The sequence below is a fragment of the Bidens hawaiensis genome, unplaced genomic scaffold (assembly GCF_021521415.1).
Source record: "Bidens hawaiensis isolate Kalapana, Puna unplaced genomic scaffold, B.hawaiensis_p1.1 tig00032901_1, whole genome shotgun sequence".
Lineage (NCBI taxonomy): Eukaryota > Viridiplantae > Streptophyta > Magnoliopsida > Asterales > Asteraceae > Bidens > Bidens hawaiensis.
In genome coordinates, this window is record NW_027495636.1 from 55981 (window position 1) to 127379 (window position 71399).

The 71399-nt window shown below is 35.6% G+C and overlaps 6 protein-coding genes and 1 pseudogene across 7 annotated transcripts; 1 reads left to right on the forward strand and 6 right to left on the reverse strand.

Moving 5' to 3' along the window:
- The first annotated feature begins 2456 nt into the window (after positions 1 to 2456).
- Positions 2457 to 14152, forward strand: LOC143584276 (putative LRR receptor-like serine/threonine-protein kinase At1g14390; annotated as a pseudogene). Its single transcript, XR_013144338.1, has 12 exons — positions 2457 to 3673; positions 4937 to 5070; positions 5153 to 5396; positions 5497 to 5690; positions 5908 to 5960; positions 6066 to 6177; positions 6265 to 6411; positions 12758 to 13001; positions 13111 to 13304; positions 13459 to 13511; positions 13621 to 13732; positions 13819 to 14152. The product of XR_013144338.1 is annotated as a putative LRR receptor-like serine/threonine-protein kinase At1g14390 (transcript).
- LOC143584265 (B3 domain-containing protein REM9-like) lies at positions 6890 to 9149 on the reverse strand. Its single transcript, XM_077066351.1, has 3 exons — positions 9036 to 9149; positions 7772 to 8278; positions 6890 to 7337 (listed from the first exon to the last, which is right to left on the reverse strand). The coding sequence occupies exons 2-3, from the start codon at positions 8012 to 8014 to the stop codon at positions 7044 to 7046; spliced, it is 537 nt and encodes a 178-aa protein (XP_076922466.1). The 5' UTR covers positions 8015 to 8278; positions 9036 to 9149; the 3' UTR covers positions 6890 to 7043.
- A 770-nt stretch (positions 14153 to 14922) lies between the features above and the next one.
- Positions 14923 to 20959, reverse strand: LOC143584264 (B3 domain-containing protein REM14-like). Its single transcript, XM_077066350.1, has 6 exons — positions 20929 to 20959; positions 19549 to 19625; positions 19123 to 19449; positions 17733 to 18287; positions 16395 to 16949; positions 14923 to 15440 (listed from the first exon to the last, which is right to left on the reverse strand). The coding sequence occupies exons 2-6, from the start codon at positions 19597 to 19599 to the stop codon at positions 15156 to 15158; spliced, it is 1773 nt and encodes a 590-aa protein (XP_076922465.1). The 5' UTR covers positions 19600 to 19625; positions 20929 to 20959; the 3' UTR covers positions 14923 to 15155.
- A 2532-nt stretch (positions 20960 to 23491) lies between these two features.
- On the reverse strand, positions 23492 to 29123 carry LOC143584270 (B3 domain-containing protein REM9-like). The gene is made up of 3 exons (XM_077066357.1): positions 29073 to 29123; positions 24722 to 25096; positions 23492 to 23856 (listed from the first exon to the last, which is right to left on the reverse strand). The coding sequence occupies exons 1-3, from the start codon at positions 29121 to 29123 to the stop codon at positions 23599 to 23601; spliced, it is 684 nt and encodes a 227-aa protein (XP_076922472.1). The 3' UTR covers positions 23492 to 23598.
- A 5154-nt stretch (positions 29124 to 34277) lies between these two features.
- LOC143584277 (uncharacterized) lies at positions 34278 to 35785 on the reverse strand. Its single transcript, XM_077066363.1, has 2 exons — positions 35585 to 35785; positions 34278 to 34703 (listed from the first exon to the last, which is right to left on the reverse strand). Exons 1-2 carry the CDS (start codon positions 35783 to 35785, stop codon positions 34278 to 34280), a joined length of 627 nt encoding a protein of 208 aa, XP_076922478.1.
- A 3634-nt stretch (positions 35786 to 39419) lies between these two features.
- Positions 39420 to 42658, reverse strand: LOC143584266 (serine/threonine-protein kinase PBL34-like). The gene is made up of 6 exons (XM_077066352.1): positions 42316 to 42658; positions 41104 to 41441; positions 40889 to 41024; positions 40576 to 40712; positions 40372 to 40495; positions 39420 to 40098 (listed from the first exon to the last, which is right to left on the reverse strand). The coding sequence occupies exons 1-6, from the start codon at positions 42521 to 42523 to the stop codon at positions 39593 to 39595; spliced, it is 1449 nt and encodes a 482-aa protein (XP_076922467.1). The 5' UTR covers positions 42524 to 42658; the 3' UTR covers positions 39420 to 39592.
- A 7605-nt stretch (positions 42659 to 50263) lies between these two features.
- Positions 50264 to 55702, reverse strand: LOC143584271 (uncharacterized). Its single transcript, XM_077066358.1, has 11 exons — positions 55620 to 55702; positions 54426 to 54629; positions 54204 to 54281; positions 53828 to 54126; positions 52469 to 52972; positions 51548 to 51702; positions 51293 to 51456; positions 51068 to 51201; positions 50666 to 50988; positions 50486 to 50586; positions 50264 to 50408 (listed from the first exon to the last, which is right to left on the reverse strand). The coding sequence occupies exons 2-11, from the start codon at positions 54619 to 54621 to the stop codon at positions 50314 to 50316; spliced, it is 2049 nt and encodes a 682-aa protein (XP_076922473.1). The 5' UTR covers positions 54622 to 54629; positions 55620 to 55702; the 3' UTR covers positions 50264 to 50313.
- Positions 55703 to 71399: the final 15697 nt, after the last annotated feature.

Below are 71399 nucleotides of genomic sequence, written 5' to 3' on the forward strand. Positions count from 1 at the left end.
GAGTAGTTTGTATAACCAATTAAAACTTGACACGTGTCTTTAAACGAACCATAATTAGCAGATTTACTAACCATTTACTTGCCACGACTAAGTAAGTTTTATTCCTCGTAATCAACGCCCACGAGTAGTCCATAAGTTCTTTAGTCGCGACGAGTAGATTGTAACGTTAAACTAGTCGCAGCGAGTTAACTACTAATAAACTACTCGTGTAGGGAATGTAAACCAGGTAAACTAGTCGTCGTGACTAAAGGACTTATGAATTACTTGTGGGCGTTGATTACGAGACATGAAACTTATTTAGTCGTGACAAGTAAATGATTAGTGAACCTGCTCGTTACGGTTAGTTATAGGGCACATGGCAAGTTTTAACTGGTTCTACAAACTACTCGTGTGTAATCATAAACTACTCGTCAAGACTATTTTATAATACATACTTTGGGAATTTCTTGCAAATGTCACTTAAAACCTGAAAAACGTTTTAATAAACGCTTATTTTGGGAATTTTCCCATTATAAATTATTATCAATCAATCAATCAATCAATCAATCATACCTAGTGAATTCCTACTAACATCAAAGCTATAAGTATGATGTAGGCACACTGTACCTCTATTCAAAGGGATAAAGAGGTGGCTTCCAAAGAGACCCTCAGCTCTAAAGTACATATGTATAAAGCAATACAAAGGAAATCAAAGTTCAGCAGTAATATAAAAACACTAATAATAATATATATATATGTGTGTGTGTGTAAAGAAAATACCATTCTGGTGTGACCAAAATAAGGAAAATAGAAGCCTTAAGGTATTCTTTTAATCCTAAAAATCCTTAACTTTCTTATGGTTATAAATTATTATATTATATAAAATTTTTATCCCATAATATAGGCAAATTGGATTTTAATAATTCCATTTTTTTTTGTAGTTGGCCGATAATAATCTCATTTCAAAAAATAACTGTTATCGATCCCAACTTTCATACTAATTGTTTTCATATGACCCCGTTAAAAAATACTAAGGGTATGTTTGGCAAAACTAGCTGGTAGCTGTAGCTGGAAGCTGATAGCTGGAAGCTGGTGGCTGGAAGCTGTAGCTGGTAGCTGTTAGCTGTAGTTTTTTAGAAATATTTAGGTGTTTGGTAGATTAGCTAGAGCTTTTAATAAAAGTAGTTTGGTGTTCACGCGGTGCATCGTTCTAATCCGAAACCTTTTTGACTTGACCCCTTTCGACTCAAAACCGTACCAACATGAACGGACTAAATTAGCCCTTTTTGCATCGACTCATTCCGAACCTAATTTGGTCTTACACATGACCTGGGCTTGCCTGACTCGACTTGTTGCCGATCCTAACCAATAATCACATAATATGTTAATCTTTTAAAGTTAAAGAAGTATAACAATATGATAATCAAATTAAAGAGAATAAAATGCTCGTTTTTATGATGCATTTTTTAAAAATAAATATTAACGTGTGAAAAAGTTATGGCATTTTAAAAAGTCATGGGGGTAGTTTGTTTTGAATAAGGGTTAAATATGAAATTATTACATAAATTAACAAAAAAGTTATGAAAGTTCAAGTACCAAAATTGTAAAATTTGAAATGCTAAAAGCTTGTAGCTTTTCTAAACGCTGGAGCTTTTAGCTTCAAGCTTTTTCTCATAAGCTAAAAGTTTTAAGCTACTCTAACCAAACAAGACTTTTCAATAAATTTAAGTTTTTTCTTAAAAGCTTGTAGCTTAATGCTCCTAAAAGCTCTTTGCCAAACATACCCTGAATTTTGTTAAGTCTTTTACGAATTTCAAACTGGTGTTTTAAGGCTTTTGATATAATTTATAATTTATGTAACAACTAGTAAGTAGTAAGTATAGGTTCTGACTCTTGTTAACTTTTGGAAGGTATGCATCTCTCACTATATTATTTTTTCAAAATTGTCTTATTAAATGTTAGTTGAAACATCTAAAATAATGAATCCTAGCATATTTCTGATGAAACAACTAGACTTTATAGAAAATTCCAAATAAACACTTATTAAATTCTCACTGAAATCTGAACCTGGATTATATATTCATATATATATAAAACTTTTATCCCATAATATATCATAAATTCATAATACAGACAGACCTTTGAAACAACTCAACCAGCCATGTTGGCTTTTAGCCTTTTAGAATCTCCAACACTTCACATTCTTCTCAAAGTTTTGCTTTTTAATCATTTTCACTTCTTTATATCCCAAAATTTCATGCAAAAAGTCATATTAATCTTGCAAAAAAAAAAAAAAAAAAAAACTTTTTAGGTGTAACCCAATACCCCATCTCCATAAACATTAAATTCATCATCTTACACATATTCACTTACATTAATAACTCTTCATTCATTACAAAAAATCCCACACATCTCCAAACCATATTCAAAACAAGATCAAGATTCATAAACCATGGATGCAAAGTCATAAACTTTCATCTTTCAAGATTTGTCCAAACCAAAAATGATGCACAAAAATCTTATCTTTATACCTATATTCATCTTCTTTCTTCTTCCATGTTCACTTTCACAACTAAACTCAGCAGACTCAAGAATCTTGTTACAAGCCCAACAAAAACTTGAGTACCCACAAGTCCTTAAAGACTGACAAACTTTTGTTATCTTCCATCAAATCCAAATTTTGTTATTGTTTGTTCAGGTAACCACATAACTGAGTTAACCATCATTGGTAACAAGTTAAACAACTCAAGTTCAAAGCTTTCTTCATCTTTTTCCATTGATTCTTTCTTCACTATCCTCACAAACTCTCAACTTTAAAAAAATTGACACTTGGGGTACACTCCCACCAAAAGTTGATAGGTTTAAGTCACTCCAAGTTTTAAACTTGAGTTCAAATTTCATTAATAATGAAATCCCATCTTCCATTTCATTAATCAAAAACTTAACTTTACTTGACTTATCACACAACTTGTTTAATGGGAGTGTTCCAGATCTTAAAGGGTTACAAAATCTTGAAAATCTTGATTTGAGTAGTAATCTTTTAGGACCAAAATACCCTTCCTTGAGTTACAATCTTGTGTCCATTGCTTTATCCAACAATTCAATAAGATCCCAGATCCCAAATGATATTATTAAGTTTGTTCACCTCCAAAGTCTTGATCTTTCCTCAAATAAACTTGTGGGTCCCATCCCATATACATTGTTTTCACTAAACTCTATAGAATATTTAAACCTTGGAAACAATAAGTTTAGTGGTGCAATGCCTACAAACTTAACATGCACATCAAGATTAATATTTGTTGATGTTTCAAACAATCTTTTGATTGGAAAGTTGCCAACTTGCATTGGTTTAGCCTCTGGGAATAGGACAGTGATTAGTATGTAGAACTGTTTGACCAACTCAGGGTCAAAGTATGATAAGTATCAACACCCTTATAGGTTTTGTCAAAAGGATGCCATTGCAGTGATGCCAAGAAAGAAAAATGGTGAGAGTAAGAAAGAAGAGGCTACTGTGAAGCTTGGGCTTGTGCTTGGGATCATTGGGGGTATTGTGGGAATTGCAGGGTTGATTGGGTTGTTGGTTTTGGTGTGTATAGGAAGAGATTGGATAAAAGGGTAAAAGAGTATAGATCTGATAGCTTTGCTTTGGATAATAAAAATGTTGGTGGTAATGTTTCTAGTGTACCCAAAGATGGTAAGTCTTTTTCTTTTTTTACTTTTTTACTTTTTATAATGTATAATTAGTTTTAGTAGGCTTGTCAGAAGTGTACAAACCGGTTTAAAACTCAAAACCGGGTTGGATTGAAACCGATTGGGTTTGGTTAACAAAAGTCAAAATCCGTTTATGATCGGTTTCGGTTAGGGTTGAAATCTGTTTCTTGACCAGGTTATGATCGGTTTCGATTCGGTTAACAGGTCTGGAACCAGTTTTGATGGAGAAAATTACAAACCGGTTCCGAACCTACGGTTTCAATTGGTTCCTAACCGATTTCTATATAATCGGTTTCAAAACCGGTTCGATTTTCGGGTCCCGTCGGTTAACTGGTTTATTCGCCCACCTCTAGGCTTGTGCGTGGATTGGTTTGGGTCGTTTTAGGTTTAAACAGAACCAAAGTCGAAGTTTCATTAGAAAACGTTCGTTTTAACTTTTGATTTTTGATTTTTCGTACGGGTTTGGTTTTGGTTATGGGTTTGTTTTCGGTTTTTACATTTGAGCTTGAAATATTTGATCTAAATTAGTAAAAACTAATGAATTTGGGCATGAAATAAATTGGTTCAAAATAATTAATTTAGACCTAATATTTTGGCTAAATTATTTTGTTACCTGATTATTAATGAATTTAGAATGAAATTTTTGGCCCAAAATAATGAATGTGGGTCATAAACTTAATAAAAGACATTCAAACATGTTTCGTGCGGTTCTCGTGTTGAGTGAGGTATAATCGAAACTGAATCATAATTTTAAAGAAAACGAACTATCAGTTATTAGTTTGGGTCGGTTATTTCCATTTGGTTTCTCGGTTTCAGTTCAGTTAATCAATTTTTAATCACCCTAATATTTTAGCCAGAAAACTAGAGTAAGAAAACAGTTACATAAACGTCTTATATATCATTGTTAGTTCAAAATATACAAATAATTTAGCATTTTTACTTTTATAGTAACGTTAAACAGGTCGACCGGATTGTACTAATCATTGAACATGGAAAGTTTTCATTATTTGAAACTTTTTCTTTTTAGCTATTTCCCATTATTTTATTAGTATTGAATTTAATATTGCCTTTTGAAAGTGATTATCTAATTATTGTGTTTTTTAAATCTTTGGATTATTTAGAATATATAACAAATTTTCAACCCATCTCATTTTGATTATTTCATACAACCTAATTTAGTCATGTTACATATGTCACATATAACTCAAATCGACTCGTTTTATAAACAAAATATGATGTTCTTCAGGACGTAGACCACAGACGATGAGGACAACCGCTCTAGGCCTACCACCATACACCGTATTCACACTCGAAGAAATCCAAGATGCAACAAATAACTTTGATCCAGTGAATTTGGTGGGAGAAGGATCCCAAGCACAAGTAAGCAAATCTAGTCTTATGTTCTTCAAAATCATTTTAATCCATTTTTATATATTTTTTTAAATTATTTTTCGGTTTGTAGCTTTATAAAGGGTGGTTAAGCGATGGTTCAACCGTGCTAATCAAATGTTTAAAGCTAAAACAAAAACATTCAGCACAAACCTTGCAACAACATATGGAAGTCATTTCTAAACTAAGACATCGACATCTAGTAAGTGTTCTTGGTCATTGCATTGTTTCGTACGTAGACCATCCCAACTCGGGTAGCACTGTTTTTGTGGTTCTTGAAAATGTTTCAAACGGGTCGTTGAGAGATCATCTTACGGGTACAATCTAATGCTAATTATGGTTTTCCAAACGAGTTTTTTAGACTTTAAAGCTCGTTTTAAATTTTAAAAGAATATGTTCTTTTTCGATTATTGATAGATTGGAGAAAGAAAGAAATATTGAAATGGCCACATAGAATTGGAATCACAATGGGAATAGCTAGAGGGATTCAGTTCTTGCACACCGGAACTCAACATGGGATTTTCGGGAATGATTTGAAGATTGAAACTGTGTTGTTGGACGATAATCTTACTGCGAAAATAAGTAGTTACAACATTTCATTACCATCAAAGGTAACATAGTAACATCTTTATACCTATGCGGCTATGCATACATAATTACATATGTATGTGTGTACACGCGCATTTTAGAGTACTCTTTATACATAGAAGGGGCAAACCTACAATATTCATAATATTTATTATGTTTAAACTTTTTTCTTTCTAGATTTAGTTTATTTTTGTTTGGTTGATTATTTCTTGGTTATGTTAATTATTCTTTTGTTAGCAGGCCGGTTCAGAGAGTCCTCTAAACGGGCACGATGCTTCCCAAACTCCTCATAGGTATGCCATTTGCTTAACATGTCGTTTGACCATTACCTGACCAGTCCATTTTTGCAAGATCTACCAAATATTCGAATCCATGTAAACTAATCTCTCATTTTACAGGGCTACAAATCTTGAAAAAGACGACATATATCAATTCGGTGTCATCATCTTGCAACTCATTACAGGAAAACCGGTTGACTCAGAGGATGAGATAACCGAACTCAAGAATGAGGTTAACACTTATCCAGCATCATATTTCAATCACTCTATGTTAAAACATAACTCAAAACTAACTTTTTTTTTGTTTGGGAATTTTCAGCTAGAAATTGGTTTGACCGAGTCACCAACGAGACTAAAAGAGGTGACGGATGCATCAATCAGAGGAACATTTGCTTACGAGTCAATGAAAACCGCGGCTCAAATAGCAATCAACTGTCTTAATGAAGACACGATGTGCGCGTCCATCGATTGAAGATGTTCTTTGGAACATGCAATATTCTGTTCAAGTTCAAGAAGGTTGGAATAGTAGTGGCAACCTTAGTACAAAATTGTAAAGATTTTCACTTTCTTGGTGGGAAACAAAAAACATAATGATTTGATGTAGTTTTGGTACATTGTTTAGGTGTTGGTCTTGAAATAAAGATTATTTATTACTTTCAAAAGTAATACCTCAATATTCTTATTTATTTTTTAATCAAATTTTTTTGTTTCTTTTGTGCTACATATTAATTATAATGTATGGATGTTAAATTGTTTACGGTTTGGTTTTAACGGTTTCTAGGACAACGTTATGTGCAAAACCGCGTACAACTCCATCTACGCATATCCAATGGCGCCGTCTATATGTGGGCCCATACCGACAAAAACTTCATAAACACATTTTCAAATTACATTAACACATTCAAACACTACCTTTAACAGTTTGATGATGTTTCAAAAGAGAAAGATACGTAACACCACCCTTTGGCTGAGGTGGATGTCAACATAGTAGTTTATGTGGCATTTTGCTGAGGTGGATGTCCACATATATAGTCGCTCAAGCGGCATTTTGCTGAGTTGGACGTCGACATATCCACATCACCACAATGGTCATGACTTTCACCGCCTTTTCACAACCTTATTCACCAAAACTTCGACCGTTTTTGTCTTGGTGACTTTTGCTAGTAATAACTTACCTTCACTTCTAATGAACTTGAATACACATTCATCGCCTATCGATAACTTATTTTCTCGCCAGAACCTTTTCCATCCAGACGCCAAAAGGTACCTTTTTGTACTATACGTATGATCCAACCTCAAACCCAAAACCCATTCTCTTCCATCAACATTCTTGAGTGTCATGGTTCCTTCACCATCTATTCCAACCAACCTTGCAAACTCCTTCGGAAACCGCTAATGGTACCAAAATGTATATATGTTAAAAATGAATCAAAGTTTTCACCTTTATGTTTAATCACACAAAAATGTGGTTAATATCAGTGGCGAAGCTTGGGCTGAGGTACCGGGGGGCGAGCTCAAAATGTATACAAAATTTCACAAATGAGGGGGGGCTGGACTCAAATTTTCGGCCGAAAAAGGCTAAACTTACACTACGTATAAAAATTTTCAGCCGAAAACGGGTAAATTTACACTACTGCGCAAAAAAACAGGGGTCGGGGCCACCCGGGCCTCAATGAAGCTTCGCCCTTGGTTAATATAAGATTGAGTTTTGCGATTCAAACAATAATAGCGGCGCAGCTTGTTACCTGTTTGCTTTCTGATTCAATGTAATCACTACTTTTTTAAATAAAAAATAAAACATTTAAGATAATTTTTATAAATCTTACCAACCGAATTTTGTAGCTTTTAGTGAGAAGCTGCTTAAAGAAAGGATCATCATCATCATCATTCCCTTTATTCTTTTCATCGTCGTCGTCGTCACCATGATTAACATAACCATGATCAGAATCATCATCATCTTTCTCTTCTTCATCACCATCGTTTTCGTCATCCTCATCAACGCTACCGCCATCATTCTCAACTTTGGGTAACAAAGTTTTTTCACACCCATGTGGTCTATAGGTTGGCATATTAAAGGTGCATTTATGCTTGGTGACTTCTGCTAGTAATAACTTACCTTCACATTTAATAAACTTGAATACACATTCATCGCCTAGCGATAACTTATTTTCTCGCCAGAACCTACCTCACCCAGACGCCAAACAATACCTTTTTGATTTATACGATGCATCTAATCTCAAACCCGTAACCCATTCTTTCCCATCAACATTCTTCACCGTCATGGTTCCTTCTCCATCTATTCCGGCTAATGCTGCAAACTCTGGTGGAAACCGCTAATAGTACAAATTATAAGTTAGTACATTAATTGTAACTTAGTTTCACCATATTCAACTTAATGTATAAATACTAGGCTTGTAAACGAACCATGCAAACACAAATGGAGCATGTTTGTGTTCATTCTTTAAGAAAATGAATGTGTTCATTTGTGAACAGTATAAACGAACAGTTCAACAAAGGAAAATGAAGAAACATAAGCGAATATAATTGAGCAATCAATTAAAAATAAATGTGAACATGAATGTGTTGGCCTAAAAAGTTATTGAAGATAAACTTAATTGCAATATGCCTAAAATTTAGAGGAATATTATTACAAACATAAACGAACAAACATAAACTAAAGAACATACACACAAAAAAAAAAGACAAGTGTTCATTTCCGTTTTCGTGTTCGTCTAGTTATTGAATAAACAAACTTCTCGCCAAACTGTTCACTGACGTTTGGATCGTTTACAGGCCTAATAAAAACACAAAAATAAATGTGAACAAGAATATGTTGGCCTAAAGTAATTAAAGCTAAACTAAATTGTAATGTGCCTAAAATTTAGACGATTATTATTACAAACAAAACGAACAAACTTAAACAAGCGTAAACTAACCAACATACACGAACAAACAAGACAAGTGTTCATGTTCATGTTTGTTCATATATTGAGTAAACGAACTTCTTGCCTAACAGTTCACTGAACGTTTGGATCATTTACAGGCCTAATACATACACGAAAACCGAATAAACTTGAGATGAAATCTTACCAACCGACTTATGTAGCCTTTAGTAAGAATTGGCATAAATACAGGATCATCATGTTCATTTTTTGGTGGCAAAGTGATTTCACATCCATTTGGACTATAGATTTTCATTTCGAAAGCGGTTCGATTAACAAGCCGAAAGAAAAGAAGATCCCCAAAACCCAACTGGCTCTCTTTAGCCACAATGTTCCATCCATTGGTAAAACAATAACTATCACCAATGTATTTGATATTTAACCGCCACGAATACCCTCCGTTAGCCGATCGGATTATTGTATCATGTGGGATTGTGTTCTTCAAATGCTTGCTCACAAACTCAGGTGGCAACGACTGTAACAATTTAATCATTTTGTTATTTAAAAAAAAACTGTATATGTTAATAAAATAGAGTAAATTAGGCCTGTAAACTATCCGAACGAATACCAAGTGACGGGTGGATGGGTCTAGCAAGATCTTGTAGAAGGAAGGAGACATTGCATGAGTGATGATATTTTTGATTTTTTGTGTAACAACAGAAAAATTAATGTTGTGAAGTGATAAATAATGTTTATCAAGGTGACAAAGTAACAGTTCATGTGGTCAATGCTTTCGGTTTTATAAGGGATGAAGGGACATGTTTTGTCACAAAGTGTTATGTCATTATGTTTTGAAAGTGACAATTAATGTTATGCTTTTAGTTATGATTTTGATTTTTTTTTTCATTTTTATGTATCAGAGAGGTGGGGTGCACGCGGGTACCTGGTTTGTGGGTTGGTACCCGCGTAGTGAACATTGCCAATAGTTTAAGGTTGATTTCGAGTACCCAAAACGGGTGTCACTACTCACAGAGAGAGAGATGTATGTTGATGTTTTATTTATTTTATTTGTCTTTTAGTTATTAATTTTTCTTTTTATTTTGTCATTTAGTTATTAATGTTTTTTATTTTGTTTCTTTATGAAATATTAAATTTTAATGAAAGTTTTGTTTATTTTTGTATAAGTATATTTTTGTTTTTATTTTTTTGATATCCTGTTTTCTTTTGTAAAATCAAAATCAAAAAAATAAAAAGATTAAGAGTACTTAAGAAGAGTGTTGTCTGCTATTTAAGTGATTTTGAGGTAGTAAATAACATGACAGTGTGAAAGTAGTGGAAATTGAGGTACTTGAGAGCATCCTCCCTCCCTTAGGGTGGAGGATTTCGTCTTGTTACCACCACCAAACTGCAACCTTTTCGATGGAGGTTCACACCCACGAAACTTTACTACATTGCCCCTCGCGCCTGATGGAGGCAGTGTTTCGTGTCGTGTCATTCGACATGGCTTTGCTCCACGTTGGGCTTCCCGGACGACAACACAACCAAGATGGTGCAAACTAGAAGAGGCGTTCATGAGCTACTCGAGCTTGGTTCAATATAAAACTTTAAGTAAGCCAAGCTTTTTCAAGCTCGAGCCTTGCACGGGAAACTTGTATAAGTTCATCCTGCCTTGGGTTTTTTATGTTTTACCTATTTTAAACTTCTATGTATTAATTTCACACTAAACATTCAAGCTCGAGCCGAGCTTAAGCTCCTCTAAGGTTTTTCTCAAATAATAAAAATAAATTAAAACATATATAATTTAATTAATAAATAATAAACGAGTTACGTTGGAGCTAGAAAAAACAACTCATAATTCAAGCTTGAGCTTTGAAAAAGAGCTTGAAACGAACGGATCTCAAGCTCAAGCTCTGCTAATTCATTACAAGCCGAGCTCGAGCCTAGTCGATTTGAGCTCAGCCCGACTCGATTACACACATGTGAGATTAACATGTCGCCAAAGAAGTGATTCTCATAGGTCCTAGCTCCACTAGACAATAAGTCAATTAATTAGATCCCCCCTAGACAAAAAGTCACACACTAACAGCCATTGTGTACAACCATAATCTGTAGCAAAAACCGAATATTTCTTTCTTTTTCAAGGGTGTTAGTTTCCATGTTTGGATGGTTACCAAGAGAGAATTTTTCAGGTTGAATAGTTGAGCCAGTTATTCCGTTCAAGTGGTTGTGGTGAGGTACTCAAAGGCATTTAAGGTTCTGGATTCAAGTGCTACTTAAAACAAAAAAGAACAAAAATAAATAGTGGGTTTCTTATATATAATGATTTCTTTTTGAGGGTGGTCTTCGAGTCATGTCGGGAAATAAAGATATTTGCGTGGGCCAGTGGTCCGTCAGTTAACTAAATTAGCCGTTCATAAGAAAAAGGTGGAGTCGTCGACTTTTATTTTATATTTTATTTTTTTAGAATGGGTAGTCATCAAACTTTTTTTACCGAATTGAGTTAGAAAAGAGAAATATTTGAGATTTTTGTAATGTGTTTCTAAGATTTTTATTTGGTTCATAAATTTATAAAGATCTTTATTTGGGTCATAACTTCATTTTATTCACTTTTTTCGAATTGCTTAAATAGTTAAACCTAACGATTAATAAAGTAACATTTGTGTCACATTTGGTGGATTATGATAATAAAGGATTTGAGCTAGGCATGTGCAAGGTTATAAGTTCGAATCCTGAACCCACCCGAGTTTTCATCCTACCGCGTGTTACGCTAGAGAGTTATGCCCTTGTGGCGGCATAACGACTGTCAAATGGTAGCCAGCAGTATGGTTTCCCGGAAGAGCACCCAAGTCAAACTCTGAAGTTAGTGTGGGCCCGACTAAGACAACATAGTCTGATCAGAATGGGATAGCGAGGCTAAATAAAAAAAATCGCCGTTCTATTAAAAAAAACTAAATAATAAATTACCAAAGTAACATAAAACATCTTTCCAACCACAACTAGTTAGTTACTTGCACAAACACAATTATACATGATACATGTGACTTAAGTTTTACATTCAAGCTAACCTCGTTAATATGTTTCATAAAAAACATAACACCAACCTTATTCACCGGAACTTCATCGGACATCATCGGACATTGGTTCTTGGTGACTTTTGCTAGTAACAACTTACCTTCACTTCTAATAAACTTGAATACACATTTATCTCCTATCGATAACTTATTTTCTCGCCAGAACCTACTCCACCCAGATGCCAAAAGGTACCTTTCTGTACTATACGAATGATCCAACCTCAAACCCAAAACCCATTCTTTTCCATCAACATTCTTGAGTGTTATGGTTCCTTCACCGTCTATTCCGGCCAACCTTAAACTCCTTCGGAAACCGCTAATGGTACCAAAATGCATATATAGTAACTTTAAACAGGTTTTTGCTTGTACTAATCATTGAACATGGAAAGTTTCCATTATTTGAAACTTTTTCTTCTTAGCTATGTCTCATTATTTTATTAGTATTTAATTTAATATTGCCTTTTGAAAGTGATTATCTAATTATTGTGTTTTTTAAATCTTTAGATTATTTAGAATATATAACAAATTTTCAACCCATCTCATTTTAATTATTTCATACAACCTAATTAAGTCATGTTACATATGTCACATATAACTCAAATCGAATCGTTTTATAAACAAAATATGATGTTATTCAGGACGTAGACCACAGACGATGAGGACAGCCGCTCTAGGCCTGCCACCATACACCGTATTCACACTCGAAGAAATCCAGGACGCGACAAATAACTTTGATCCAATGAATTTAGTGGGAGAAGGATCTCAAGCATAAGTAAGCAACTCTAGTCTTATCACTTATGTTCTTCAAAATCATTTTAATCCATTTTTATATTTTTTTTAATTTTTTTTCGGTTTGTAGCTTTATAAAGGGTGGTTAAGCGATGGTTCGACCGTGCTAATCAAATGTTTAAAGCTAAAACATAAACATTCAGCACAAACCTTGCAACAACATATGGAAGACATTTCTAAACTAAGACATTGGCATCTAGTGAGTGTTCTTGGTCATTGCATTGTCTCGTACGTGGACCATCCCAACTCGGGTAGCACTGTTTTTGTGGTTCTTGAAAATGTTTCAAACGGGTCGTTGAGAGATCATCTTACGGGTACAATCTATTGCTAATTATGGTTTTCCAAACGAGTTGTTTAGATAGATTGTGTTTAGAGCTCGTTTTAATTTTTTTTTTAAATATGTTCTTTCTCGGTTATTGATAGATTGGAGAAAGAAAGAAATATTGAAATGGCCACATAGAATGGGAATCACAATGGGAATTGCTAGAGGAATTCAGTTCTTACACACCGGAACGCAACATGGGATTTTTGGGAATGATTTGAAGATTGAAACTGTGCTGTTGGATGATAATCTTACCGCAAAAATAAGTAGTTACAACATTTCATTACCATCAAAGGTAACATATTAACATCTTTATACCTATGCATACATATATGTATATGTGCACGCACGCATTTTAGACTCTTTATATTAGTATAAGTAGTTTTTTTTAGTTTATTTTTGTTTAGTTGATTATTTCTTGTTTATGTTAATTATTCTTTTGTTAGTAGGCCGGTTCTGAGAGTCCTCTAAACGGGCACGATGCTTCCCAAACTCCTCATAGGTATGTCATTTGCTTAACATGTCGTTTGACCGTTATACCTGACCCGTCCATTATGCTAGATCCACCATGATATATTTGGATCCATGTAAACTAATCTCTCATTTTACAGGGCTACAAATCTTGAAAAAGACGACATATATCAATTCGGTGTCATCATCTTGCAACTCATTACAGGAAAACCGGTTGACTCAGAGGATGAGATTACCGAACTCAAGAAAGAAGTAAACACTTATCCTACATCATATTTCGATCACTCTATGTTAAAAAAATAACTCAAAACTAATTTTTTTTTTTTTGGAATTTTCAGCTAGAAATTGGTTTGACCGAGTCACCAACGAGACTTAAAGAGGTGACGGATGCATCAATCAGAGGAACATTTGCTTACGAGTCAATGAAAACCGCGGCTCAAATAGCAATCAACTGTCTTAATGAAGACATGAGTGCGCGTCCGTCCATTGAAGATGTTCTTTGGAACATGCAATATTCTGTTCAAGTTCAAGAAGGTTGGAATAGTAGTGGCTACCTTAGTATAAAACTGTAAAGATTTTCACTTTCTTTGTGGAAAAAAAACATAAAAAAAACTTGATGATTTGATGTAGTTTTGGTACATTGTTTAGGTGTTGGGCTTGAAATAAAGATCATTCATTACTTTCAAAAGTAATACCACAATATTCTTATTAATTTAATCAAAATTTTTATTTCTTTTGTGCTACATATTAATTATAACTAAGATTTAGGACCCCGCGCTTCTCGACGGGACCGTTAAATCGAACAAAAAACATATCTAAAAACGTTAAACCATAATACAGCAAACTATCCATGTAGACACAAAAAAGGCCGGCACGTTACAACTGCGAACCCATACAAACTCGGTTAGTATCAGCAGTCTCAACACAAATTCGTATACATGTATTAGTAAGCCAATAAAATATTTTAAGGCGAGGTATCAAACATTGAAAAACGTATATAAAACCGTGCGACGATGAGATAGTTTAAATCGTAAAAAAAGTTTCGGTCATTTTAAAGACGACTATATAAAATATGAAAGCAAAGTTTAAGAAAATCGTTCAACCGACAAATAAAACATGTAAAATCCACACTTACCCAAGTTTTATGCTTAAAAATATAGTTTGTTAAATATTTTAATTAGTTAAAAAAATAAAATAAAGAAAATAGAAGCTATTATTTTTATTTATGGAATTATGGTTAATGATTTATTAGTCATAATAATTAATAAAATATTAAAATATTGAATAATAGAATGTGAGTGGGAGAAAATCCTCTATTTAATATATATATATATATATATATATATATATATATATATATATATATATATATATATATATATATATATATATTGCTTGCATAAAGTATGGGTGTTAAGTTGTTTATGATCTGGTTTTAACGGTTTTTAGGTTAATGTTATGTGCAAAACCGCGTAATCCGCTCATGTTTCATACAAAGTACATTAACACATTCAAACACTATCTTTAACAATGAGACAATGTTTAGAGAAAAATACATAACACCAACTTTTGGCTGAGGTGGATGTCAAAATAGTTGCTTAGGTGGCATTTTGCTGAGGTGGATGCCACATATATAGAAGCTCAAGCGGCATTTTGCTGAGGTGGACGTCGGCATTTATCTCCTATTCACCAAAGCTTCGATCGTTTTTGTCTTGCTGACTTTTGCTAGTAATAACTTACCTTCACTTCTAATGAACTTGAATACACATTTATCTCCTATCGATAACTTATTTTCTCGCCAGAACCTACCCCACCCAGACGCCAACATGTACCTTTTCGTTGATCTATACGAATGGTCCAACTTCAAAGCCAAAACCCATTCTCTTCCATCAACATTCTTCAACGTCATGGTTCCTTCACCGTCAATTCCTGCCAACCTTGCAAACTCCTTCGGAAACCGCTAATGATACCAAAATGCATATATGTTAAAAATGAATAAAATATTTTCACCTTTATGTATAAACACACAAAAATGTGCGTAATTTAAGATCAAATTTTGCAATTCAAAACGGGTTAGCATCGCAGTTTATTGCCCATTTGCCTTTTGTTTCGATGTAATCACTATGGGATTACTCTATAAAATAGTAACCAAATTTTGAAACTGTTCCAATCAGATCACTCATAAAAAATCTGAAAATATGCGAAAAAAAAGTAAAAAAATAAAATCTGAAAAATTGCAAAAAAAATTCAGATTTTTTATTTTTGCAATATTTCAGTTTTCTTTTCTCCAGTTTTTTTTTTTGCAATTTAAAAATCATTTTTCTCAATATTTAAAAGATATTCAAAAAAGATTTACAAAATTGGAAAAAAAATTAATTGCTAAAAATTACAAAAAAAAAAAAAGGTACAAAAAATAAAATCTGAAAAATTGAAAAAAATTTCAGTTTTTTTTTTTTTGCAATATTCTAGTTTTCTTTTGTTCAGTTTTTTTTTTTTTTTTTTTTTTTTGCAATATCAAACTATTTAGAAATAAAAAAAAACCTACAAAACCTACTATCCAGTTAAAATATCTAGAATTAGAACAAAAAAGAACTTAGGGGTGTTTGGGATTCCTTATTTCACATCCTTATAACTTTTCATTAAGTTAATAAGTTACAAAAGTGTAACTTATGGAACTTTTCCTCTCACAACATAAGCAATCCCAAACACCTTATTACTTTTCAAAAAAATTATAAGTTATAAGTTGGTGAAAATAAGCAAAATCCCAAACACCCCCTTAGTGACCTGATTGGAACCAAACTTTTTATGAGTGACCTTATTGTAACAGTTTCAAAACTTGGTTACTATTGTATAGAGTATCCCTTTTTTTTAATTAAAACATAAAACATTTAAGATGAATTTTCGTAAATCTTACCAACCGACTTTTGTAGCTTTTCTTGAGAAGCTGCCTAAAGATAGGATCATCATCATTATTCCCTATATTCTTTTCATCGTCGTCGTCGTCATCACCATCATTAACATAATCATAAACAACATAATCACGATTAGCATAACCATAATCAACATAATCATAATCAGGATCATCATCTTCTTTCTCTTCATCATCACCATCGTTTTCGTCATCCTCATCAACGCTACCGACATCATGCTCAACTTTGGGTAACAAAATTTTTTCACACCCATGTGGTCTATAGGTTGGCATATTAAAGGTGGATTTTGTCTTAGCGACTTCTGCTAGTAATAATTTACCTTCACTTCTAATGAACTTGAATACACATTTATCTCCTATTGATAACTTATTTTCTCGCCAGAACCTACCCCACCCAGACGCCAACATGTATCTTTTCGTTGATCTATACGAATGGTCCAACTTCAAAGCCAAAACCCATTCTCTTCCATCAACATTCTTCAACGTCATGGTTCCTTCACCGTCAATTCCTGCCAACCTTGCAAACTCCTTCGGAAATCGCTAATGATACCAAAATGCATATATGTTAAAAATGAATAAAATATTCTCACCTTTATGTATAAACACACAAAAATGTGGGTAATTTAAGATTAAGTTTTGCAATTCAAAACGGGGTAGCATCGCAGTTTATTGCCCATTTGCCTTCCGTTTCGATGTAATCACTATGGGATTACTCTATAAATAGTATCCAAGTTTTGAAACTGTTCCAATCATGTCACTCATAAAAAATCTGAAAAATTGCGAAAAAAAGTAAAAAAATAAAATCTGAAAAATTGCAAAATAAAAATCAGATTTTTTTTTGCAATATTTCAGTTTTCTATTCTCCAGTGTTTTTTTTTTTTTTTTGCAATTTAAAAATTATTTTTCTCAATATTTAAAAAGTATTCAAAAAAGATTTACAAAATCATTTTTAAAAAATTGAAAAAAAAAACTAATTGCTAAAAATTACAAAAAAAAAGTAAAAAAAATAAAATCTGAAAAATTGAAAAAAAAAATTCAGTTATTATTATTATTTTCTTTTTGCAATATTTCAGTTTTCTTTTGTTCATTTTTTTTTTTTTGCAATATCAAACTATTTAGAAATAAAAAAACCTACAAAAGCTACTATCCAGGTAAAATATCAAGGATTAGAACAAAAAAGAAACTTTAGTGACCTGACTGGAACAAAACTTTTTATGAGTGACCTGATTGTAACAGTTTCAAAACTTGGTTACTATTGTATAGAGTAATCCCTTTTTTAAAATAAAACATAAAACATTTAAGATGAATTTTCCTAAATCTTACCAGCCGACTTTTGTAGCTTTTAGTGAGAAGCCGCCTAAAGAAAGGATCATCATCATTATTCCCTATAATCTTTTCATCATCGTCGTCGTCGTCATCACCATGGTTAACATAATCATAAACAACATAATCACGATTAACATAACCATAATCAACATAATCATAATCAGGATCATCATCTTCTTTCTCTTCTTCATCACCATCGTTCTCGTCATCCTCATCAACGCTACCGCCATCATGCTCAACTTTGGGTAACAAAATGTTTTCATACCCATGTGGTCCATTGGTTGGCATATTAAAGGTGCATTTTTCCTTGGTGACTTCTGCTAGTAATAACTTACCTTCACTTCTAATGAACTTGAATACGCATTCATCGCCTATCGATAACTTATTTTCTCGCCAGAACCTACCCCACCCAGACCCCAAACAATACCTTTTTGATCTATATGATGCATCCAATCTCAAAACCGTAACCCATTCTTTCCCATCAATATTCTTCACCGTCATGGTTCCTTCTCCATCTATTCCAGCTAATGCTGCAAACTCTGGTGGAAACCGCTAATAGTACAAATGTTAAGTTAGTAAAATAAATTAAGTGTAACTTAGTTTCACCATTTTTAACTTAATGTATTAATACTAGGCTTGTAAACGAACCATGCGAACACAAATTGAGCATGTTTGTGTTCCTTCGTTAAGAAAATGAATGTGTTCGTGTTCGTTTGTGATCATTCGTGCAGTATAAACGAACGTTTCAACAAAGTTAAACGAAGAATAATAAGCGAACATAATTGAGCTAAAACGAATTAAAATAAATGTGAACAAGAATGTGTTGGCCTAAAAAGTTATTGAAGCTAAACTTAATTGTAATATGCCTAAAATTTAAACGAATATATTTACCAACATAAACGAATAAAGTCAAACAAAAATAAACTAATGAACATACACAAAAAAAAAATATGACAAGTGTTCATTTCCGAGTTCGTCCATATAAACAAACTTCTCACCGAACAGTTCACTGAACGTTCGTTTACAGGCCTAATAAAAACACAAAAATAAATTTGAACACGAATGTGCTGGCCTAAAGTAATTAAAGCTAAACTAAATTGTAATGTGTTTAAAATGTAGACGAATATTATTGCAAAAATAAACAAACAAACGTAAACTAACGAACATACACAAATGGACAAGACAAGTGTTCATGTTCATGTTCATGTTCATGTTCATGTTCATGTTCATGTTCATGTTCATGTTCATGTTCATGTTCATGTTCATGTTCATGTTCGTTCATATATTAAATAAACGGACTTCTTGCCGTACAGTTCACTAAACGTTTGGATCGTTTACAGGCCTAATTTATACACGAAAATAGGATAAACTTGAGATGAAATCTTACCAGCCGACTTCTGTAGTCTTTAGTAAGAAGTGGCATAAATATAGGATCATCATGTTCATTTTTTGGTGGCAAAGTGATTTCACATCCATCTGGACTATAGATTTTCATTTCGAATGTGGTTCGATTAACAAGCCGAAAGAAAAGAAGATCCCCAAAACCCAAATGGCTCTCTTTAGCCACAATGTTCCATCCATTCGTAAAACAATAACTATCACCAATGCATTTGATATTTAACCGCCACGAATACCCTCCGTTAGCCGTTCGGATTATTGGAGCATATGGGACTTTGTTCTTCAAATGCTTGCTCACAAACTCAGGTGGCAATGACTGTAACAGTTTAATCATTTTGTTTAAAAAAAAACTGTATATGTTAATAAAATATGGTAAACTAGGCAGCCTGTAAACGAAACGAACGAAGAATATTACCAGGTGACGGTCGGATGGGTCTTGCAAGATCTTGTAGAAGGAAGGAGTCATTGCATGAGTGATGATATTTTGTATATCTGAAAAATAAATGTTGTGAACTAATAAATAACTAGAAAGCAGTCCCTGCGCGTTGCAGCGCGGTTGACATGACCTTTGACCAACATTAAGCTAGTACAATAAAGATTATTGTTTAAGTTACTCTACAACATACGCGGATCATCAATTTGTTGTACAGATAGGTTGGTGGAAAATAGGGGTGCAAACGAGCCAAGCTGCCTGCGAGCTACTCGAGATCGGCTTGTTAAAAAGCTCGATCGAGCCGAGCTTAATCGAGCCCGAGCCCGAGCCGAGCTCGAGCTTTGAAAATCGAGCTCGAAACGAGCCCGATCCCGAGCTTCACTTATCAAGCTCAAGCTGGCTCGCGATCCTAAACGAGCCTGCCATTTATATAATTTTTTTAAAAATATATATTAATAATTATTAATTAATATATCTAATGTTATGAAAAATTAAATAAATATAACTAAATAATATATATTATTTTATACACAAAATATTATAATAGAAAAAATATATAAAATAATTATAATTATATAAAACTAATCGATAACTAATAAACTAGCCAAGCTCGAGCGGCTCGAGCTTGAAAATCTACTCACGAGCCCAGCTCGAGCTTTGAAAATCGAGCTCGGGCTCGGCTCAGCTCGTTTGCACCCCTAGTGGAAAATATTAATCATCAAGCGATATATCACACATCTATATGAAAGTCAAAATTTAGTCACTATACTTAGAAGAAACAACCGGGAATTAGTATTTGAATCAACCAAAAAAAAAAAGTCATACAACAACTAGGGTTGTTCAAAAAGCTCGAGGCTCGGGCTCGTTGCTCGCTTGATAAAAGCTCGAATAAAACTAACTAAAAAAACTTGATTTGAAACATCCTGAACTGAGTTGGCTCATTTTTGTTATCGAGCCAAAATTGACCTAGGCTCGGCTCGTTGGCTCGATCTTAATCTCGTTTAACTTCAAAATCAAGCTAGAGCCTTAGTTGAGTTGCCCCCTTTAATTTCGAGCCCGAGCTCAAAACCACCCTGGCTCGACTCGGTGAGATTTACTGAGTACGATGATGATGATGTTTTCCAAGATTCATCATGAAATCATCAATTCTATCAACCTTAACTCCTCTGGGTCATTTCATCAAACACTTGGTGTGCTATCTATTTATATATAAATCTACATAACGCTTAATTTGAGATTTGATGCATACAGATTTCATATACAGCGATGATATTGATGTGTCATATATATTGATTGCATATAGATTAACCAAGCAAGCATATTATTTTTCTCAAATTTAAAAGTTGTAGGTTACACACTTACTCGATCTTGTGTCTTGGATAAGAAGGCTTGATGGAGATTCAGGAGCAGGTGGTCATCAATTCCAAGAGACCATACGGTGGAAGAGTGTACAAGGTTTTGTACTTGTCACCTTCACATTAACCCAAAGCAATTAAATCATTAATTACCTGCTCCTGAATTTAAATCATTAATTACCATTTATTTGCTAATTAATAAAATTAAGTATCTTTTTTCTAATAACAACTAATTTTCTCTTAAGTGTGATTAGAAACCAGAACCATTTAGTTGTAAGACATACATATTTGCCACTAAATCAAGTTAGTGATTAATAACATTAGATTTTTTTAATTTTTTTATATTTATTTTATGTTTTGCTTTTTAGAACGACGACTTTCTTTTTTACATACATGATGTAAGTGACATGGCAATGTAAGAGTGGTGGAAATTCAGGTACCAAAGAGTAGCATCCCTCCCTCCTCCCTTACGCTGTGTTCCCGAGTCTCATTTAACGAAGGGAGGGGAGGGAAGGAGAATTATGACAGGAAAGAAAGCTAGGGAAGGAAAATGTGTGATATTATTTTGTGTTCCTGAGTTTAATGAAAAGGGAATGAAAAGAAGAGAAATTAAACATTTTAGGTGGTCCCGAGTTAAGAAGAAAAGAAAAGAAAGATACATTTTCCTATTATACCCTTTAGGTGAACTATTACATGGAGTTAGATATAAGGGTAATTTAGGAATTGATAAAAGTTATAATTAGACATAAATATTTTCTTTCATAATCTCTCTAATTTGGGAGAATGATAATATGTTTAATTTTTCTAGCCTTTTCCCTCTTTTCCCCTCCACTCTCTTTCTTAAAAAATCTTTGGAACATGATTATTTTATATTTTTCTTTCTTTTCCTTCCCCTCCCCTCGTTAAATGAGACTCAGGAACACGGTGTTAGGGTGGAGAGTATCGTCTCGTATCGACCACCAAAATAAACCTTCCTAATGAAAGTTCACGCTCGCGGTAACCTTCACCGCCTTGCCCCTTACACCTGACAGAGGTAGTGTTTCGCACCGTGTCATTCGACGTGGCTTTGCTTCACACCGGGTTTCCCGAACGACAACACAGCCAAGATGGTGCAAACTAGAAGTGGCGCTCATGAGCTACTTGATTTTGGTTCGATAAAAAGCTCTAGATAAGCTAAGCCTTTTTAAGCTCGAGCATTGGGTATTTTTATGTTTTACCTCCTTGAACTTCTACGTATTAATATCACACTACACATTCGAGCTCAAACCGAACCTCGACTCGTTTAAGGTAGATGAGTTTGAGCCAAGCTTAAGCTCGTCTAAGGTTTGTCTCAAATACATAAAATTAAATAAAAACATATATAATTTAATTAATAAATAATAAACGAGCTAAGCCCAAGCCAAACCCGGACTTGTAAAAACAACTTACAATCCGAGCTCGAGATTTAGAAAAAGAGCTATAAACGAGCAGATCTTAAGCCCTGATAATTCAAAACGACCCAAGCTCAAGCCTAATTGATCTCAGGGTCAGCTCGACTCGACTCAATTACAAATTAACATGTCTCAAAAGAAGTGATTCTCATAGGCCCTAGCTCCACTAGACAAGAAGTCAGTTAATTAGATTCTTCTTAATCCCCCCTAGACAAAAAGTCACACACTAATAGCCAATTGTATACAACATAAACAAAAGCCGAATAATTCTTTCTTTTTCAAGGGTGTTGGTTTCCATGTTTGGATGGTTTCCAAGAGAGAATTTTTCAGGTTGAATAGTTGAGCCACTTATCCCGTACAAGTGGTTGTGATGAGATACCCAAAGATATTTTAATCAAGAAGTTTTGGGTTTAAGTTATACTTATGATACAAATAGTGATATCTGAATATGAGGGTTTTCTCACCTATATTGATTTTTTCCTGAGGGTGGTCTCTGAATCATGCTCGGAAATGAAGATGACTGGGTGGTTCAATGGTCTGTCAGTGAACCAAATTGGCCGTTCATAAGAAAAAGGTTGAGTCGTCTATATATTTTTCAAATTGGGTCAAGTCATCGAACATTTTTTTTATCAAACTGAGTCATGACTATAAAATAGTTTTAAGTTTTTGTAAAGTGTATCTAAGATTTTTATTTGGTTCGTAAATTTATAACAATGTTTATTTGGGTCATAACATCATTTTATTAACTTTTCAAATGGCTTAAATAGTTAAACCTAATGACTAATAAATTAATATTTGTGTCACACTTGGTGGATAACGAAGGATTTGAGCTAAACCTTGTGCAAGGCTGTCAGTTCGAATCCCGAGTTCACCCGAGTTTTCATCACACTGCATGTTAAGCCAGAGAGTTCTGCTCTTGTGGTGGCACAATGACTATCAAGTGGCATCCAACTGTATGGTTTCCCGTAAGAGCGCTCAAGCCAAACTCTGAAGTCAGCGTGGGCCCGACTAAGACAACATAGTCTGGTTAGAGTGGAACAACGAAGCTAAATAAAAAAAAAAGAGTCGTCGTGCTATAAAAAAATTAAATAATAAATTACCAAAGTAACTTTCCAACCACAACTAGTTACTGGCTTGCACAATTATACATGATATATGTGACATAAGTTTTACATTCAAGCTTAGCCTCGTTAATATGTTTCAAAAAAACATAACACCAACCTTGTTCACCGGATCATCGCAGAACATCATCGGACAAGAACAACTTTTGCTAGTAACAACTTACCTTCACTTCTAATAAACCGGAATACACACTCATCTCCTGCCGATAAGTCATTCTCTCGCCGGAAACAAGGCCACCCTGGCGACAATAAGTACCTTCTCGAACTTCTAAATGATTTGTCCAACTTTATACCTGTAACCCATTCTTTCCCGTCAAGATTTTTCACCGTCATGGTTCCTTCATCATCTATGCCAGCCAATTCCGCAAATCCCCTTGGAAACCGCTGAAATTACCAACATACAAAGAATGTTAAATTAGTAAAATCAAGATAAATAAATATTTTACTCTTAAAACTTTGATTTAAAAAGTTGTATTACACATTGAAGCCTCCATCTCCATCTCCGTCTCTATCTCACATTTACGTCGCATTCTAAAATTTTAATTAAAAACACAAATTTTTTTCTAAATTATATGCACTTTCGACATCTCATCTTTTATATCTTTATATCATTATCACAAAACTTATTCTATTATTTTCCTCGATATATACACTCACGATAAATGTATAAAGGTATATAGTATCCATCAAAATATAGAGTTGAAGTACATTTTATAAAACTCATGGGTTGAAGATGTGAATTTGAGCATTTTTTTTAACTTTAATTTTTTTTTTCTAAAATATAAAGATAGAGTGGTTCCAAAGCATGGGATGTGAGTGCACTAATCTCTCGCGTTTACCTATTTGTATCTTAGGGCTGTTTGGTTCATTCAGATATGAATGAGTCAGATCCGAATGAGCCCCTGTCTCATTCAGTAACAACAATAAGTCTGAATGATTCAGACCTATTTTTAACCATTCAGATGTTTTTCTGTTTGAACCCAAACAGTGAAGTCTGAATGAATCAGATATTTTACATCTGAATGGTTCCATTCAGATGTAAACAAAAAGCCCCTTACTCACAAACACGTGTTTTTAAACACACAACAAAATATATAGAGTTGAATATCAGCCTCCGAATATAGAAAATATAAAAGTGTACGTCAGTTTTTATATTTCTTTTCTCAATTACCGAGAATTAATAATGTTTTTATCTATCGTTTCCTTTATATTATATAAAAGTACGAATATAGAGACTTCAATGTCTTACCAAAAGGCTCGTGTGGGTCGTAGTGATAATCGTCGTAAACCAAGGATCCTCATTCTTTTCATAGTTTTCGTCGTCTTCGCCGCCACCATCATTGCCGCCAATTTTTTGGGGCAAGATTTTTTCACACCCATTTGGACTATAGATTGATAACTTAAATGTCAATTCATCAACTGGACTAAACAAAAGAAAATCCCCAAAATCCAACTGGCTATCTTTAACCACATTGTCCCAACCGTCGCTAAAACAGTAACTGTCGTCGCTAATTTGTTTGATCTTTAATTTCCAATAATACCCTCCGTTTGCAGATTGGATTATTATTGGGGTATCTGAGATTTTGTTATTTAAATGCTTGCTGACAAAATCAGGGGGCAATAACTGCAAAAAAATAAAAAAAATATATATAATAATAATAATAATATTAATAATAAAACAAATTTGTTAATAATAATAATAATAATAATAATAATAATAATAATAAAACAAAGTTTGTGAAGAAGATGAGTACCAAGTTACATGAAGATGGGTCTAGCAGAATCTTAAAGAATGAAGAAGGCATTTGAAGAATGTTTTGTAAGATTATTATTCGGAGAAGTAAATATATGAAATATATTGTGTGATATATTTGTGAAAAATAAATATGGTATGTTAATAAATAAATAAATGTTTATCTAGGTAACAAATTAGGAGTGGTATGGTCAATAATTCCCAGTATTTTAGGTGAGAATGTGAGATGATAAAAATAAGTTAATCACAAATATCCGAATTTAGGGGTGTAAAAGTCCTTACTTGTTTAACTTATGATTTTTTTATTTTTTTTTTTTAAGTTGTAGCTTATTCCTAGTAAATCTTTTTTGGGGGTGTAAAAGATGGTCGTGACTTGTTTAACTTATGATTTTTTTTTAAGCTGTAGCTTATTCCTAGTAAATCTTTTGCTGATTATAATCTTGACTTCATGTGTACACGTCACGTCACATCACACACTTAAAACTTTTAACTCCAACTTTAGCCCCTCAATTATTATTGTGTGCGAATGTTGAGGATTTTAAAGCCCGTCAGCATTTTAACACATCTTGCCTTTAACGCATCTTAACCTATAAATGAAGTGGTGTTCCACTTGTTAACATTTGTTAAATCAGCTTTAACGCCCTAGTGTTAAGGTATACCACAATGTCTTATATATAACCTTTATATATGTGCTCATATAAGTCAAAATATATGGGTCATGTTAGGATTGAAGAATTTCAACATGCCAAATGGAAGCACATCAACCGGTGATGTGAAAGCGTAAATGAAGGTTTTTTTAGAGAGAAAATAAAACGCCAATGGTGCTTATGTAGCTCATGTGCCATCTTTTGTTCATTGGTTTGACCGCCCCAGTAGCCAACCATACGTTGGTACTATAAACATCCTTGTTAAGACTACGTGTTGTAGGCTAAACGGAGATTGTTGGTTAAAACAGCACGTCAATGTCACACAGGCAGGTCGTCGGTCATATTCTCTTTGATTAATGTGACGGACTTGATTTTCTCTATGATCATCTTGAATTATTCATTTTTCTTAATATGCTCTCGCAAAATGGACGACCATAAGATAAGTCCAACCTTGAATAAAATTGAATACTTGCGGTATAAGAAAGAGGAGAAGTTGAATATGTAAACAAAGATGAGGTAGATGAGGTAAAAGAACATATATTTTGTGGTTTTTTTTTTTCAGAGAGTGAATAAAACAAAAGATAGAAGATCAAACGTAGAATTTGCTAGAAAAATGATGATTGCAGTGATGATATGATTATATGTTTTTCAAAACCTAACTGATATACACGGAGAAGTAATCGTGTTTGAAGAAGTAACCATGCGTAGTGGTGATGTAGGTAGAGGTTTAATATTTCATATATACATATTAAATCTTAATACCCCAATATTTCATACATTGATCTTAAAAAATCTTAGATCATTGTTTTTAGAAGTATCATTGAAAACAATAACTAAAACTAAAACTAAAACAAAAACAAGCAGCCTAATTGCATAAACAGGATCATAGTTACAAAAGACAATGCCCAATCTCTACTCTTTCACTCTTTTCACACCCTTCCTCACTGGAAATTCGTCGGACGGGTGCGGCTGCCTTACCGGCCGTTTGTTCTTGGTGATTTTTGCTAGTAACAACTTACCTTCACTTCTAATAAACCTGAATACACACTCATCTCCTTCCGCTAACTTGTTTGCTCGTCGAAAACTAGGCCAACCGGCCGACAAAAGATACCTTTTCATAATTCTAAATGATTTATCCAACTTCAAACTCGTAACCCATTCTTTCCCTTCAGGATTCTTCACCGTCATGCTTCCTTCCGAATCTATCCCCGCCAACTCCGAAAATTCAGCCGGCAATCGCTAATATTACCAAAATGCAAAATATGTTAAATTAGTAAAATAAAATTTTATTTTTGTTACTAACTAGGATTAAAGCCCGTGATGGTATGTCGATAAATTAACATAGACCATCTAAAACCTAAACGACGGTAAAAATGGCTTTAACTATAAACTAATAACTTTATTAAAGTTCATGGGCCGAAACGTAAATCACTTAATAATCAATAAAGTTCAGGGCCATAAGATTACTCTACTAAAGTTCACATATTAAACCGTTAATCGGCTAAATAAAAAAAAAGGTACACACGAAAATTGTTTACCTTTTTTTTTTAACTTTTCATGATAAAAAACGTACTAAATCGGTAAATAAACAGGAAGGTATTATCTAAGTCCGGTATGATATATAACAACAATAATGACTAGGGATGACGGTCTGTTTTGACGGTTTTCAGGTCAAATCGTGAGCCAAACCGTTAGTAATGGTTTTTTATCATCGAAAACCAAAACTGAACCAAACCGAACAATTAGCAACGGTCTGGCTCCGGTTTGGTTTCACGGTTTTGGCTTGTTAGATTCAGATACAACTGCAGTCATCCAAATTGCTTATATTTCTTTCTGGTCTGGGCTACCAAAATAATTTGTAACCAAAAAATTAGCAAATGCTAAATGGTAAAAGTTATTATATTTCTTTTATTACTTCTTACTAGCACTCAAAGAATCAACAAGGCTTTTATTTCTAAAATATTATGTGGTTTATAAAAGGTTAGGGGCTTTAACTGAATTTGTTTTATTTTATTTTTTTTAGTTTGCATACCCCTAAAATAATATAATTATATAATAATTTCCGGTCCAGTCCGGTTTTCTCGATCGGTTTCTAGTCTAACTCGTAAATCAAACCGTTTGAAATTTTCTAAACTGACCGACCAGAAAAGATTCAAAAAACAACCACGAAACCAAACCGATAATTGGCTTCATGGTTTTAAACCGAACCATGACACCCCTAGGACCATCTGTGGCATCTCAGTTAGCAATGTGGTTTTTTGTATAAAGTGGTGTGGTGATATAAAACCCATAACCCCTTTTAAGTTTTTAATATAAATAAAATTATAAATGTGAAAGGCAAAAAAAACCTTGACTATCCAAAGCTCTCCCTCACCCGGCGTTTCGTAGGGAAACGCTCCGGACCAAAAAGAAACTCAAAACGCCCCGGGACTGTGTACCCCGGGCGTTTTGGATGGTTTTCCAGCCACCTCAACGACAACTACCAGTGTTGTAAATATCCCGACTAGACGCCAATTAATACCTAGTAGCTACCCCATCTACGTGTCTCTTAATCCCCATTTGTCCAAAATCGATCAAATTTAAAATTTACATTTAAATCTTCAATCAGATTAATCGCTAGTTCCTACTCTACTACTACCCGACTACCACCTAAGGATTTCTACAACAGTGGTCTAGTCTACCAATGACTCTTATTGTACACAATAATAATAATAATAATAATAATAATAATAACAACATACCAAAAACTTTCTATGGGCCACCGTCAAAATCGCCACAAAACAGGATCACCATCATCATCATCATCATCATCACCAGCAACTTCATCACAACCGTTAATTTTCGGTGTCAAGATTTTCTCACGGCAATCTGGACCGTAGACTGACAACTTGAAGGTGGATTGATCAAGTGGCTGAAACAATAAAAAATCACAAAACCCAACTGCCCATCTTTCACGACATCACTCCAACCGTCACTACAACAATAATTCTCGTCGCTAATTCGTTTAATCTTTAATTTCCAAGGATACCCTCCGTTTGCAGATTGGATTATTATCGGCCAACTCGTGGTTTTGTTGTTTAAATTCATGTGGCCAAAATCAGGTGGCAATGGCTGCAAAAGTTTTTTTAAAAAAATAAAATAAATAATAATAATATTATTATTAATATTAATTTTAATAAGTTTGTGAAGAAGATGAATACCAGGTTAGAAGAGGATGTATCAAACAAGATGTTGGAGAAAGAAGAAGGCATTTTTGTGTGAAAGATGTTTGCTCGGATAATAATAATAATAATAATAATAATAATAATAATAATAATGATAATAAGTTAATAAATGGAAAAGATATTATATACTAGTGAAAGTGGAAAGTAATGGAGAATAAAAAAACATCCAAATATATCTTTTTTTAATAAGTGAAATACCATATATATTTTTATTATAAATTGAGGATAAGCATACGGATACTGGTATTGATTTGGTAACGATTTTTCATGAATTTTGTGTGATAGTTGGTACATTGTACTAAATTGAATATTTCGGTACCGATATTGATACCAAAAATATGAGGAACCATTTTTATAAAAGAAAGTAACACTTTAAATGGTTACAAGTTTTAGCATACTATTTAGAGTAAACTGTGATTTTGTTGCATGCGGTTTGTTCAAATATGCGGTTTTAATCCAATAGTTTTAAATCTGTGATTTTTGTTTCTGTGGTTTCATTTTACTTGGAATTAAACCCGAATTCACTAACTCCATTAAGTCTGGTCGTTATACCCATCAGCGTGCCCCTCACGTGAAGGGCAGTTTTGTCCTTTTTCTCCCAAAATACAACCTAGCCTCTCGCGTGAGGGGGTTTGCGAAATAGAACTGAGTTTTATTTTGGGATAAAAAGGACAAAATTGTTTCTCACGTGAGGGGCACGCTGATGGGTTTAACGAACAGCCTTAACGGGGTTAGTGAATTCGGGTTTAAATGCAAGTAAAATGAAATCACATGGACGGAAATCGAAAATTTAAAACTATTTGACTAAAACCGCAGATTTGGACAAACCACATGGACCAAAATCGCATTTTACTCTACTATTTAACTAGAAAAACAACTTACCTAAGAATTATATGAATTATGAATAATCAAATCACTTACAAGAATTCTAATATTGACAAGCTAAGTAACGTTTGATCACACCTTAGAATTTAGATTACGCGATTGTCAAACTGTTTGAGGAGAACCATCCACAAAATTTGAAGTACCAGACAACCTCAACATGAATTCTGATTAAAAGAAGATAATTTTACACATGAATTCTGTTTAATCCAAATATTCATATCACACTTCATGATTCATCTATACATTTGTTGATAATCACAACTATTATATTTATGAAAATTTTGGATTTTTGTCACAATATAGCATATAATTATAGAACACGGTTCCAACCAACCCACAAATTAGTAGTTGCTTACATTAACTTTTAGGCACCTACAAAAATATCAACACCAACATCATATGATCTATGTGACATGTTTCAAAAAAACACAACACTACATTTTTGCTGAGGTGGCAGTCCACATCGTCGCTTAGGTGGCAATTCTACGCACTCTTTAGCGGGACCCACATCCACATCACCACCACGTGGATGCTCCGGCCGCCCCCTTCCCTTCCTCACCGGAACTTGGCCGGACAGCACCGGCTGTTTGTTCTTGGTGACTTTTGCTAGTAACAACTTACCTTCACTTCTAATAAACTGGAATACACACTCGTCCCCTTCCGATAACTCATTTTCTCGTTGAAAACAAGCCCAACCGGGCGACAAAAAGTATCTTTTTGTGTATCTATACGATTTATCCAACTTCAAGCCCGTAACCCACTCTTTCCCGTCAAGATTCTTCACTGTCATCGTTCCTTCTTCATCTATTCCAACCAATTCCGCAAATCCCCCTGGAAACCACTAATATTACCAGCATGCACAAATGTTAAATTAGTAAAATCAAGATTAAACAATTTTAATAGAAAACACATTTTTCTCTAGATTTTATATACTTTAAAAAAAAAAACCTTTCACGTCCAGTTTTTCATCTCTATCTTTATAATATTCAGAAAAACTTATCTTATTATTTTTTTTTTCTTAATGCATTTACAATAATTACATAGTGTGAATAGTAGCTCTCTAAATATAGAAAGTTGAAGTATGCTCTATAAAACTTATTTATAAAATAAAGAATGCGAATTTAGAATTTCATTAAATTTTTTCTATAAGGTCAAGGATTCGTATCTCGTTCCATGCATTCTTGTGAAAACTTTTTTTTGGTACAAGTTTAAATAACATTAGCCTATTTAGACTATTTAGAGATGAGCAACCGGTAGCGAGCACATGTACCGAACTAGATGGGTACCTTCAAAACCTATGTTTTAAGGTTTCAGGATCGGTACGGTACCGTTATGGTGTACATTATATAGAAAACACGGATATATAGTTTCCATTGTTCCAATGTGAACGGTTATCGTTGTTTTCTATATTTGTTTTCTCAATATTACACAGAAAATATGAACATAGAGGTTCAAAAGAATTATGTGAATGTTATTTAATTGTTTTTTTTGTTTTTTTTTTTGTGTTTTCCTTAGTAAAGTACGAATATAGACACTTCAACATGAATGCTCTTAGTCTCTTATCAAAAATCTTTTGTGACTCACGGTGATAATCGTCGTAAATAACGGATCTTCATTCTTTTCATAATTCTCGTGATCGTCACCACCATCGTCGCCGCCGGTAAGTTTTTTGGGCAAGATTTTTTCACACCCATTAGGACTATAAATTGACAACTTAAATGTCAATTCATCAATTGGACTAAACAAAATAAAATCTCCAAAACCCAACTGGGTATCTTTAACAACACTATCCCATCCGTCGCTAAAACAATAACCGTCGCTAATTTGCTTAATCTTTAATTTCCAAGAATACCCTCCGTTTGCTGATAATATTATTGGGAAATTTGGGATTTTGTTCATTAAATGCTTGCTGACAAAATCAGGTGGCAATGGCTGCAAAAAATTTAATGGAAATAAAATAAATAATAATATATAATAATAAAATAATAATCATATTAATATAATAAAATTTTGAGTTAAGAAGATTAAAATACCAGGTTACATGCAGATGGATCAAGAATAATCTTGAAGAATGAAGAAGGCATTTGCAAAATGTTATGTGAAAGATTTTTACTTGGGTAAGTTAATATATAAATGGGATATACGGGGTAAATATGTTTATGAAATATAAATATGGTAAGTTAAATATATTGTTTCTTTATGGAGGTAACAACCCAAAATGTTTATTTTGATAACTAAGGTTTATAGAATGTACATTAAAATCTAGAAGGCTAGACCTGAATGACTAATACGAAAGTATAAGGTAGTATGGAAGATCTTAAGAAACGGTTACGATGAAGATATAAAGTTCAAGAGTTTATTTAGTTTTTTTTTGGAGTCTAAGTTTATTTTATATTAAAATTTAATGTTTAAGATAAAGTTTGCTGATTATTTTAATTAATTAATTATTTCCTAGTTTGAATAGGAGTAAGATAGTGGGTGTTAGGATTTAAATAAACCTTCCCATTTAACCCATTTAATGGTAGTTAAATAAGGTTGGTTGTTGTGACCTTGTGGGTGAATTAAAGAGGCGTTAAAGCTGATGTAGTGCTCCCTTAATGCCGGCTACACTGTGTCGCGGCATTAAGGGGTGTATGTTAACAAAATAACCAGCGTTAAAGGGAGAAAAGGTGGGGCCACCCCCAAATAACCAATCACAGTTTATTTATTTATTTATTTTTATTTAATGTCTAGTTAACCCACACGTGCTAGTCAATAGCTGCGTTAGTTAAAGCCCCACCACCTATATGACTATGTTACTTTGACAATAACGGTGATGTAAAGCTTAAGGTAAACCAACTACAACAACTGGCCTAAAAGTTCAAATGCAAAACACCATACTTTTTTGCTGAGCTGGAATCCCACATATTCACTTAGGTGGCATCCATCCCAACACTCGTCTTCATTTTCCAGTTTGTGACTCATAGGGGTGTAAACGAGCGGTCGCTTGCGAACTGCTAGAGATCTGATCGAATAAAAGCTTAAATCGAGTCGAGCTTAAACGAGGCCAGGCTCGAGTTTCACTTAACCAGGTTGAGCCAGCCTACGATCCTAATCGAGTCTGTTATTTATATAATTTCCACTAATATATTTAATATATATCAATTTAATAATTAATGTTATGCATAAAACTATGATAAAATAAGTAAATCATATATAAACTTATAATTAAATAAATATAAAAAAAATAATTAAAACACACATATATAAATTAATTAACAACTAATAAACGAGCCAAGCACAGGTTCGAAAAAGTACTTACTAGCCGAGCCCGAGCTATCTATAAGTTAAATGGGCCAAGCTCAAGCCCAGTCAATCCCGGGCTCGCCTCGTTTACACCCCTAGATTGATTCGTGGGTGCGGTTACCCGTTTCTTGAAAACAGATGATGATTTACAGAAACATGAAGTATCGGGTTCGTGGATGCTGCTGCCCGTTTCTTGAAACCGGCCCAGCTCGACCCGTATAGCTTTAATGGTCTGGGTCTGCAAGTAATAAGGTGAACCCACCATTGACTTCCTCATAGTCAACATTTAGAGTAAAACAAGACAACAAAAACCAATATATAATAATAACATCCTGATATCACACTAATGTTATAAATATTGTATGTAAATGTAAAAATGCATAACATTAATAAGTTTCAAGAAAATAACACAAATATAACATTCTACGTCTAGCGCGCTTAGGTGGCATTTTCATACGGTCTTTCCACCACCACGCGCACGAGCGTATTGCCCCCTCAACCGATCAACCAACTCCGTCGCTGGAAATTCAAAGAATACCCGAGGCTGCTTTCGAGGCCTCCCCATTTTCCGCTTCACAGCAATCACTGTAACTTCACTGGATATCTCAGACTGCGCTTGCGGGCTTTCACGGGATGCCTGAGGCTGCTTTCGAGGTCTCCCCATTTTCCGCTTCACGGCAATTTCATTGGATGTATGAGGCTGCTTTCGCGGGCTTTCACTGGATGTCTGAGGCTGCTTTCGAGGCCTCCCCATTTTCCGCTTCACAGTTATTTCATTGGATGTCTGAGGCTGCTTTCGAGGCCTCCCCATTTTCCGCTTCACAGCTATTTCATTGGATGTCTGAGGCTGCTTTCGCGGGCTTTCACTAGTTGTCTGAGGCTGCTCTCGCGGGCTTTCACTGGATGTCTGAGGCTGCTTTCGAGGCCTCCCCATTTTCAACTTCGCCTCACTCACAGTTTTTTCACTTGGAGGCTGCTTTCGAGGCCTCCCCATTTTCGGCTTCACCTCAGTCACAGTTTTTTCACCGGATGTCGTGGCTGCTTTTGCGGGCTTTCACTGGATGCCCGAGGCAGCTTTCGAGGCGTCCTCATTTTCCGCTTAACCTCAGTCACAGCTTTTTCACTGCATGTCTGAGGTTGCTTTCGAGGCCTACCCATTTTCGGCTTCACTTCAGTCACAGTTTTTTCACTAGATGTCTGAGGCTGCTTTCGAGGCCTCCCCATTTTCCGCTTCACCTCAGTCACATTTTTTTCACTCGATGTCTGAGGCTGCTTTCGAGGCCTACCCATTTTCCGCTTCACCTCAGTTACAGTATTTTCACCGGATGTCTGAGGCTGCTTTTGCGGCCTTTCACTGGATGTTCGAGGCTGCTTTCGCGTCCTTTCACTGGATGTCAAAGATTGCTTTTGCTGCCGCCGCCTCTTCCGCTTCACAGCCTAAGAGTTCCAACATGCATACATGTTACAAAATCAAGTGTAACAAAGTTCAATTATCTAGATAGTGCTTAAGCGAACCAGACGTCCGACTGTCCGTTCGGCGGAAGTTTGTTTATGTCCGTCTGTTTAATAAACGAACCGTACATGGACAAACATTCTTGTTCGGTAAGCTTAACAGACGAACACGGACAAAGGTCGCGTTCGTTCAATAGTGTTCGTGAACGTTAGGTAACGTCCGTTTAATAGTTTGGTGTTTGTTGAAATTGTTTCTCGTGAAACACTAGAAGTTTGTGGATTTTGAACACCAAAACATTATTTTGATATGATTATGTGTTTTGTTACAATGTTAGTGTTTATGTTAAGTATTTTGATATGTTTATGTTTATGTTTGTTTGTCCATTAGTGTTTGTTTGTCCATTAGTGTCCATTAGCGTCGGTTTACAATATTAATGAACGGGCACAAATGGACACGAACATGAAATTGCGTTCGGCAGGGTGTTCGTGAACCGTCCGTCTGTCCAACAAAAGCTTAATGGACAAACACGGACAAGGTCTCGTCCGGTTTAGTCCGCTTACAGCCCTAATCTAGAGGTGCACAAACCCGTTTAAAACCCGAAACCGGTTCTGTTTGGTCAATAAAAGTCAAAAGAATCGGTTTCAGTTCGGGTTAAAACCGGTTTCTTGATCAGGTTACGATCGGTTTCGGTTCGAGTTTTGACCAGTTTTTGGTCGGTTTTGGCCGGTTTCGGTTCGGTTAACCGGTTTGGAACCAAGTTCGGTGGAGAAAATTCCAAACCGGTTTCTACATAAGGTTTAAAACCGGTTCGGTTAACTGGTTCTTTTGCCCACCTCTACTATTATCGTAATTTACATATACGTACCTCGGCTACAGTGGTTTCAGTAACACTACCTTCATTCTTTTCAACATCACCTTCCGCTTTATCGCTTTCTTTCTCTTCTTCGTCATCTTCAATAACAATAACATTTTCATACTCATCATAAACACGTTCAACGTCATCGTCGTAAGGTTCTTTTTTCATGGGCAGAAGTAGTTCACACCCATTTCGACTATACACCGTCATATTATTGTTGTTAAAATTAGGTCTGAATCATTCAGACTTATTGTTGTTGCTGAATGGGACAGAGGCTTATTCAGATCTAAATGAACCAAACAACAAACGGATAGACATTCGTACCTTATAAGCAAGTAAGCAATCCTAAGCTTGAGTCAAATATCACGAAAACCTACAATATTTTCGTATTTTAGATTACATTAAGTTATATATTTCGTTGAGTGGTTTGAACCGTTTATTAGTATTGGTAATTCTGTCGATATTTAACTATTTATGCAAAAATTGAAGGTTTTGTAACTTTGTTCCTTTGTCATACCAAAAACAACGAATCCTATAAATCATACACAATGTTGTAAAACTCGCTAGGCGCTAGTCCGGTGGTGAAGCAAGGACAAACAATTAATCTTAATCCAGATTAATAGTGATTAATCCTATGAGAATTTGTATGTAAATTTTCAAATTTACATATATATATATATATATATACCAAATTTAATGTATAAACTTTTAATTTTGACCAATTTTAACCAGATAACACGATTAATCAGCGCCTAGGCGGGACTTTTACAACCATGATCCTACACTAACCTATTTATATTGTTATATATATTTATATTTATATATATATATATATATATATATACTTAAAAACTCGTGAAAACCACGTTTGACCAATAATTTTTTTTACTTGACTTTTTTTCATTTTTTATGCATTATTAATTTTTCCCTAATAATAACAACAACAACTAAAGTACATATGAAGCTCAAGATTACGAAGTTAAACATGTGTAGATTACATGCTACGTGTTAACTTTATAAATTAAAAAGAATATATAATAAAAAAATAATAATAAATTAATTACCCATTTGGTAATAATCATCAATTGATGTTTGAAACAAACCCTAAAGTACAAGTCGGAAATTAAAACATTGTAAGCATCGAATAAGTAGATGAGATCTGTTAGTTACCTCGTATCAAAAACGACAGAACATAACAACCTCGTAGGTAGTTTGGTGACTGTTGTTTTGCTGACGTCAGAAGTGAAGCGGAGTTGTGTTTGCCGGAAAACAACCACTTTGTGTTCCACAAGTACATTCCTAAATTATTTGGGACAAAATGGCAAAACACGTCCTTTATGTTTGAACGTTTTTTCAATGGTAGTCCTTTAGCAAACTTAATGTCAGAGAAGATGTTTCAAATCCCTATCAGGTTACGTCCTTTGACACTAACCCCGTTAACTTTTCGCGTTAAATATGGTAATATGCATTAAGAATGAGGCTAATTTTGTAAATTCACATACTTATTTAATAACTGAAAAACAATTAACATAATTGCAAAGAAATACTCTCTCTCTCTCTCGCAGTTCACCCACCACCATCTCCGCCACCATCCCATTCTAATGGCAACACCAAACCTCATTTCAGATCTGGATTTTGAATCGGGTCTAAATTATCACCGCGTTGTTTGAGATTTGGGCAAAGAATTTAACCGAGATCTGAGTTTGACAAGCAGAACTAAACCTTGTTTGAGATCTTGTTTCAGATCTGGTCATGGAGGCATCTGAGTTCGACTTCAATCAAATCGAGGTAAAGCCATATTTGAGTTGAACCTTTGCTTGTGGGTTTTGACCATACCACCATACTAGTTCATTACCATTGAACTGAAAAACGATGTGCTCCTCTCCCTAACTCGACGATGAATTGTTGCTATAGGGGGTTATTAGCCGGGTAAGAGAGAGATATAGGACTTCTGGCCAAACAATCGTTTCATTAGCTGAAATCGAAAGTTGCAGGCTAGGTTTTGAAGGCAATGACGGGATTACGTGGTGGCTGGGGGTTTCAAAGTTAGGACACCCCTCGTCGGAAAACCGTTGTGATGGTGATGGATAGAAGTTGACGGTGGATGATGGCAAGGAGCGTGAGAGTAAGAGAGATAGAGAGAGAGAAAGGGGAGAGAGGGTATTTATTTATAAATATGTTAATTGTTTATTCAATTATTAAATAAATATGTGAATTTACAAAATTAGCATCATCCTTAATGCATACTACTAGATTTAACGAGAAAAGTTAACGGAGTTAGTGCCAAAGGACGTAACGTGATAGGTATTTGAAACATCAAGTATGTTCTCTGACATTAAGTTTGCTAAAGGACTACCATTGAAAGAACGTTCATACATAAAGGACGTGTTTTGCCATTTTATCATTATTTTGTAATTATATGTATCTACTCAGAATATAATTTAATATTACCAATTTACCATATATAAATAGTTTATAACAATAATATTTTACCTTTTATTTTTACTCAAATTTCAATGTATGATTTATTGTATGATTTATTAAAGGAGAATTGGATTTTAATAATATCAACTTAATCAATTCATTGATAATAATTTCAACTTAAAAAATAGTTATCTTTAACACAATTTGTTTTCATTTGACCATTGTTAAAAAAATTTAACGAAGTTAAGTTTTACCCAAATTTCAAATTGATGTTTTAGGGCTTTCGATCGGAATGAGGATACGAATCAACTGATGTAAAACTTACCTCGAAATGATGCTCCAAACAGCTTGATTTTTGTTAATTAAAAATTTACACACCGGAACTGAAGCATCCTTATAGTTGTTTGGATCACCGTTTTGAGGTAAGTTTTACATCAATCGACTCGTATCTCATTCCAAACGAAATCCCTAAAACATTAATTTGAAATTTGGAAAAAAACTTAACGTCGTTAAGATTTTTTTTAGCGGGGATCCAATGAAAACAAACATTGTGAAAGTTGGATTGGTAATAGCTATTTTATAAGTTGAAATTATTATATGTCAACTGTATTAAGTTAGGATTATTAAAATCCAATTTGCCTTTATTAAAACTAGTTTATAACCACTAGCTTAGTTTAATTGCAATGGTGTATAAATTTTAATCAAATCGTTGTGGACATCAAAACTCATTTACTAAAAAGTAAACTTGTTAAGAAATTGATAAATAGGTAATTTTATAGTTTTGACTAATGACTAAAAGTGAAACAATTTTCTATATAAAGGCCAACGAGCGTATTAAAATTAACCCAATCCATAATTTCGCAATATTTAAAGGACAAAAGATTGTAATTCTGTCTTTAATAAAATATGTTGAAATGTGTAAAACTGTAAATATGTTATATTTATACATAATGGAGACGATGTATGTGTTTAAAATTTTGGTTTGGATATATAAGTAACTAACCGAGTTTAGAAAGAAGACATGCAATTAAAATTTTAATTTTTGGTTAGGTATATATGAAAATTAACCAAGTTTATGAAGAAAAAATATGTAATTCTTTGTTCTTTGGAGACTCGGTGAAGGATGTTTTGGATTTTGCCTTTAGTTCATACCCGACACTGAGTCTGAAGAACATTATGACGGAAAAATTCATCGATCACACTTTGGAGTATTTGGCAGGCGAGAAATAATCTAGTTTTTTTTACAGCATAACAGCTCACGAAGATAATATCATTCAAGAGAAAAAAAATCTAAAGTTTCTTATGGATTAAAAATAGAGCCAAATTGGAAAATTTAGACTGTGAAATAAAACTACATATTTTTAGGCATCATTATAACAATCAATACAAAGAAACAAATATTATATAGATTTAACATATTATATTAACATAATACCAGTATTCATGTCACAACTTTAACAGTCTCCCAGAAAAAAAAAAGGATGTTACCATTTTCACTCTAAAATTATAACACTAAATATTCAACACTTTCATGACAATAGTCCAAACACATAGTCATCAGGGTCATTAATAAAATTACCAAAATGCCCTTTGTTATTGTTTCCCATTCGGTTTCGGTGACACCTGCCCAAACTGATGATGACTTGGCGAAGCATGAGGTATGGAGAGCGTCCGTGGATGCTGGGACCCGTTTCTCGAAAACGATCCGGACCGCATCCGGTTCGGGTCGGGACTGGACCCGACCCGTTCAGGTTGGGCGATCTGTAAATAATAAGACGAGCCCGCCATGTCTTTTAGAGCTGGTAAAGGTTTAAGACACTCGACAACTTCACTCATTAAGGGTCGGGCTTTTGGGTCACGGCTAAGACAACGGGCCGCGAGTTGGGCTGCTTTTTGGGCTCCTTTTATTGAGAAATGACCTTCTAACCGAGGGTCTATTAACCTATAGAACCGTCTTCGTTCTCCTAAATGTGGGCGGGCCCATTCAACGAGGTTGTGTTCGCCATTTGGACGTTTTTTGTCCATTGATCTCCGTCCGGTCAACATTTCGAGTAAGACCACACCGAAGCTATAAACGTCACTTTTTGAACTCAAATGTCCTAAAAAATTTAAATGTAAAAGTAAACAACTTTATAGATAGAAATAATTAGTTAAGACGTGTCATGCGAGCATGTCGGCCCGTTTACATATAACGAGGCTTTCGGTTTATCCTATATTAGAACTCATTATAGGAGTGAAAACGGGCCAAAAGTCGTCGTTTAGACGTTATCATTTTGAAATAATTAGCTCAAAACTTCTAAATCACCTTTTCAAATAAATTATACTAATGTTATCATTTAAAAAAAAAAGAATTAGCACTACCAAATAATTACCTGTCATAACGTATTCCGGGGCTGCATAACCGTAAGTTCCCATGACACGTGTAGATATATGAGTTTTATCACCTTCCGGGCCATCTTTAGCAAGCCCGAAATCAGACAACTTGGCATTGTACTCCTGGAAAATAAATCGCATTAAATTCAAGAATACGCGAAGAAAAACTTATATAAGCTGAGGCTTTAAAAACTATTACATACCGCATCTAACAAAATGTTGGAGGTTTTAAAATCGCGATAAATCACGGACCTTTTTGCTTCTTCGTGAAGGAAAGCAAGACCCTTTGCAGCACCGAGAGCGATTTTCATCCTAATGGACCATGGAAGAGGCAATGATCCTACAATAACAAAATATTTATATTAACAAATTAATATAGAAAATGACTAAAAATGACATTTTTGTGAAAATTTAAATAAATAACATACTTTTAAATAACAATATATTTATATTAATAAAATAATAAAAAAACGACTAAAAATGACATTTTTGTGAAAAAACCAAAAAATAACATACTTCTGAATAAGTGATTCTCCAAACTCCCTCGAGGCAAGAACTCGTACACTAACAATCGTTGATCGTCTTCGATGCAATAACCGATCAGTTTGACCAAATTCGGGTTCACAAGATCACCCAAAAAACTAACTTCTGCCTGTTAAAAACAGTTAAAAACAAAGTATTAAGGTCAAAAATTGCAACTTTATTTACAAAGTAGATGGAAAGTAGCTAACCAGCCATTCTTTATGACCCTGCAGCCCATCATGATTCAAAGTTTTGACCGCAACCGTAAGCCCGGTTCCCGGTTTGACCGGCGCGGTTCCATTCTCTTCAACCCATCCTTTAAACACACACCCGAAACCCCCTTCACCGAGCAGACTTTCGGGCCGAAAGTTTCTTGTTGCCAATTTAAGATCATTAAATGCAAATTTCCTTAACCGGGACGAAACTTTGAGCTCTTCTTCCGGTTTTAACGCAGTCAACTTGTTGGTTTCACCGTTGCTGGTCGGACTCGGGACGGCTATCGGGATTTCTTGTTGATCTTTGCTAGTGTTTTTGGATGATTTAGTTTCTGCAATCATAAACCAAAATAAATAAATTAATTATTTACATTAAAGATGCAAGCTTGCATAATCTTGCAGCACAAAAAGATCAGATTTTTGAGTCTTGAAATTAATCATCTAATAATCATTTTCTTGGTGAGATTGATAGTGTAATACATATTATCTGAATATGTTATAAATTCTGTTATTTTATATGAAACTCATCAAATAATTAGAATAATAGAATTAGTTCAAAAACCATTATAATTTACAAAACTAAAGTCAAAATCAAGCACTAATTTTTAATCTTTAAAGCATAATACAAAACACATGAAATAACAAACAACAAGAAGATGATGATTATGGATAAAGTTATAATAATAATAATAATAATAATAATGTTAATAGATAAAACAAAACAAGAAGCAAGATTTATACCAAAGTGACTGCTGAAACCATTATAATTTACAAAACTAAAGTCAAAATCAAAAACTAATTTTTAATCTCTAAAAAACCATACAAAATACATGAAAGAACAAACAACAAGATGATGATTAATTGATTATAGATAAATTTATAATATAATAATAATGTTAATAAATAAAACAAACAAGAAGCAAGAATTAATAATAATAATAATAATAATAATAATAATTTTATAAATTCTGTTATTTTATATGAAACTCATCAAATAATTAGAATTAGTCCAAATAATCATTACTAATATACAAAACTAAAGTCAAAATCAAAAACTAATTTTTAATCTCTAAAAAACCATACAAAATACATGAAAGAACAAACAACAAGATGATGATTAATTGATTATAGATAAACTTATAATAATAATAATAATAATAATAATAATGTTAACAAATAAAACAAAACAAGAAGCAAGATTTATACCAAAGTGACTGCTAATTCCACTGGTGGAGCTATCAACTTTAGATCTTGAAGAAACACAGCTACCAATAAACCCCCATTTATTCCAACACCCTACAAAATCTTGATCATTTTTCTTCTTTTTCTTGTTCTTCATCTTCTTTTCATCATCTTTTATGCTCAAAACATGCAAAGCTTCCACCTTTACACCCTTTTCATCACCAGACTTCATCTTTAAACACAAACCCTAGTTTCAAGATTCTTGGGTATCATCAAGAACCAAAAATTTCACACTTTTGGAAGTGTTTTTTGGTTCAAGATTGAGAATTTAGATGTAATAGTCAATACCTACTTGAAGTTATGTGGAAAATGAGAGTCTTTGACTTGCATACAACACAAAATTAGGTTTTAAATGATACCCAGCTCATAGTTTTTGTATAAAATTAATAATTTGGGAAAAAAAAAGATTTAGACCATATATAAAAATATGAGAGAGAAAGATGTTGGGGAAATAATGTTGGGTACAATAACACCACCACAAGGCACCACCTAGCGTCTAGTACTCAAAAAAGATTTGAAATCTTACAAAAAGATTTTGACTTGTTCAAAGCACAATATGAGAGAAAGACATTTGTAATTTGTAACATATATCACTACCAAGTACCAATTTATATTAAAGATTTTGGATGCATAATTGGATGTGGTATGAAGTGTTTTTAATAGTTTGTTAATATAGTTTTTTTTAACAATAAAAAATCTCATGTGCAGAACTATTGGGAATCAGATGGAATTAGTAAACACTTGTCCTGTCGAGTTTGAACCTAGGATTAAAACTCTGATTCGCTTTTTAACCTGGTAATTCTTCAAACTGACTCAAGTGAGAATCAAACTTACGCCTCCATTAAAGAAGGACAGATCTCTTACCACTAGATCAACTTCTCAAGATCACTAAATGACTTTTTTTACAAATTGCTTCAATTTTTAAAAATGATTTTTTAAGTTATCTAGCTATTATTTTTCCCCTAATTTAAAGCTTTTTTCAATCATTTTTCTATAAAGCTTTTTTTTTAATTGGGTTTAATATTTAACTTTAGAGTTTTTTTATGTGTAACTGCAATTTACAGCCTAGTAGTTTACCTATATATATATTTATAATTACACTAAAAATCACTATAATTTCTTTATCATTTTCAATTCAATTATTTTTTGTATCTTTATCATTGCATTTTCTCACTTCTTCACTATCACTTTCAACTAATATTAAGAAAAACAGAGAGTATAACAACATTTCTATAAATTTATTGCTGAACACTAACGTTTTCCCCGTCTTGCGCATACAATCACACTCTAAATATAGAAGTCACCCTCACATAATACGGAGGAGCTGCCATGAATACTTTATAAACGACAGTTTACAATGCAATTTTTCCAGTCTTTTTTTTTGTCGGTGTATAAAAACCAGATCCCTTATTTTATGTATTAATTATTTAATTTAAGTTTAAGACTACCTTATATTCAATTATGTAATTGAATTGTTGGGTGGGGGGGGGGATGCTACGACATCCCATACGAGTTCGGATTGGAAGAGTTGGGTGCCCCGATCGCTCTTAGTGGGTTAGTGGTGTGAGATAGGAAGAAAACGTAACACAATAATATACATGTGAGTTGATGGAAACGTATTTACACGTGATACTTACCTTTAACGACTATTATCATTCCGTCATTTACTCATTTGATGAGAACATTTATGTCATGTCAATCGGTTTGTTGTGCCGCTACAAATTTAGAAAAATTTGAATTAATTGATCTTGATAGGAAGTTGCTTTTTAAAGACAAAAATATAAACTTATATTAGATGCATTTAACTTATAGTGATGTACAAGTATTAAAGAATAAAGAATATAAATTGATTGTTGTACAAATATTGAAACATTTTGTGATAATATGTATTTTATAAACTATGGGCTATAATATAACGGGTGTAACTAGGGTTGTAAAAATCCCGACTAAACGTCAATTAATTCTAATTAATTGTTGATTAATTCTGATTAATCCCGATATACTAAACTGGTTGTTTATCTTGTTTTCTGCTGGATTTTTACAACACCGGGTGTAACCACGCTCGGTTTTAGCTTGAGCTTCACTTTATTCGAACTCTTCTTGTAAATATCTAGCTTGACTTGCCAGTCATTTCTGGAAACTTAGGGCCAGCTCTTTTATTATTTATTAATTAATTTATATACATTTTAATTACTTTTATATATATTGAGAAAAATTTTAAACAAGTCTAAGCTCTGCTGGACATTGTGAAACTAATGCGTATAAGTTCAAAGACAAAAAACATAAAAATACACAAGGCTCGAGCTCGGGCTCAATAACTAACCAAGCTTTATTTAAGGATCAGGCGTAACTCAAGCTCTAAAAAAGTCGGCTCGTTCGATCTCGAGTAACTAGCAGGTAGCTCGGCTAGTTTGCAAACTTAAATAATATAATAAACTATTAAACAATTAAATATTTATTATTTTGTGAGTTGGCAGACATAATAGAAAATGGTGATTTACCGATTATACCCTTGGCTGAGCAACTAAATACAAGTGGTCATGAGGGAGTTAATTGTAAAATCACTAAAGTCAGTTTCGTGAGTGGAAATGTGAAACCCGCCCAAATGTATTGATATCCCACTTGTGCTGGTGACGTGTCGGCTGATGACGTCATATGCTATGTCATCATGCGGTATATAAAAATTTAAACTTTTAAGATATAGGACTAAAGATAAAGATAGTTCAGATTTCAAAGTTTGACCATCAATGGCTTAGTGCGGTTTGAAATTATAAATCTTTCGGGTGAACTGAACTGATTGTTTCACCTGATTTCTATTGGATTTCGCTCACAATAGATATAAAATGTAGATTTTATAAGTTTGTTCGTAATCATATGTGTATGTGAAATTCTATGATAGTTGAGCGAGTGAGATTACTTCTGATAACAATAAAAAAAGTTAAGTAGTGTTGTCGGCTAAATTGTCGTCATAAATTATTATTAACAATGAGTCATAATTTAAATTAAACTAACCCTTTTTTCTTTGTGGCTTACGTTTTATAGTCATTTCAGTCAAAATGGAGCTTTTGGTGAGTAAACCTACAATGTTAAATTTTATTGTGGTTAGTCCGCTTAGATTAACTCCATCTATTATTTATATCACGTTAAGATAACAAGAGAAATTTCTTATAATATATGGAGTTAATTTAACGAGCCAAAACTGCATACAAATTTAAACGTGTGAGGTTTATTCATCTGAAAATTTCATTTTAAAGTGAAAGAGTTATGAGACGTAAACTACGCTACGCATACCAAAGTAAACAATTTACTCTTTAAATTATTAATATCTAATCAACCAAAAACTACCATGACCACCTCATAACAATCAAAGCCACCATTGTCCTTATATTATTTAATAAATAATTTGATCAAAATGATATGCTAATTATTTAGAGTGATGAGTATTAAAATCTTGTAATGTCATTTTCAAGTTAGGCAAATAACCAAATTAAGTGAAATTTGGAGACACGAAAACCTTCCTCTTATAAGAAATTTGGGATTAGTTATTTTCAAAGGTGGTTCTATAATTGATAACTATAAGAGTTTTTTTATTCATTTTATTTATAGTTTTTTTTTAAACTAATTATTATGGTAATTAAATTGAAATATTGCTTAAACAAATTAATTTATACCTTTTACTATAAAAAGTTAAAAACTTCTTAAGTTTCAAATTTTCAATATAACTCTATAGTTTCAAACATATTTCATACAGTTTTGTTATTAATAAGTATTTTTTTTAATTCGTCAGTGCTAACAAATTTATTGAAACACAATGTATACATGAAGCTTTAGCTCCAACTAAATAAGTTACATCTTAATTCATAATTAATCTTAAACTATTTTAATTTGACTAGATTCAAGTTTTTAGCAAACAATGTAATATCAGTCGCGTTCATCCATGAATCCTGGATTATATTAATACTACATTTTATATAGTATTAATTTTGATGGTCGGTATGAACTATACCACTTCTAAGACTACTCTCATTGACAATCTTATAATCAGATTGGTGGGCCCAAAGTTAAAAAAAAATTGAAAAAGAAAATTTACCAATCTAGATTGGCAATCTGGGTTGGTAGAGCAAACCCAGATTGCAATCCAAACTAACCCCCAATAACTTAATTATTCAATTAACTTTTAATATTCGAACTAAAAAAAATAATTAAATACACGAAATTTCTTAAAAAATATTATGAACATTCCGACATAAATTTTATTTAAAACGGACTTCGTTAAAAAAATACTTTTTTTAAGTTGGGATGGGTTGTGAATGTGTGTAAAAGATTGGGGTGAATTAAATTATGTAGATTGAGGAGAGAGAAATAAATTTTATAATGTGCGATTGAGATTGTTGATGGGAATAATCTAAACAAATAACAAACTCATAACATGCGTTCTCTATTGAATTTTTACATATAATATTTTATACCAGTTAATGTTTTCCTCCGCAACACACGGTTTATTTCCTTAGTTTAAATAAAAATTATTATAGGTGTTTATATTTAAATTATTATATAATAAAAAATAACGCATGGGACGTTCGCTAGGACTTTGAGAGCATGCGTGTTATTACCGGTAATTGATTCATGTTCATACCAATTTTCAATTATTTTGAGAGATTTAAGAAAAATAAATAATTAAAAAATAAAATATAAATAAATAAAATAAAATAAAAAAGAAAGAAAGAGAAAATCAAGAAGCGAATATATTACAACCTGCGTGAGGAGAAAACAATTCAATAATTATTGAATGTTAAACGAGGAAGTATTATTTAATTACTTGTCTTTGTGTAATATTGTTTTATTATTATGGTAAAAATGATGAGTCACTACATGATTGTTGTTAGGATACAATATAATAATTTGTGATTATTTAAAATATTAAGACTTATAGTAAGATTATACTTAAAAATGTCTACATTTAACTTTATAATAGTTGTAAATAAAAAACATTTAGTCATCTCTTAGTATGGTAAATGAAGGGTAATTTTGTTAAATTTGTCACAAAATTAAGGACGAAAAACGAATACAAATAAACATAATCAAACATAAAACATGAACGATGATTATTTTTAATTAATAAAATGTCAAGTATGTGTGTATAGTACAAATAAGCCCACTTTATGCTTATATTTATATAAATATAAAAATTTATGTATTCATTAAAATTTAAACGGTCAAATATACGTAAAAAAACAAACATAAACAAACGTTCACACACACAACAAAACACGCGTTTATGTTTGTTTAGCTGAATGAAAGAATATCAATGATCGTTCACGAAAATAAACGAATGAACAAAACGTGTGTTTATATTCATTTATTTAGTTAACTGATCAAAATAATTGTTTATGCTTATATGTTAATTAAATAAAACAATTCAGTTTACAAGCATATAATTTGTTTAAGTTATTTTGCATTTATTATCATAGAAGATGAAGGCAACAAAATCAAACAAAAGGACCACAGTCTTTAGTATAAAAAAGTCTAAATCAAATAAATAATACATAATATGGATTTTGATGTTTCTAATTTCTTCATTGTTAAAGATTTGTTTGACTTTATATCATCTATTTTGTGATACGGCATGTGATTGACTTTTTCTACGACCATTTTGTTTATATATAATTACTAATAATTATGGGGGCAAACGAGAAGAACTTAAGCTTGATTCGTTTAGAATTTGTTTTGTCTAAAGTTCGAGCTCGGGTTATGAGTTCATTTTTCAATGTTGGGCCAGGATTGTCTATAATTTATTGATTAAAATTATATACTTTTGTAATTATTTCATATATTTTGAGAGAAAACTTTAAACGTAACTAAGCTTGGCTCAAGCTCGTGTAGTAACTTAAACGAGCTAAAGCTTAGCTCTAGCTCGACTATGCAGTGCTAAATTTATACATAGAAGTCCAAAGGTAATAAAATCTCAAAAATACACAAGGTTTGAGCTTGTACTCGATAACCAAACAAGCTTTATTTGATGCTCGGGCTTAACACGGGCTTGTAAAACCTTGGCTCGTTTCAAGCTTTCTGTCGATCCAAGCTCGAGTATCTAGCTAGCCCGGCTCGTTTACACCACTACTTTTAGACGATATTTAGAGGGTTGTTTTTTTTATCTTTTTTTTTTCTCTTAGTGCTTTGAAAATTTATATTTGGGTAGACTAAGAACATGTAACTTAAGCTCTTAAAAATTTACCCTTTTTAACTACATTTCATTGGTGGATATAATTCTTAGGATTAGGAAGATATTTGTATTCTCCAACTTAAAAGTCTATTTAAGGTTTACTTTATCTACATTCCTTTTTGAAACATGATAGTTTGAGGTAATATTGACTTTTGACCAAGTTAATGAGGTTGATAGTTTAGAGTTTAGCCATCTATTTTCATTACATGATATGCCCCAAAGGTTGATTCAAGGCACACAAATATGTTAAGCTTAAAAAAATGAAGTGCACAAAATAATATCATATTTATATAAGTCTTGTATTCAAAAGTTGTTGGCGTTTGACAGGGGTCATAAGACCACGCGTAGTGGCGAAAAAACCCCGCCCCCGACGTTGTGAGCTTATTTTTGGGTTGGAATGTTGTGTATACAACGACGGTAGGGGAATGGTTGTCCAATCATACTTTTTGTCTTTATTTTTTTTATATTAAAAAAATTAATTGTGTACAATAATTTATGAGGCATTTTAGTATTTTACTATAACATCACTTTTTGCAAAATTAGTCATTGCTAACTGGGATGCCATTTGTCGTAAGATGCCCATATGTCCTCAGTTATCACTACACATGGTCTAATAAAGTTCTATTATGTAACTTAAGGAGTCAAACTCGTGTTTTCTTTATTGTCAACAATTCTTTGTCAACAATTCTAGAGACTGATGGATCAACGAACCTCTTATCTCTGGTTCTACCTGGTGAAGTGTTAACCGTCAAGTGTCAACCATCAATCACAGGGTAAATTTCGATTAAAAGTAGTAGTATTCTGAAATTTGAAACGCCTGACCGATTCGCTAAAAATAGATATTTGTTTCATTTTCTTTATTGTATAATACTATAATAATATGACTTATTATAATATAAAGTTTGTGTATACACTGTGTTGGAATATGTTCTACGTCATTTCTCAGACATTATCACATACCTTTCTGAAAAGAAGGTTTAGTGGGAAATTGGTAATTACTGAGTAGCTGCCCACTTTTCCTTTGAATTTAGAGCATATGTATTAAGACTTTTAAACCCATTTTGGTGTATTATTATTTATTAACCCGGACTAAAACCAGTCTTAGATTCTACTCGAACCATGGGCCCACCGACTCGGTTTATAACCTAACACGTTTCACAAACCCACCAGTTCGTATAACAATTCGTAGTCTCGTCCCCTCAAACCGGTTTGGACCCAACCCGATTAGAAAACCACGCTAAAAATTGTTTTTTTTTTGTCCCAAACCACTTTTAAGTTTTTAACCTGATCCAAACCGGTTTGGACAGGGTAAAAAACTCATGCATCCAAACCGGTCCCAACCCGATTCGGTTTGGCCCAAATCGGGTTTCAACAAACATTGACCATCCCGAACCGGTTTGGGTTTACAAACCGATTTGTACATGTCTACTTTTATATCATAATGCAATGCCTATCGAAAACTTTGATTGCATATTATAGCAACAAAAAAAATGCAAGTAGCTTATAAATGGTTACATTTTTTTAGTTTTTTCGCACATAGCACGTTTCACCAACTCGCCCGCCCGTCCCGTTCAATTCTTAGGGCACGTTTCCGACAACACCTGGTCAGACAATCGACATAAAGCATAGATTTGCCTATTAAAATCACATATCAATCCCAACCAAGCAAACTTTCACCAACGAAACATAGGCATAATGATAGAACAAACTGACACACAAACACAACATTTCGTTTCACTTCACACAGCTAAAGCGCACACTCTAAGAGCTATCACCGACACGTACGCTAGAAGTTGCATATCTTTAGCGGGGGTCTCGGGGATATAAGATAAACCTGTCATGCCATAATATAAAGAGGTTATTGCAGCTTTTTTAAAAGTATTATTATTATTATTATTATTATTATTATACCTTTTTCAACGTTAATTTGTAAAGAATCTAGAGTAATTATGCCATCAGTTAACGGAAGTAACTCAAGTTTAACTGTAACCGTCGATCGGGAAGGAACACACCTGTATTTAAAAAAATAGTGTAAATTACTAACTTTATAATAAACTGTAACTTGGTTCTAAGAAACAAGATGAATCTTACCCAAGAGGAACTCTACTCTTTAGCCACATATGCGTACGACCCAGATTACTTCTCGGAAGTACATCAGAAATGGGAATTGTTTTCTCGTTAAAACTGTCAGGTTTATGACTACGATCATCACCTTCACCAGGTCTCTGATCTAACACCTTAGAAGCCGGATGCAGTCTATGCAGTGCAGAGTTTTGCATATTGTTATCAAACGGGCCCATTGGTGACAGTGGTGAAAAAGTAACCGCTCCCAAAGGCGAGTTATGTAAAGACGGAGCCAGTAATGTTAATGTTAAATCCTCGTTTGTCATATTTGATGCCTCCAGTGTTAAAACCTGATCATAATCATGTATAAATATTAAAACTTAAAGTAGCAGTAAACTAGTAATTAGTAAATATGTTCCAAATAAAAACCTGAACGGTTAAGTTAGAGTGTTTGTCATCGGGCCCGAGTGTTCTTTTCGACATTTGAGATGCAACGGATATCAAAATATCCTTTTGAATAGATGGTTGCCAGTTAGTCGGTTGCTTGAACAACAACCTAGATTCTGCAAGAACACGTATCTTATAATAAAAATGTATAAAACGTAACTTTATAATTACAAAAAACGAAAAACGTTTATTGAGTAAGTTTATTACCAGTATAGTTGCATCTACATGACACAAGAACTGCATATTTATCAGTAGACGAGGCTCCACGATACTTATTGGTGAAGATGCGTACACTCGATCCTGCACTTTCAGCACTAGAACTCCAAAACGGTGTTGCTGGTTTAAGAATGAACGAGTGTTCCTCATCTTTCCTGACAAACAACATGGTTGAGTTAGCTACCATGTTAAATGTCTAAAATACCCTTCACAGCCAAAGCACTACAGAAATTTGAGATGGTTAACCTGAGGGGTAAATCGGGCAAGCCATAGTCGTTTCCGCTTTCAATACATGCAATTGGTAAATACATAGGGGCACTGCCTTTTGAAGTTTCCTCAAATACAAGTGTTATGGAATCCAAGTATATAACAATATCTGGAGTGTGTTGTGGACAAACATTCTGCTTAATCATGTTTTAAACATATAATTAGGTAAAATGTAAACTTAATTATGGAACAAATGGCCGAAAAACCCTGGACTTCTGTTTTTGCATGATTAAACTTATAAAATCTTAATGAAAAGATCCTTTATATATAGTGTAGGACTTACTCACGAAAAAAAGAACAAATTGTTAAAAATAAAGTCTAGGGACTAAACTTCAGATTAACAAATATCCAGAGCTCTTTGACATTTTCCATTTTTTTCTGTAACAAACAGGCTTGTAAACGAACCAAACGAACCATGTGCGTGTTTGTTTGTTTAAGTTTAACCGAACACAAACAACTATACAGACGAGGTTTTCTTGTTTGTGTTCATTCATTGAGAGAACTAACGTGTTCATTCTTTAACAGTATAAACAAACGGTTCATGATCATAGATGAACGAATATAACTTAGCTAAAACCAATTAAAAGTAAACATGAACAATGCGTTGGGCCTAAAAAGTTATTATAACTAGACTAAACTTTAACAGGCTTAAAAAATTTTAATGCTACTAATGAAAGAGCATATACAAACAGACAGTAACAGATATAAATAAGCATAAACGAACAAAGGAACAAAAATTTAAATGAACGAACGTTCACGAACATAAATGAACGAACGAGACGCGTGTTCATGTTCCTTTGTTTATTAAATAAACAGAACATAAACAAACTTCTCGCCAAACAGTTCATGAACGTGTGGTTCATTTACAAACATAGTAAAAAGTTGTAAACAAGTTTATACCTTTATTTGAACACAAAGAAGATCTTTTGTATTGCAATCAGCAGCAAAACAGCAAATCTCTAGCGGTTGTATAATATCAATTTTCCTTCTCCATCTTCGACCAGGAGTGTAAATTCCTTCAAGCCCGCAACCAACCGAAAACCGTTCGGGCTCCAGGGATACCCCCCGGAAAGATAAGAGTTCTTCACCGTTTGAAAAGGTAGAAGTTTGTGCACTTGTTGATGAAAATGATGGCATGGAATGGCTTCTAAGTTGACCTAATAAAAAATTCTGAGAACCAAAAGAATTTGGGTTCGGTTTTGTTAATGAGGTTCTAGCACTCAAAATCCGGCCCGGTTCTTGAGGAGATAAAACACGAGAATTGTGTACCGGAAGTATCCAATTTAAGAGATCACTATATGGGTCATGTTCGGATTGACTCAAGTTTTCATATTTTTCAAACTGAAGAATTTCCAAGATTGGATTTTGTAAGAAGTCCACACTAATATTTACCTGTAAAAGCACCTGCATCCTTCCAAACAGGAAAACAGAATACATATAAGGAATGTGTAACACATTACCTCTATGAAATAACTAGTTAACTATGATTATGTGTGATAACATATAAACCGAGTCAGATAATCATTGGTAGTCAAACAAGTCGTAGTTGTAGGAGATAGTGATTGACTGATTGGATGTGAGTTGCTTGAAGTTGTAATAACCATATAATCAGATGTTCTTAGTGCACAAAAACTTTCGTTTATTTTATAAATTAAGATATAAAATGACGAAAAATGCCATTGTTGTGAAAAATGAGATGCCTTGTGAGATGAAAGTATAATTTTATTACCAAGCATCAATCGTTAATTGGTTTTTGTTGTGGCTAGTACTTATCTTATCCCGATAATTAAAAATTTAAAAGAAGAATCTGTCAGTAATCAAATAATCAGCTGTTTTAAGGGTTTTGGAGTTCTAACTATTTAACAACTTAACATATGAAATGACCAAAAACGACATTCGTGTGAAAAAGAGACAAATTTTGGACGTGAGAGTAAATTTTTTCTCAAATTAGCATAAATAAGGGGTAGTTAAGTGATTTTATTTTACTTTAACCCCATATAATCAGATGCTAAGATGCAGAATCTGTTTGTTTGGAAATTCTGATTACTCAATAAACTAATATATCATAAAATGACCAAAAGAACATTCTTGTGAAAAAATGATTTACTTCTTGTGACATGAAACTATGAAAGTAACGTTTTTCAAGTTAGGTTAAAAGATGATCACTGTGACTACAAGTCATAAAAATCAGAAAAACAGTTTCAAATGCATAATCCAAACACCTCCTATAAATATCATTTATCAAAGTATGAATCGTACCACTATGTCTCCATTAGCTAGTTGGCTACATTTGACATCATTTTTTGCAATTCCACCTGATGTGCTAGCATCATGACTTCCTCTTTCAACTTCCGCATAATCGTTACAAGATTCGACTTGAATAAATTTTCCTTCATTTGTTTCATTGGTTTTCCTTCTTGACCAAAGAGCTTCATCTGACTCGGCAATTCGAGTGAAAAAATGAGAGCTTTTAAATCTTTTCAACTCCTCTTTTGCCTGCCTTATGTATTCTCCCTGCTTGCATGCCGATAAGCATGCTACAATTCGAACTTGTTCACCTTCGTTCAAAGAAAACGCAAAGATTTACCACAAAACGGAAATGAAGAGAAATACATATTATAAAAAGACAAACTACCTGGAAAAACAAAGGAGCGGTCCAAGGTTTTAAATTGTAGCATGTCTGGTTCTTCACTCCAATTATCAGGAAGCTCTTCTGCATAAGTATGATTTAAATTATTATACAAACTATCATTGATAATTCTTTTCAAATACTAATAACAATACACAAACACACACACACACATTATTACTTGATAGAGTAAAATAAAGTAATGAAGAGAAGATAACAAGGGATTACTGCATGGAATGGTGATATATCCTTCTTCTTCATGAACATCAATGTGCTTATCTATAAATGTTAAACCAGTTTTGGTACTTAAGGCCCCAAATTTATTCCCAGCTCCTTCACTTCTTCCATCATAATCATTAGCAGACGATGTTATTGGATACAGACTTTCAGCGATAAGATCATCTAATTTTGGAGCATGCTTCATGAGTTCCTCTGAAATACCAAAAGCATGTCATCATTCATTAAGCACTAAACATAAATAAATAAGTTCTGCAATCTGCATATATATAATATCATAAAATATGAATGACATCAAGAATATTAAGTACAAAAGAAGTTCAAGCTTGTGTTTCTTTTGGATAACGTGATTGAAACGACACTGCGGCTAGCTTAAGCTCCAATATATACATATACATACATACACGTGCATGTGCATGTGTGTATTTAATCATGTTTAATCTATATTACATGGAGCTTAAGCTAGTCGTAATGTAGTATTAATCAAGTCATCCAAACAATTTCAAGCTTGAACAATTTTAACTTCATATTCTTAATATTATTCATATTCCGTAGCACCAAAGCATTCATAGGTCTTAAGCACTTCAAACATTAATAACATTAAGAATACGAAGTGAAAAGAAGTTTAAACTTGTATCTCTTTAGGATGAATCGATTGGTACGGCGTTACAACTGGCTTAATTTCCATGTAATATAGTATATACATATACATACACAGCGCGTGTATTTATTTAATCATGTTTAATCTATATTACATGGAACTTAAGCCAGTTGTAACGTAGTATCAATCGATTCATCCTAAAGAGATACAAGTTTAAACTTCTTTGCGCTTCGTATTCTTAATATTATTAATAATATTCCGTAACACAATTACACAAAAGCATTCATAGATCTTAAGCACTTAAAGCATTCAACACGCATTAGTGATCCATATATTAGACTTCCACACCATTAACGCCTTCTAGCTAGAGATTCAAAATCAAATTAAGCCTTTAGCTCATTTACTTAATAACATGTAATGTGTATAGCTCAATAACTGAAGTATAGTGAGAATTACTGAATTAGGGCTTTACGAGTGAAATAACTAATAAGTAATAAGTAATGAGTAATGATCATATTAATTAAATGTTTGTACGATACAATTAATACTACAGCGACATGATTGAAATGTGTCGGAAAACAAACCGATCGGAGGTTAGCCAGTGGCGATCGATTCCGGTGTAATTAATAAGCTGGTGCGGTGTAAAACGTCGTCGTTTGGTTATTATGATTGCACGTGAACACTAAGGAACTAAAAAGGTGAATCAAAGTTTGAAATTGTTAAAAACGATTAAACAAACAAGATTGTTGTGGACCACAATTATTAAAATAAATGAAAAGTAAAGGAATATATAGGCAGTCCATTTGGTTTGTTCGAACCTTCTTAGCATGACAGTATTTTTATTATTATTATTATTATTATTATTATTATTTGCTGTTTAGAATAAAGAAAATAAATGAAAATTTTGGAACACAGAGCTCTTGGGTTCGAACCTTGGAAGTGATATTTAGAATAAAAGGAAGAAATGAGAGTTATGAAACGTTGGTGTGGTGTTTGGAAACACAAGACATAGAAGAAGAATGAGAAACCCGACTGAGCAGCGTTGGTTAACGCTTGCATAACGTCTATTCCGTTCAGCGTTGCGTAAGAGGCGTTTAGGAACGTTGGCTGAATGTAACTTAGTTTTACCCCAAATCAATTCCTTCCCATTTTATTATTATTTACTTTACTCCAAAATAAGATAAAAACTCAATCGATCACTTATTATTTTCTAAAATTACCAGCGTTATGTAATACTCAGTTTGATGAGTAACGTTACTTTTCTAGTTCATGTTATGAAATTGTTAGATTGATAATTAATTACAACATCAACATACAACTTTACAACCGATAAAATATCAAATTTGAATTTCAATATTATTGACTAGTTATTTATGTTTAGATTGTATACTAATGTAAAGGAGATAATTACTCATTTACTCCTAAGAATATGATAATTTTTATGTATATATCAGTGTATTCTAATTGATTGAGATGATCTTTTTGTACTCGTTCACAACTTGTATCGCGTATGTATGTTTTAAGCTTAATGTTTTGATAGATGTATAATTGAAAATATATACATGGTAAACTATCCAATATATCCCATGCTCGACTAGGCTCGACCTCTGCTTGTTTTGACCTACGAGGGCTCGAGCTCAAGCTCGGTCTTGGCTCGTTTATTATTATTAATTAATTTATACATGTTTTCAAATATATTTATATATATCTGGAGATAAATCTTAAACAACCAAAGCTCGGCTAGAGCTCGGTAATGTGAAGTCTTAACAGAGGTAAAACTTAAAAATACTCGACGAGCCTAAACTACCAGCTTCCCATGCATACAAGGCTCAAGCTTGAGCTCGATAACTAAATTAGCTTTTTTTTAAGGCTCGCGACTCGGCTCGTTTGCAACCCCTGGTACTAGAAAAAAAGGAAATGCATGATTTAGAAAAAGAAAAAGAAATTTTAACACAGGATTTCGTATGGTGAACTAATTTTGTTTAGACTACTCATGAGGTTTTCTTTTCTTTTTTCTTATTTTTTGTTTGTAGGAAATGGCTAAAACTCAATCCAAAGTAACCGGTAAACGAAAAAAGGATGGATCGGATGTGTTTCAGAGGAAGAGTGGGCGGGTCAGCCACGAGAATACAATCAGTGGAATGTATTAATTTCAGAGGATGATGTGGGACCATGCCCGGGCGGATCATGAAAAGTTGATGCGAAGGCTGGACCGGATGGAGGAAAATCGACGCTAGATTGATAGATGCCACGTATTTGATAAGAAAATGTATCAACAGCGGTTGTATGAATATTGTGAACGAGTTCGTCATGATATGAACCTCCAAAGGGACCTCGGGTACCAGCCGCACTCGAGACATCCACTTTGGCCCAAGGCGTGTGGCGCACCGCCTTCAGCATGAGGAAGCATAAAAAAGGATACTTGAATTGTTCCTTGTGTGTGTGTTTTCGGTTGTAATTACTTTAGTTAATTTTATTGGGTCTTTTAATTAAGTCTAAGTATGTAGAAGTAGAATGCACGTAATGTAGCTTGGTTGTGTGTTTTAGTGCATCATGACTTTTGATTTGTGGTGTTTCGCAATATAAACTCTTTTTAACTTTTGTTTGAACAATTGCTTGCATTAACTAGGTTGTGAATATTTGTTGATTGTGCTTTTGTTAATGTTTTCAATAAATCAATAATATTGAAAATGTAAAGAGTAATAAAAACAAGAAATTGTAGAGAGAAACTAATGCGTTTATCACTCATGACATATAGGCACAAGACAATTAATAAACTTAAAACCAAGTCATAACATGTAGTTAACACCTAGTTAAAGCGATTGATATAAGACCATGCGTGGTCAAAACTAGGCACACCCGAGCATTTTGCGTCATGTAGTGCCTAGCCAGCTTTTGGACATTGTGCAAAAAGTGGGTGTCTTGGGAAATAACCCACAAAACGCCTCTCTCTTCTCCCCCTCTCTCTCACAAAACCCTCAAAATTCGTGTCGTCGTAACGTTATGCAGGACACGTACGAGATAGCTCGACCTATATGAACATTGGTGATAATACACACATGACATGAACCACCAAATGTTTATTTTCTAAGTTTATATTTAATAAAATAAAAAGTACCATTGGAAATTAATCTGTGTAGATAAAATCATCATACCGCCATGTTGACTGACGGCACACAGCAATATTATATCCAAATCTGTCAAATCTTGAGATTTGGTTTAACTTTACACTCCACCTCCGTTTTAATATTTTACAACTATTTATTTAAATGATAACACCATCTAGGATCCTTGGTTATTCACTTATTAGGCTGAGGGGTGCGGGGCTTTAACGGGGGCGCGAGTGGGGGCTCCAGCCAATAATATTGTGACGTGTGGCAGAGAGAGAAACTGGATAAGATGGGTGATGGAGCCCCCGCTGGAGCCCCTGGCCCTGGTGTGGAGGGGCTCCAGCAGGGGCTCCAGCGGATTTTTTTTTTATTTTTTTATAAATATATTCAAAAAACGTATTATTAAAAAAAACTCATAAATTATTAAAAAAAACACACATTAAAAAAAACACATTAATATCTAAAAATAAAAAAAAAATTAAAGTACTAAAAAAACATTATTCTTATTCTTCGGCTTGGTCTTCTTCGATCAACCTCTTTCGGATACGTTCATTTTGCTTTTCCATCAGCATTTGATCGACCGGATTTAGGTTACTGAAGTCTCTTGTAATGAAGTCCAAATCTCTCATTCGACTTTTTTCCTTTTTGTCAATAGAGACCACCTCCATGGTTTTGTTGAATTTATTGAGGGATTCAACAAGATCGACGATGTTTACGGCTCCCCCCTCAGCCGGTTTTTTCCCCTTGGCGTCCCGTCCCAATGGCCGCCTCCTCGGCGGTGAAGACGTTTCCTCCCCCGCAATGTTTAGGTCGAATCCAACGCGGCAATCCGACCCGGCAGTAGTGCTATACGCTCCAGACGAACTAGTTTTAGACCGTTTCGGCCCTACTTCCGCATCAGTGTCCGGCGCCACCAGCTCAACCCACTTGGAACACCTTTTCAACCTCTCCCACAACTTTACATCGTCCCACGTCTTCACCGTCCCATACCTCCGCAAACACTCCTGCCTCCACTCTTCGACAGTGAAATTGTAAACCGCCAAATCATCACTGCCACTTGGTCTCATACGACCGGCGTTCCTGTTGAAAAGATTAGTAAACAAGCCGACAAATTTTCTGATTTCGGACCACCGACCCGAAATCATATCGGCGTTTCGCTCTGTACTCCCAACGAGCGTATAGAACGTCTCCCTAACCTTTGTCCAAAAAACCTTGCTTTTTTGGTAGTCGGCTGCAAAATGAATAATTAAATTAGATTTCCATTTAACTTTTTTAATTAACTTTTTTTTAAAAATCATTATTAAAAACGTTAAAACAATTACCGCAACGCCGATCATCAGAAATGACTATCCAAGCCTGACACAAGGCTTCCTTCTCATCCGATGACCACAGAGTGGTTTTCCGTTTCATCCTCGGAGTCGAAGCCGGTCCCGGCCAGTCCGTTGCAAGTTGTTTTTTCGGTGGACGCGTCTTCTTGCTCCCGTAGCATCACCGTGTGATTCTTGTGTCTCGAGAACAACAAAGTTAGGAGACGGTTGTATGTTGGATTGTTGAAAGCCGGATGTTTCTTGCGACCCCGAAAAAAACATCGATTGGTCTGGTGACGACCATAAATCGTCGTAACTATAACCTGAATCTAGGTTTGGGTACCAATTTCCAGACATGTTTTTAAAAAAAAGTTTGGAAGATGGGTTGATTTTGAGTTTTTTTTTGAAGTTATGGTAATTGTTTTATGTGATTTTGGGTGTGGTAATTATTTTAGGTGATATTGGGTTTATATATAGGAAGAATAATTTTTTTTTTATTAAATTAAAGAGCCCAACGGCTCATTTGTGTACACTCCAACGGCTATGTCACGCACCCCAATGCTCCTTTACGCCACCTTTCTCCCGCGACCCCCCTTGCGCCTGCTTTGAATTCCGCGCTCGCGCCCCTCTCGCGCCCCGGTGGTGTGGTGCTCGCGCCTGGGGGCGCGAGCGGAGGGGCTCTCGCGCCCCCGTTGAAGCCCCACACCCCTCAGCCTTAGGTTGCCAAGGTAAGGGGTATTTTCCCGCTTACTTTTGAATCTTTTTGAAATTTTGAAATTCGAAGAGTTGGTGAAAGGATAAGAACAGTCCAAACTGTTGAAACGTCGTCCGACGGTTTCTTCTGACTGTGTCAGGCGTGCAGGAAGTTATGGCGACGTGACAGTAGACATGTTCAAAAAAAACCGGTTCCCGAACCGGTTTGGCGGTTTAAACCGGAAACCGGTTTTTAAAAAAACCGGTTTTTTAAAAACCGGTTTGACCGGTTTACAAACCGCCGGTTTGTATATCGGTTTTAAGTTTTAGAGGCAAAACCGGTTTTGAAACCGGTTATAAAAAAAACCGGTTTTTTTTTCTAACCGGTTACAAAAAAACCGGTTAACCGGTTTTTTTATAAACCGGTTTATTACCGTTATAAAAAAACCGGTTAACCGGTTTTTTTATAACCGGTTAACCGGTTAAAACCGGTTTTTGAACGTTGGCAAACGGCTTTATAGCCGTTTTTTTTTCATTTTTGACCGTTTTTTTTTCTTTTTTTTACCATTTTACCCCCACAAACATCTATATATAGTTTAGGTTGGGTATTGGTTAGATCACACTTGATTATACAACTCCAAACGCTCTAAACGTTTATTTCATACGCGATTATTTTGTTATCTCACGCTCAATTATACCACATTACCACTCCATACGCTCTTATTTCGTAGTCGTTTATTTCATACTCCAGTATACCACTCTTAATTCGTAGTCGATTATCATGGCCTCCCAAAGTGCTGCTTCATCGGTCAACATGGGTGCCTCGAACACGGGAGAAACGGTCGTTCGGGTCATCCCCACGAAACGAAACCAAGATGTTTGGCAACATTTCGACCTATGCGAAATGTCTAACGGTAGCCAAAAAGCTCGATGCAAACATTGTTTGAAGTTTTATGGCAAAGATGCAAACTCCACTTTAAGAGCGCATGTACAAAGGCCCTTTTGCAAGGCCTTGAAGGACGAATCGGGAAGTAGTTCGCAGCCGGAGATGACGAATCAAGGAACGGTGTTTACGTACGACCTTGAAGCGGTACGTCAAAAGTTTTCAAACTTTGTGATTCAAAATACACTTCCTTTCAACCACTTCGACAACCCTCAATTCACGGAGATGATGCAAAAGTATGTTCAACCACGCTACCAACACGTAAGTCGTTCGACCCTTAGAAGAGATTGTCTTAAAGCTTGGAAAAACGCTAAATCCGAACTAATTTCATACTTTTCGAACTTACAAACTGGTGTAAACTTAACAACGGATGTGTGGTCGGTACCTAATGGTTCGCCCGACTCATACATTTGTGTGACGGCTCATTGGGTTGACCCCGGGTCGTGGCAAATGATGAAACGAACCGTTGCGTTTCAATTGTTTGATTACCCGCACACGGGTAGAAATATTTTTAAACTCTTGGATAAAGTCATTCGACAATACAAGATTGAAGATAAAATCTTTTCAATTTCGTTTGATAACGCGTCCAACAATACGGCCGCGGTTGGCCATTTAAAATTAAAGTATAAACCTATTTGTGATGGAGCGTTTTTTCATAGCCGATGCATTGCACATATTATCAACTTGGCCGTGCAAGATGGGTTAAACGTGATCGAAATGCAAAGAAACAATTTTAAAAGAATGTTACGAGATGTTTTTAGCAACAATAAAACATTTTCAAGATACAAAAAATTTTGTGATGAAGCTAATTGTCAATGGTTGGGGCCCAATTGGGATTGTCCAACAAGATGGAACTCGACTTGTGATATGTTTGAGAAAGCCATCCAACAAAAAGAATCACTAATTGCGTTTCATCAAATAATGTCAAATAGGGGTAAATGTGCACCGTACGATCCTAGAAACTGGTTGTTGATTGAGATCGTTACGGAGGTCCTTCAAATTTTTAAATCTTGCACAACTAGTTTATCCGGGGTTTACTATCCAACAAGCCCCATTGCTTTACCAAAAATTGCTGTCATGTGCACAAAGTTGGGTGAACTTCATTGCAGGGGTGCACCTTATTTTGATATGGGTGTAAAAATGAAAGAAAAATTTAGAAAATATTTTCAACAACTACCCGCTGTTTTGACATGTGCTGCTGCGTTAAACCCATGCATAAATGTTGGTGGTGTTGAAGCTTTAATAGAAAAAATTTGTGACGAGCTAGAGTTAAACGACGATCAAAACCCCTATTATAACCAAACTTTAAAGAATGCTTTCAACACCACCTTGGCAAACATGTATGATGTTTACCTTACAAAATACGGGTCGTCTTCCCAAATTCATGACTCGTTAAGAGCTGTTGCCCAATCCCAATCCCAAACCGACCTTGAAATGGGGATGTACTACATGATTTGGGAAGACGCCGGTAAACGTCAAAAGGTAAACACCCCAAGCAGTGAACTTGGAAGGTATGGTGGTACCAACTTTGTGAAACACATGACTCCAGATGAATTTAGAAGTCTTGATTTGCTGGCTTGGTGGAGAGGTAAGGAGGATGAGTTTCCGATCCTCGCCGCCATGGCCAAAGATTTACTAACGGTCCAAGCTTCCACGGTAGCTTCGGAGTCTGCTTTTTCTGTTTCTGGCAGGGTTATATCGATTAGGAGGACTCGACTCACTCCACCAGCTGTAGAGATTTCTATTTGCTACAAGGATTACTTGGACTCTTTAGATAGGGCACAACATCAACGCTCACTCGAGGGGGAAATGGACTATGAGGCGGGCTTGTATGAAGACGAGGTCAATCAAGGACACACTCAACCAATGACCGATGAAGAAGCCGCGTACGACGATTACCTAAGGAATAGCTCGGGATCGGGTAGCGATGAAAATAATGAGTAAGAAACAGCAAGTTGTTAATGTAATCGTGTCTAAGCATTCTTTAATGTTTGTATTTTTGAGTTACGAATATGCGATAACGATTTAATGTTTGTATTTTTAATGTAAAGGCTATAAATGAAAGTTATGTATTTTTGAGTTACGAATATGCGATAACGATTTAATGCTTGTAGTTACCGGTTTGTTTATACTGTGAAAAAATAATGGTTATTTAAAAAAAAAAAAAAAAAAAAAACCGGTTAACCGGTTAGACCGGTTATTAAAAAACCGGTTAATAAAAAAACCGGTTTATTAACCGGTTCTAACCGGTTCCTAAACCGGTCCAAACCGGTTTGACCGGTTATGGTTTTCTTACAAAAAAAACCGGTTATTAACCGAACCGGTTTTTTTCCTGGACGAAAAAAACCGGTCCGGTTAATAACCGAACCGGTTTTTAAAAAAAAAACCGATTTGTGCACCTCTACGTGACAGTACATGGTCATTCCAGACGCTTTCTCAGGCGCATGGGCGCGATTTTTCGGGCGCGTGGCCGCTAAATTAATGGCACGCGTCCTTTCAACAGCTGTTGCCAGCTTGCACTTTGCCACGTGTCATAGTTTCATTGCACCTGTGATTTCTCTCTCTTCCGCATTAAATTCATCGCATTAATTGCGATGAGTATATAAAGGGGGAGAGGGTCCTTTGTAATTCACACTTTCACTCTTCTTGTAAACGATTTCCGGCGAATACTTTCTGCCAAGCATTCTCCTGAAATCATTCCTTTACCTCCAAACCATGTCTTCTACTCACGATTTCGAAGCTGCTACCGAGGAATCTGACGTGCACGTCGAGATGCCGACGTCTACGTCTGATAAAGACGATAAGAGCACTGCTGGCGAATGCCAGTGTGCTCTTCCCACTGAGCTTTTTCAGTACATCGTCCGGAAGTTCATGCTCGAGTCGTTCGAGCCTGAGTTTCCGGAGCCACACCAGACGGTGTACGATGCCCCCAAGGGCAAGATAGGGGTGTACGCTGCATTCTTCGTTTATGGGAATCTCAGGTTCCCATTAACGAAGTTTGTATACCGTGTCTTGGAGAGGCACGGGGTGCATTTGACGGAGGTACACCCGATGGCGATCGCCAAGATCCGCCACTTTGAGTGGGTGTGTCTCATTCTGGGCGTGGAGCCCCATTTTGACCGGTTGATGACCTTCTATTCTTGGAGGTGCATCCAGGGGTGGTACACCTTGGTCAACCGGATCAAGGGGCTGAGGATCTGCGCAACCGAGCGTAGTCTTCGGTCGTGGAAGAGGGAGTTTTTTTATATCTCCGCTCGCGTCGTCCCGATAGCGATGACGTTTAAGAATGGATAGCACTCCCCGCCCTTCACGCCCCAAACTACCAGGAGGCGGAATGGTTCGCCAAGATCTCCCGGATCCAGACTCCGGTGTACCGCTTTGCGGAGTCTGGGATGGTGATGCTTGGGATGAGCCGGGTGTGGAAGGAGGCGTCACAGGTTCCCATCGTCCTCGAATACGGTTTGAACTCTGTCCTTTACGGCATGCTTTGTCTTATTTGTTTAAATAGGTTTGTCTTTTAACTGTTTCTTCTATTTCAGAGGGGAATGACTTGCAGTCTCTCCTGCAGCCGCGGGAGAGTGATGGTCCCGCTCGGATGGGTACTCGTGCTCTCGATGAGAACGAGTTGCCCATCTTGGAGCAAACGAGGGATCGGTTTGTGGAGGTCTACCCGCCAGGCCACCCTATTCTGAGCGCCACGCGGCCAGGTAAGGCGTTATTCAACCCTCGACCTCTCAATGCTGAAACCTCTGCTGGAATTCCTCTAATCTTGTCATCTTCTGATGAGGAATCCGCAGATGGTCCTCCGTTGGTGCGGAAGAAGAAGGCTGCCGGCGGGAAGGGGAAGACGAAGGTTGCCTCCACTGCCGATCCGGTGCATCGGTCTGATTCAGAGACCGAAAGCGAGGAGGTGGCGGGGAACCCTGGTGGTGCTAAGACCACTGCTCCGGAGGCTGAGACGACCGTCACCTCCGAGCAGCCCAGGACAACGACGGTGAGCGGCGTGAAGAGGCCGGCTCCATCGGGTTCGTCCCCGCCTGTTCGCACTTTTAGGCTCAAGAAAACCCGTAAGTACAAACTTCCTTTACTTTTTAACTTCATATCTTTCCGCCATTATACTTATATCTTCTTTGTGCAGGCGTGGATGCTACCGCATTCCAGGGTGGAGCGGGGAGGAGCACCTCCGGACCCATGACGGTAGGCTTGGTCAACCTACCTGAGGCGATGACCCAGGCGGCTGCGCCTGCTTCAGTTGGTTCAGTTGCTCACCCAGTTGAGCCAACTGTTCCAACTGTGATGACATCTCCGCCGGCTGTCAGTGCCATATTTACTGAATCTTTCACTGAGCCGGCGGTGACTATTTCTGCGGGTACTTCCGCAGCGGCGACCACGGTTGTGAGTTCACCTCCGTTGGTTTCTACCGCGGCGGCATCTATGCTTCCTCCGACGTCGGCAGCTACGGCCGATCATTCAGGTATGCTTGGGGCTTCTCGCCAACCTCTGCCTCCTTCCCATCTGCCTGACCTCTTGGATGGATTTCCCTTGGGTTCAGGTGATGGGTTTGGCGGCTATCGGCCTGTTGTCGACCCTACAGGTGCGTAGGGTTCTTTTGGCCTTTTTTTTTATATATCATCTTTTCCTAACTGCTTTTTGTTTTTTGCAGTGTCGGATTCCAATGAAGTGTATGTTCCACGATGGAACATCCGCCGAGGAACAACCCTTCGCACGCCTGTGTAGTGCGTGGGGTGGGCTCGTCACGCAGCTCCCAGTGGTGCGTTGGGGGAAGCAATGGCTAGCTACCAGGAGGGTAGGCTAACCAACGAGCTTCGGATTCTCCTGGCCCGGATGCAGCCGCGCGTCGAGCTACTCTGTCGTGAAAACGACAAGTTAAAAGCAGCTCGTATTCAAGAAGTAGATCAGGCGCGGGCTGTTCGGGAGGAGAACAAGAGGCTTACCGCAGTGGCTGCGGAAAAGGAGAAGGCCTTCAAGGCCCTCGAGGTTGAAGTTCAGGCCCGGCTCGAGGCCCGTTCCAAGGTTGCCCAAGCTGTTAACGAACAGCTTCGGCTGGCTAAGGAAACTGCACGGAACGCAACTGAGAGGGCTACCAAGGCTGAAGCTGTTGCTGAGCCTCTACGCCTCGAGAATGAGGAACTTAAAGCCAAACTAAAGGCGCTCCAACAAGCTCATGATGCCTTGGCGATGGAAGACGCCAAGAAGCTCCTAGAGATCTTGGACCAGAGGGGGGTGCTTGACCATACTGAGCGGAAGCTAAAGGGCGTTGAAGAGGCTGCGGCTAAAGAAGTGTTGCTTGCCAACATCAACAAAAGTGAAGCCGAACGAGCTCAAGCCGCCCTCCAGGAGGCTCTGGTTGCCAAGGAATGGCTTCTTCGAGAAGCGTTGTCTCAGGTATGTTTAATTTCATTATATCTTTACGCTTTTCTTTGTAAATAGAAAAGGTTTTGATACTTGTATTTTTTCTTTTTGTAGGTTGTGCATCGGGTCTTCACGGATACGTCTTATGACGATGCTATGAGCGCAGCCCTCAACGCTTCTCATGAGGATGGGGAAAAGGCCGGCTTCCTGCTTGGTCTAGGGTTTGTTGAGAAAGGAATCCCGCCTTCCAACTTCCCTTTATATGACGTTGATACTGAAGCTGTATATGACCAAGCAGTGAATCAGTATGCCGCCTTCCCGCATCCGGTGGTGGAGAAGGTGAACGAAGTTGCTGTTGCTGATGATGGGCTAGCTATCCTTAAAGCTTTCCTTGAACCGCCACGTTCTACTGATGGTGCGGGTCCAAGTGGAAGTGGTCCTGAAGCTTGATCCTGAAGATCCCTTTCCACCATTATAGATTTTTATTTTTGTATAGCTTCTTTTGTATGCGGGTATGTACCCAGCAATCTGTAATATTTGAATTTCGATGGAATAAAGATTATTTGCCAATTCCTTGCCTTGTTTATTTCACGCATATTTTGTTTTAACTTAGCAATTTCTTTAGTACTTAGATAAGTTAACTTTTCAACGTGGCAGATAATAAGTTAAAGTATTGCGTCCTCAACGTGGCAGATAATAAGTTAAAGTATTGCGTCCTCTTGCACTTAGTAGGATGGCTAAGCTTTACCTATATCTGACATGCGTGGAAGTTTTCCTCATCTTTTCCTTTGAAATTTTCTAAGTGTTTAGAATAAGTTAACCTTTGAACGTGGTAGATAATAGGCTGAAGTTTTGCTTCCTCGTTCGTGATTGTGCGGGTAAGACCGTCACTTGCACTTAGTAGGATGGCTAACCTTTACCTACATCTGACCTGCGTGTAGGTTTTCCTCATCGTTTTGTTAGAAATTTTCTAAGTATTTTGAATAAGTTAACCGTTCGACGCGTGGTTGTCAATAGGTTAGTTCGGTTTCTTCTATCATGATTTGTGCGGTTAGGACCGGCACTTTCATTTAGTGGGATCACCAAACTTTACCTATGATTGACCTGCGTGAAGGTTTGTCGTTTTTTGTGTTTATGCGGGTTTTTCCGCCTTCCACAAGCAACAATTTCTTTATACTTATTTATGCGGTGAAAGCCGGCATCAGTGTTGAATAAATTAACCGTTCGACGCGCGGTTGTCAATGGGTTCAGTTTATCATGATTTGTGCGGTTAGGACCGGCACTTTCACTTAGTGGGATCACCAAACTTTACCTATGACTGACCTGCGTGAAGGTTTGTCGTTTTTTGTGTTTATGCGGGTTTTGCCGCCTTCCACAAGTAACGACTTCTTTCCCACTTATGTATGCGGTTAAGACTGGCATATCAGTGTGGAAAGTTCATAAGTATAAATGTAAGATTATCAGCATCAATGTTCTAAGGAGAATCATTTCCATTAGAAGTGGCTGTGGGCCTTTTCATTACAAGTTTGGAATTGATCTACATGCAAACTGTGTAATTGAGCTCCCTTCCATGTTGTTGGGATGGGAGTGCCATTGAGCCGATATGCACCTGGTTCGGGATCTCGTTGTTTACGCAGTATGTAGTCTCCAACATTGAAGCTGCAATTTCATTCGTGTTTTCCCCAGCTGGGGTTCTACACACATCGGCCTGCTCAGCGTTCGTTACGCCACGAGGTGCGCGAGCGTCCCATCTGTGACAAATGCTTCGACGATGTCCTTCACGTCTGTGCATTCTTCAGTGTTGTGGCCTTTTGTCCTGTGAAAGTCACAGTATTTGCTCCGATCAGCATTGTGACGATGTCGGATTATTGGAGCCTTTGGCCATGGGAGCTCCTCAGTGGCGAATATATCGGTGACGCTTTTGGTGAGTGGCGTCCATCTGGAGTTCTGGTTCGACTGTACGTTATCCCTTCCGTCTAACCGACGTTGCAAGCCGGATGAGGTGTCAAAGTTTACCCTTGACTGCCAAATGCCTAGCTTCCGCTTTTTGTTTAGTCGGGCGGTAAGGATGTTGTCTTCTCTTGTTTTCTGGGTGTAGAGGTTTGTGCTCTGGGGGAGATCTCTACCCAGTTGCTTTTCCGTTTCCGCAAAGCGTTTAGCTGCTGTCATGATGGCATCCCATGTGGATGGCATGCCATCTCTACCCGTTAAGGTGCGGATGAGCTCTGGGTCGTTCGCGCCCTGGATGAAAGCAGCGCGAACAAGATCTTCGCTGATATTACCCAGACTTAGCTTCTTTGAGTTGAAGCGAGTGATGAAGTCTGGCAAAGATTCATCTTTTTCTCGAATGCAATTGAGGATTGTCCATTGCTCCTCGGTATACTTTCTTTGTTGGCTGAAGTGTTGGCTAAACTTCTGCTGGAAGTCTTCCCAATCGTAGATGTGGTGGACCGGTAGACGATCGAACCACGCTCTAGCTGCCCCAACAAGCGTCATTTGGAACATGTAACACCACGTAGGTTCCGTCCAACTACTGACGGTTGCCCCCGCTATGAACCTGTTCAAATGATCGTCTGGATCAGATATACCATCGTAAGTGCCGATGTTGGACATCTGTTTGGCACTTTTCGGGACGATTGCTTCCGCAATGTCCCTTGCAAATTTGGACGTTCCCGCCTTTGCAGCAGTTGGTGTAAATGTTTTGGAGAAGTCACGTGGGTTTCCACCCGCGTTTTTTGGTTTGAAGGTTTCTCCAAAACGCCTTCTCGGTTGGGAGTCCGTTTCCTTACGCTTCCCTTTCGCCCTATGACGAGGGTTTGCGTCATTATCGGATTCCTCCGAATCATCGTCCAAGTACTCTCCGAATTCCTCAGGCTGTTGGAGTGAACGTAAGCGTTCATCCAACTCAGCTTGGAATTCTTTTTGACGTGCTTCCGCCCACGCTTTAACTTCATCGAGTGTTTGGCTGGGGAGCCTCGTTCTTTGTCTCTCTAACTGGGTATCGGTGAATCCTAGTGAGAGATTATTTACTGCACTTGCCTCAGCTTGGGTAACTGGGGTAGTGTTCGTAAAAACTGTGTAGTCGCCGGTATTCCCCCAGTAGATGGGGTTGTGGTTACCGGAGTTTCTTTAACCATCTTTCCAGAAGTTTGAAAAAACTGAAAAGGAATGAAGTTCTAGCTTTTATGCACGGATGGCGCCAATGAAGAAACACTAAATGACCTCGGGCAGATTACGGATAATCTGGGGGTTAAATAGATGTTTCCCACGAGAGGTTAGACCCGGCAAAGATGGTTCTTCTGATAACCTGCAAAACAGACACCGTGAGCTCGTCACTGAGAAGGGGGGTGGGGTACCTCCTTGTGACCACCCTCTGGCGTGAGAATCAGACTAGATTGCTCTTGAATATAAGTGTATATTAAGAGATTGCTAGAGCAGATATCAGGTATAAGATATAAGATACAAGATAAGATGAGATGATCATACCATTTGGGGTATTTATAGCCGAAGGTAGGTTTCCAAGAAGGTGTAGCCGGCTGAATAGTATTCCTGTTCTACCAACTGTGGCCTACGCACGTGCCATGCTGGTAGTTGGTGGGTAGGCAGCGGCCGACAGTGACCAGGCCTGCTGTGTACTATTCCTTTTCCACCAACTGCAGGCTATGCACGTGGTATGACAGGAGTTGGTGAGTAGGCAGCGGCTAATAGTGACCTACAGTACAAGAGCATGCTACTCGCCATACTGTTGTCAATGAGCTGTCGTATCTCTGGTCATATATTTTGCCCATACCTCGTCAGGTACAGTACAAAAGATCCTCCAGTATCGTACGGACTGGCTCATTTGGGCGGGAGTATTCCCCCTCCTGCCTTTGTGCGGGATTGTTCCCGGCTTTGCTCATTCCTTCAGGTGACTACTGAATTATTGAGAGCTAAGTGCCTTGTGCGTGTAGCCTTGCTGCGCGGGTGGCCTTCCCTGATGGCTTGTATCCGCAGCTGCGGGAACAGGCGGAGTACTTCACCATTGGGAGGCATTCCTGCGGGAACAGCTTGCGTACTGCGCGTAAGGACGTCACGTCTCTGAGCATGGTGGGTCCTGCGGATCCAGTTGGTTTCTGCGCAGACGTCTCTCTTCAAGGTGAGTCCTGCGGGTCCAACTGGGCTCTGCTGGGACCTACCTCTTCAAGCTTAAAGAGGTAATGTATCCTGTTACGATTTTAAACCAGAATAAGTAAAATTTTATTATAACAGTACACGCCACTATCTACTTTCTCTTAATAAAATCACAATATCATATATTTTATTAGCTATAATTTTCTTACTAAATTACAACTAGTCAAATAGTGCATTTGCAAAAGGACGAATCATTCCAACTTTTTAAAAAGGAAAACATTTAAAAGATAAAAGCTAAATTACTAGAGGCCTTCTGATGGTGAAATGGAGATAATCGGGTAGATCAATGACTCGTCAGTAATCATATTGAACACTAAAAAAAAGAAGTTAAACTACTACAGGGTAGAGGCCATAAACCTACCAAACCAAAAATCAAACCGCTTTAAAACCTATTAGATAGAAACCGGTTTGAGACCGACGGAAACCCTAGGTTCGGAAACCGGTTTGTAATTTTCTCCACTAAAACCGGTTAACCGAACCAAAACCTAGTCAACAACCAGTTTCAACCCTAACTAAAACCGATCATAAACCGGTTTTAACTTTTGTTGATCAAATCGAACCAGTTTCAACCCAAACCGGTTTGTCCAACTCTACTAGAGGGAGTGAGTTGTGGAATTTGAAGTTTGAAGGGTGTAAAGTGAAAATAAGAAAACAAGTATCCATCCATCCTTTGGTGTGTTGGAGTTGGAGACACTTGGAGGTCAAGCCATTCATTATAAAATAAAATCTAATTAATAAGCATGTATATATAGTAGATATACATATAAT

Coding starts and splice junctions, on each gene's coding strand:
- LOC143584265 (XM_077066351.1), bottom strand. CDS start 8,014: ATGCCAACCTATAGACCACATGGGTGTGAAAAAACTTTGTTACCCAAA. Junction 7,338..7,771: donor AAAGCTACAAAATTCGGTTG/GTAAGATTTATA, acceptor TGGTACCATTAG/CGGTTTCCGAAGGAGTTTGC.
- LOC143584264 (XM_077066350.1), bottom strand. CDS start 19,599: ATGACTCCTTCCTTCTACAAGATCTTGCAAGACCCATCCGACCGTCAC. Junction 19,450..19,548: donor ACCCATCCGACCGTCACCTG/GTAATATTCTTC, acceptor AAACTGTTACAG/TCATTGCCACCTGAGTTTGT. Junction 18,288..19,122: donor AAGACTACAGAAGTCGGCTG/GTAAGATTTCAT, acceptor TTGTACTATTAG/CGGTTTCCACCAGAGTTTGC.
- LOC143584270 (XM_077066357.1), bottom strand. CDS start 29,123: ATGCCTTCTTCTTTCTCCAACATCTTGTTTGATACATCCTCTTCTAAC. Junction 25,097..29,072: donor ATACATCCTCTTCTAACCTG/GTATTCATCTTC, acceptor ATTTTTTTGCAG/TTATTGCCCCCTGATTTTGT. Junction 23,857..24,721: donor CGACCCACACGAGCCTTTTG/GTAAGACATTGA, acceptor TGGTAATTTCAG/CGGTTTCCAAGGGGATTTGC.
- LOC143584277 (XM_077066363.1), bottom strand. CDS start 35,785: ATGACGGTGTATAGTCGAAATGGGTGTGAACTACTTCTGCCCATGAAA. Junction 34,704..35,584: donor CTGAAACCACTGTAGCCGAG/GTACGTATATGT, acceptor TGGAACTCTTAG/GCTGTGAAGCGGAAGAGGCG.
- LOC143584266 (XM_077066352.1), bottom strand. CDS start 42,523: ATGAAGTCTGGTGATGAAAAGGGTGTAAAGGTGGAAGCTTTGCATGTT. Junction 41,442..42,315: donor TGGAATTAGCAGTCACTTTG/GTATAAATCTTG, acceptor TTATGATTGCAG/AAACTAAATCATCCAAAAAC. Junction 40,496..40,575: donor CCAACATTTTGTTAGATGCG/GTATGTAATAGT, acceptor TTTATTTTCCAG/GAGTACAATGCCAAGTTGTC.
- LOC143584271 (XM_077066358.1), bottom strand. CDS start 54,621: ATGAAGCATGCTCCAAAATTAGATGATCTTATCGCTGAAAGTCTGTAT. Junction 52,973..53,827: donor TAGCTAATGGAGACATAGTG/GTACGATTCATA, acceptor GGAAGGATGCAG/GTGCTTTTACAGGTAAATAT. Junction 51,202..51,292: donor ATGTAGATGCAACTATACTG/GTAATAAACTTA, acceptor GTGTTCTTGCAG/AATCTAGGTTGTTGTTCAAG.